Below are 70,518 nucleotides of genomic sequence, written 5' to 3'. Positions count from 1 at the left end.
CTGTTAATAGCATGACTAAAGAAATAATAAAATATTATTAAAAAGATAATTCCTCGCCTGGTAGTAAACTTTTTTTTTTTTTTTTTTTTTTTTAAGGACCTAGTAGTTAACTTTTAGCTCAACTGTGAACTCTCTCGAATGCTTCAAAGCGGAAATTTAAAGAAAAATGAATAAAAAAATCGAACGTCAGTCTCACTGTATTAAATTAGCATTAGCGGCAGCTACTTTTGATTTAGAAAAGAAAAATCTAAAATATAAAATAAAATAAGAAGATGCAGAAGAAAGAAAAGTTCAACATTTATTATATTTGCATAAAAGAGGAAAGTTCAACTCCAACCAAACGTAGAAAGCTTGAAAGTCCATGAGGCCAACCCACTACAAATTTAATATTAAAATTAAAATTATTATATCATAATTCACAAACCAAACCATACTACTTTGACTCTTTGACATATATCACTGCCATTCAAATACATAACTATGGCCAATAATCACAATCTTCATCACCGCCGTCGTCAGGGACCGGGACAGCTGGTACGTCATTTCGCGCTCGCGTGCCTTCCTGCTCACACCACCGAGCTCAAGGTCTCTTGCTACATCATTTATTATATTTTAATATTGGGTTTAGTTATGTAATATATATTGACCTTGTCGCGTGAAATTATATATTACTTTTCTTTCCTAAAAGCATTTTCAATGCTCTTGTTTGTCTCCTCCCTGGAATTTCTGTTTCGTCAACTTCTATGTTAATTGTTTTGTGTCATCAGAGGAAATATTTGGATTCTGCAACAAGTTTCGGTGTTGGATTAGAAGAAGAAGAAGAACTACATCAGATTTTTATAGAGGATTTATTAATTTATCTCATAGATAAATAAAAAGTTCTGAGGATGAATGAATCAAAAGCTTGGGTGTACCAAGCAATTTTTTTTCTGAGCTTGGTGTGTTTTTGGTTTCCACTACATGGTGCCCGAAGTGGAATCACCGATCCTGTTGAAGGTATTTTTTTTTTTTTGGTTATTCAGCTTTTTTTAGTTTTAGTTTTGTTTTTTATTATTATTCTTTTTTAGGGCTTTGAGATTGTGGATAAATTTGATAATTCTGTAATAAACTCAACAGTAATTTATGAGTTTCGTCGTCTTCTCTGAAGAAGTACTCACTTAGTGATTATACTAGTGCTTCCATTGTTTGTTCTTGGATTGTACTTCTAACATTGAGAAATTACTCTAGCCATGAGTGACTGGTAAAGAAAATCGAATTCAGTAACTATCATGTTTTGGACTCCTAATAGGCTCTGTCGGGATTAGAAGTTAATTAAGTAGCACTTGTTTTTTCAATCACAGTACGTGCGTTGCGGCAAATTAGGAAGGCTTTGGTGGATCCGAACCAAAACTTGAGCAATTGGAACCGCGGCAATCCATGCACATCGAAGTGGAATGGCATTCTGTGCTTCAACCGAACTTTCGAAGATGGATATCTGCACGTCAAGGAATTGTAATTGCCTTTTCTTTTCTTAAAAAAAAAAATTATTTTGGCATAATATTTGCTTTTTTCTCTCCACGACCGCTGTGTGCCTGTGTTTGGAATCCGGATTTTACAATGGAACATGAAAGTCTGAAGAATTGTGTTTGGACGTATGAAGCAAATTTCGAGGGCAATCGAATGAAATCCCTTGTATTTTCTCGTTGGATTTCATTTCCAAATTTTAGTTACACTTTTCTGAGCCCAAACAACAAAAGGAATATACAATGGATTCTCATTTTTTACTCAATCTCTGATTCCCGAGTAGTCCAATTTTATTTTGATCTTTTCTGTTTAATTCAGGCAATTGCTGAACATGAACCTGTCGGGAACGCTATCGCCACATCTCGGTCTTCTGTCTCGATTGGAAATATTGTAAGGCAACTGAGTGTAAATAGTGATACAATTTTGTTTGAAAGGAAAAGCAAATGAAAACGACTCATCTATTCTTGAACCCTTTTTTGGATTCTCTGCAGGGACTTCATGTGGAATCAGTTAACTGGAAACATACCACCACAGATAGGCAACATTAAACCTTTGGTACTCTTGTAAGTTATAAATTACCTTCATTACCCATAAACCGCCTGGGTTTAAATGACTAATTTTGCTCCTTGTGAAAATGTGTGTGTTTACAGGCTCCTTAATGGGAATAAATTAACTGGACCACTGCCAGAGCAGCTTGGTAAACTTTCAAACTTGGACAGAATACAAATTGACCAAAATGAGATATCAGGACCAATCCCTAAATCATTTGCAAACTTGACCATGGCAAAGCACTTGTACGCATTCTAATTCTCTCTCGATCCTTTACGCTTAGTAGTGCTTATTATTCTTTTTTTGTTCTTTTTTTTTTTTTTAAATTTGTTTGACTGATTGAATTGGTCTTTGTTTGCAGTCACATGAACAACAATTCGATTAGCGGGGAAATCCCATCTGAGCTCTCCAGATTGCCAAATCTGGTTCACTTGTAAGTTTCGACTAATTTATGATTTCCTATTCATTTACAATTTTTGTTTTTCGGGATTCCTCTTTTTATATCATGCTACAATTAATTTAACGTATGTTTCCTCTTTTTGCAGCCTTCTTGATAACAATAATTTATCTGGACGTCTTCCACCAGAATTCTCAGAACTTCCCCAATTACTTATATTGTATATCCTCTAACTTTATCGGACAGAAAAGAACTCAAACTCATGCTCGTTTTTTGTTTCTTCTTTCAAATAACATAAACCACTTTATAGTTTATATGATTATCGTTCTCTCATCTCAACTACTAGATTCTTTTGGTGTTTATTTTTTTTTATTTTTTATTTTTTATTTTTATGGTGTTGGTAATGCCTAGAGCCAGCCCTTTTATTCATTTCAAAGCTCGTCCATATCCGCTTTTTCATTATGCTGTTTGTGCCAAATATGAAATGGACCATAGAAATATTCAATGCCCAATGCTATCAAGCTGTTATGAGAATATTAACTGCGTAAAGATTTCACGCTTGTCTGATTGGTTTCTGTTTCTTTACCCTCAATATCATCGTGCAGACAAGTTGATAACAACCACTTTGATGGGAGCGAGATTCCGCAGTCATACAGCAACATGTCTAAGCTGTTGAAATTGTAAGTCACTTATTGCAAAGTGCTACAAATTTTCATATTTAGTATTGAAATAAAAGAACATGTATAAACAAATCAAACGGTTGAAATATGATAAGAGTATTGATGAATACAATCTCCAATGGAATGTTTATTGATTTGATTTCATTTGTTGCTCTAGGAGTTTGAGAAATTGTGGACTACAAGGACCAATTCCAAATTTGAGCAGGATTCCGAACTTGGGTTATCTGTGAGTTGTTTGAAAATTAGTGATTGATGGATATGTGATATTCTCTTCGTCAATGTAAACTCTCATCACAACATATTGCAAATTTAATTTCAGAGACGTCAGTAAAAATCAGCTCAACGGAACTATACCTGCAGATAAGATCTCGGATCAGATCACAACTATGTAAGTTATCGTAGCATCCTGGTTTCTTCGTAATCCTAACTTATCATTACAGACGTTTTATGCTTGTAATACATATACAATATGTCAACATTCACAGTGATCTTTCGAACAACAATCTTACCGGAACAATTCCCGCCAGCTTTTCTGGACTTCCTCGTCTCCAAAAGCTGTAAGAAAATTCTGAATGCAACTCGATGTTATTTCATTCAATAATTTGACGGTAAATTTATTGATCTATTTATTTTGGCAGGTCTCTTGCAAACAATTCACTGACTGGCTCTATTTCAGCAAGCATTTGGGTAGACAGAGTTCTCAATTCAACAGAAACCCTTGAACTGTAAGGCCTTGACCAACTATACTCAGATAGACTCTAAATCAATCTGATAAAGTTAAAGAAATTCTCAGCCTAACCTAAATCCAAAAACGCAGGAAGTTCCAGAACAACAGGTTTACAAACATTTCAGGCACGAGTGGCAATATCCCTCAAAACGTCAGTGTCTGGTATGGTTTTATTCTATTCTCACTTCCTTTCATTTTATTTTTCTTGACCCACGACTCGATAGAATGAGAATATCTACTTTCAGGCTTCAGGGAAATCCAATATGCACAAGGGATCCCACTCGTGTCAACCAATGCAGGCCCGAAAGTGATGACATACTTAACGGAACGACGCAAGGAAACTCTGTTCTTCATTGCCGAGCGGCTTCTTGTCCGTTTCCTTTTGAGTATTCGAGGACATCCCTGGTGGACTGTTTCTGCGCCGCTCCACTGATAGTCGAATATCGGCTGAAAAGTCCTGGGTTCTCGGATTTCGTTCCGTATGTAAACGAGTTCAAGCGGTATCTCAGCTCTGGTCTCACACTGCATGAGTATCAGCTGGATATTGTTAGTTTCTCTTGGGTTAAAGGACCGAGGCTCAGTATGTCGTTGAAGCTATTTCCCGTGTTTATAGAGAACAGCACGCACACCTTCAACGACACTGAGGTTCGGAGAATCATGGGGTTGTTCACGGGATGGAACATCGGAGACAGTGAGATTTTTGGGCCGTACGAGCTTCTCGCGTTTTCTCTCTTGGGCCCTTATGCAAATGGTTTGTCTCACACGAAACTTTAGCGGATGCCTTTAATTTCTGTTATCGTTCGGATCAAGGATTAAAATGCCTGGTTTCTAATGGTTTCATTTTACGAGTATTGCCTGTGGAAATTCTTTAAACCGGTTTCATTTTTTGCTGATATTTCCAAAATTTTGTTGGTTTTCTATGGAAATTCTCTAAAAAAAGGGGCCCAAATCGCGGAAATATTTCCGGCTTTTGCTGATTTTCGCCGGAATGTTGACGAAAAGCAATTTATTTGATATGTTTCGGGTGTTTCGATCTTCGGCCCAGATCACATGTTTTAATCAGAACTGGCTAGAACAGACTGAACAGGCTATTGAGCTAAATTGATGGGGCTCATTTCATTCTTTGTTTAATACTTTTTTTCTTTGTTTTACTGCAGTTATAAATTCTTCTCCATCTAACTCCGGTATGAGCACTGGAGCGACAGTTGGCATAGTACTAGCATGTGTTGCAGCTGCAATTACGTTATCCATTATCGTCACAATTCTTGTAATGAAAAAGCGCATGAAGGGAAACCAATTGCTCGCACAAAAACGTCGCTGTAAGTACAATCAGTTACATCTACTCTTTTTTTTTCGTTCCAAACAATAAAGCTTTTTGAACACAACATCATATGTATGTTACTCGTGTGCAGCGTCGAAGACGAGAGTTAAAATAGACGGAGTTAAGGATTTCAGTTTCAGAGAAATGGCGTTGGCTACGGACAACTTTGCCAGCTCAGCTCAAGTTGGGCAAGGAGGTTACGGCAAGGTTTACAGAGGCGTTCTTGACGATGGCACAGTCGTGGCCATAAAGCGCGCTCAAGGGGGATCGTTGCAGGGCGAGAGGGAGTTCTTGACCGAGATTGCATTGCTCTCACGGTTACATCACCGGAATCTTGTGTCCTTGCTTGGCTACTGTGACGAGGACTGTGAACAGGTATGTTTCTTTTACTTTCTTTTAATTCTCTAAAAATTTGCACAAATTAACAGGCGATCAAATTTGAAAAGGGAGAAATAATAGAAAAATCATAAATAAAAAAGAGCTAATTTTTACTCTGGAAATTTTTTTCAAGTTGCGGAATTTACAAGTCATGAAATCGCTTTTGTTCATACAGATGTTGGTATACGAATTTATGTCGAACGGCTCTCTAAGGGACCACCTTTCTGGTATAGTATACACCTCTTATTGCTTCTTTCTTCAAAAATTTCCAAATAATGTTCTTCATTGACTGTCTCTCTAAATCAAGTTCTGTTGTGGAATGACAGCCAAGTCCAAAGAGCCTCTGAGCTTTGCTTTACGACTGAGAATCGCTCTGGGTTCAGCCAAGGGTATTCTTTACCTACACACCGAAGCGAATCCTCCGATTTTCCACAGAGATGTCAAGTCGAGCAACATTCTATTAGACCCTAGGCTCACCGCCAAGGTTGCCGATTTCGGGCTCTCACGGCTTGCCCCGAATCCCGAATTGGAAGGGAACATGCCCGATCATGTTTCCACGGTCGTGAAGGGCACACCGGTAATTATATCTTGTTTCTTTCGTGTATCACAAGTAAACTAGTGCAAAATCCTAATGCCCGCTTCTTCGAATTTTGTTTTTTGCAGGGCTATCTTGACCCCGAGTATTTCTTGACACGCAAGCTAACCGACAAGAGTGACGTTTATAGCCTCGGTGTGGTATTCTTAGAGATCTTAACCGGGAGGCATCCAATCATGCACGGAAAAAACATTGTCAGAGAGGTACCACCTCGGTCTAACCTTTCCTTTTTTGCTTTCACGACTTTTGAACGACATTAATATTGATAACTCAGTTCACAAAAAGTTAAAGCAGCGAACCAATCTCTCCTATAACACTACTCCATTCTCCTACGAAGGAAAATAAAAAATAATTACTAAAAAAGTAGATTCCTCTCATATTTATCCCTTCTAATGAACCCTCCTAGGGAGATGAACCAAACCAATCTTTCTTTTATATCCCCACTTCTGTTCAAGACTCTGAAAGGTCATAATATTGATAAAACTTTGTTCACAAACAAACCTTATGGGGAACCAGTCTCTCTGTGACACTACTCTGCTACTTAAAGGCAAAGAAAAATAAAACAAACTAAAACGAATTCTTCCCATAAACCCTACATAAAATTACTAATTATTACCCCTTCTAATAAATACTAGTTTAAGACTCTGAAAAAAAAAAAAAAAAAAACCCATCCTAATGATACCCCACTTCAGGTAAATTCGGCGTTCCAATCTGGGATGATCTTCTCGGTGGTGGACAACCAAATGGGGTCTTATCCTTCGGACTGCGTTGAGAAGTTTGCGACATTGGCACTCACTTGCTGCAAAGAAGAGACAGACTCGCGGCCGTCCATGGCAGAGGTGGTCCGCCAGCTGGACAACATATGGGTCATGATGCCCGAATCCTACACCGCCGCCTCCACCGATGCCTCATTCACACCCAACTCCGACTCCAAGGCCTCCGTGACGCCGCCGTCTTCGTCCTCACACCCGGAGATGAGGAATCCCTTCTGGTCCGCCGACGTCTCCGGTAGCAACCTCGATAGCGGTGTCGTTCCCACCATTGTTCCCAGGTAGATAAAAGGTTTTCGGTTGCTCGGGAGTCGAGCTACATAGCCGGGGAAGATCTCACTGTGCAAATTTTTTAGCTTTAACGTTTAGATTGATTGAATTCTCTGTGTATATATATATATATACATATATATATGGAAAGGCAAAGTTTTTTAGAGGGTGTATATTGATGGCTTCACTATAGAAACTTCTGTAATATACATACGAATACTAATGAAATGTAGAATGTTTTAACACTACAATGCTTATTTCGGTGGATTAATAAATCATTGTTGACAAATTAAATGGTGACAACATATATGCAATTTTTTTTTCTTCCAACTGTGCTAAATGTTAGCACGCAATTTCATATGCTATAATTTGGAAGTTGTTAATGTCGATTTTGGAACAGCAATCTATCCATTATCTGAATATGTGGTTTGATTTAGGGTCGAACTCACAAGATATGAAACCAAGGGTGGTGGAATCCCTAATCTCGATATTCTTGTCTAATTATTAGTTCATCTGTTACAACTAAATACGCCAATTAATTATTTCTCTAATTTTCAAAACTATATAATTGCTACACCTAGAAAGAAAAAATGAAAAAGTACTACATTTTCTTATGTGACTTTTAGGTTGAGAAATTTCATTTTATGGACCTATAAGTTAACAAAATATCGAGATTAGAACTCATATTTTAATAATATCTAAAAATGGACTTTTGACCCAATTTTAGACACAAATACTCTTTTGAATAAATAAATGCATTTCACTTTCACTCTCTATCTTCTCAATCTCTCATTCCGTATTTCACACTCGATTCCGACGACATATAACTAAATTCGACGAGATACGAGGGAATCCAACGACCTATGATGACCTAAAATGACAAAGTTTCACGTTAATTTAACATTTTTCCGCTTAAAATGCTCAAAAAGTATGAATTTTATCGTATAGCATCGTACATTATCGTACGGTATCGTACACTATCGTATATTATCGTACACTATAACGCAATTTCATTTGTATGAATTTTATCGAACATTATAATTATAATGTATCGTATCTCATCGTATTATATCGTACACTATCGTACGGCATCGTATATTATCGTACGTTATTAATTATAATGTACGATAGTGTACGATATGATACGATGAGATACGATATATTATAATTATAATGTAATTAAATAATGCATGATAAAATTCATACAAATTATAATGTACATTATAATTATAACGTACGATAATATACGATGTTGTACGATAGTATACGATATAATACGATGAGATACGATACATTATAATTATAATGTACGATAAAATTCATACAAATGAAATTGCGTTATAATGTACGATAATATACGATACTGTACGATACCGTATGATAATGTACGATGCTATACGATAAAATTCATATTTTTGGGGTATTTGAAGCGGAAAAAGTCAAATTAACGTGAAACTTATTCATTCTAGGTCATCATAGGTCGTTGGATTCCCTTTATCTCGTCGAATTTAGTTATATCTTGTCAGAATCGAGCGTGAAAGACCGAATGAGGGATTGAGAAGAGAATATAGAGAGTGAAAGTGAAATGAGTTTATTTGTTCAAAAGATTATTTGTGTCCGAAATTGAGTCAAAAGTCCATTTTTAGATATTTTTAAATTATGAGGTCTAATCTCAATATTTTGTTAACTTTTAGGTGTATTATAAAATGAAATTTCTCTTCAGGTTATACCCAACTTTTGTAGAGTGTTTATAAAAATTATATATATCAAACATAAGACAATTGATAATTTGCTTAGTATTTAGCCTAATGTAGGAAGGAAGCCCGAAGTTGTTTTGATGGAGTGAAAATTAGACGAAAGACTCCAAGCATTTTTCATTTTATCGACTTAGATCATTCTTTTCTCGAGTGTGAGAAGATGAAATAAAAAGTTTTTACTGGAGTTTGTACAAGTACAAAAAGTGGTTCTATTAGTGGGGGACAATGTTTGAAAACCGCGCGACATAGCGGTAATCCACTTTTTGCTGCAGGAGCGGTTTGAACGTCCATGCGATATGCTTTAAATACCACACATATATCACAAAGGAGTTTGAACATCACTAGAAGTGTTTTCAAAGATTTTTCGTAAATGACAAACATATCACTAATAATGACAAACTTGAGAAGCTGCATATAGTGTTATTTGTCACTATGAACTCTTAAATCTGTCATTTTGGGGAAAAAAAAAATATAAAGATGTGTAATAAGCCATTTATTAGTCCTAGCTTTGGGAAATTCTCCGTTTCTTGGGGTCTACATAGAGGTTTTAGTTTTGCTACCAAATCCGTTTGGGATTATTCCTAAACTATGACCTCCACACTAATTTTGGACCAAAATCCAATATGTCTAAATTAATCCAAATCTATGACTACCCATTTGATTAAATTACGTTTTTAACCTTATTTTTTATTTTTCCTCTTTTCATTTCTTATCCCTCTAGTCAGTTTTTTTTTTTTTTTTTTTTGAACAATCCACATCCTCTCTCTCTCTCCCTCTCTACGTCCAAAAAACCCCATTTCTCTCATCCATGAATGTTTTTTTTAAGCATTTTGTTCATTCATTATGAACAGCTCTATCCCCAAACCTTCATCTTCTCCCATCTCTGACGCTGAAGCTCCTGGGAACGACGGTCATGGCCGCCGGAGAGCAGCCCGTGGCCGCCGGAGAGCAGCCCATGGTCATCCCGGCGGCGGCGACCTCGAAGTGTCCGCCGAAACAGCCCGCCATGGATTCCGCGTAGAATTTATGTGGTTTTTAAAGTTAAAAAACAAAGAAAAAAGATTATCGGGATTCTGGATAATTTTGAAAAGTTTCTGAAAATTTCTGGGTTTTCGTTGAAGATTTATTGACGTTGATGTCAATAAATATGCATTTTTATTGACATCAATGTCAATAAATCTTCAACGAAAACCCAGAAATTTCCAGAAACTTTCAAAATTTTCCAGAATCGCGAGAATCGTTTTTTCTTTGATTCTTAACTTCAAAAACCACAGAAATTCAACGACTTAAAGAAAGATGAACCCAAACAAAGAAATCCCCCGCCAAGAAACCCAAACCCTCGCCTGAGAAATCGCCCCCGGTGGTGCGTAGAAGTCCTCGCGTTTCCCATCCCAGCGCCGATGGGTCAAAGCCGAGCGTGGTTATGTTGTTGAGATGTTAATTATGTTACTAAAAATGCATCTCTAACTCTTGGTGCCCAAATTTTTTTTTTAAACAAAGCTGTTGTTTCCCAATTTTGATAACATGTGTTTGGTGTTGTCGGGGTCGTTGACAGTAGCTAGTTTATTGATAACAATGTCAAACCTGCCGGTTTATTGACATTGATGTCAATAAACCAGACAGTTTATTGACATTGATGTCAATAAACCTGACAGTTTATTGATATCAATGTCAATAAACCGACAGGTTTGGCATTGTTAATAAAATTGAGGGTATTTTGTACTTAAAGAAAATAGATAGTCATAGTTTAGGATTAAATTGAACTTATTTGATTTTGGTCCAAAATCATTGTGGAGGTCATAGAATAGGAATAATCCCAATCCGTTTTGTTTTTGAAACAAGAATACGTTTACGGGCCTAAAGTCAAGGGACTAAGTCGGTTTATGTAGCCCAAATAAAATAAAAATGACGCAAGCCCATACGTTTAAGCCGAAACGTCGATTGACCCATACGTACCAGAAAATGTGACGCAAGCCCATACGTATTCAAATATCCAAAAAACGCGGTAGGGTTTTACACTCGTATATATAGTCGAACCATAACCCCGATTCTTCCAATTATCGAAACAGCGAAAGCCCAGATACCATATTTTCGCCATGGGAAGAAGTAAGTTTGTCCCCCGACTATTCCTTTTCGTTTTAAAGCCGTGAATTTTGATCAGAGACTTTTCTCCGATGTCTTATTTTTTTCCGAGGCAATGACGGATGAGTTGAAAATGGAATGCTTTCATTTTCCATGAATTTTTTCCGTCGCTGAAATCATACTGTGAATGAATCCAGCTAATCCTTAGCTTTTATATCGGTATACATGTATCTCATTATCGGCGACAGTGTATTTCGAATGCGACGATTAGCTTTTTTTTTTTTTTTTTTTTGCTTAAGACATTTCTAGGTTTTCTGAACACAGAGATCAAAAAGCTGAATTTCACTATATTACCTCATCAGACTTAGAATTACACCAATAATCGTTAGAAATTGGATCGATTTTCTAATCAAACCTGTCCTGAATTATTTCCGATTGGACAGGACCGGCGAGATGCTATAGGCAGATCAAGAACAAGCCGTATCCGAAGTCCCGGTTCTGCCGAGGAGTACCGGACCCGAAAATCAGGATCTACGACGTGGGGATGAAGAAGAAAGGCGTGGACGAATTCCCGTTCTGCGTTCACCTCGTCTCGTGGGAGAAGGAGAACGTGTCCAGCGAGGCACTCGAGGCGGCCCGAATCGCCTGCAACAAGTACATGTCGAAGTTCGCCGGAAAAGACGCTTTTCACCTCCGCGTTCGGGTCCATCCCTTCCACGTCCTCAGAATCAACAAGATGCTTTCCTGCGCCGGAGCCGATAGGCTTCAGACGGGCATGAGGGGCGCTTTCGGAAAACCACAGGGTGTCTGTGCACGTGTCAGCATCGGCCAAGTTCTGTTGTCTGTTCGGTGTAAAGACGGAAACAGCCACCATGCTCAGGAAGCTCTTCGCCGAGCCAAGTTCAAGTTCCCGGGTCGTCAAAAGATCATCGTCAGTAGGAAGTGGTACGTTTTTCTTTGTTTCGATTCTATAAAGCTATACGACTAAATGGATTTTTGATGAATAAGCTATACTAATATATTTGGAGATTTGCTAATTGGAAATTTGGACCTTTTTAGCATTCCATTTACCTCTTTAGAGGTTGATGGGTATTTAAAATTATTAACGAATATTTACAATTATTGATGTCTTTTTGGTTTTTTTAATAAAATGTCATGGCTATTTACATAAAATTTACCAAAGGTTGGGTATATGGCAAAACTTAAGTTTTCATATCTCTATATATCTAGAGAGCCCTTTTATTATACCAAGTTCTTTTAGCAAAATAGTCCTAATTTCGAAGCATTTTAGTACTTCTCATAAAAATCAAAATATTTTTTTTATAGAGTTTAACACCTAAACATAATATGTTGATAATGAATCAATTATAATTTAAAATGAGTCATTTAAATAACATCTTACTCTAATTATATAGGTTTAACTTACAAATATATTTCTTTTAGATTCTTAGGTAGGTGATGGATTTCATTTAAAGAAATTTCATATTAAAATGAGAAGTGCTAAGACGCCCACTCACATAATACTTGACTGACTAACGATTTTCGGTTCCTGTGTAATGTCACAAACTCAGAACTGAAGTGTTTATCGTGTGTTGTACAAAATGTGTTTCTTGATACTAAAAAGCTGTAATGTGGAAATGATTTTCAGGGGATTCACGAAGTTTAGCCGCAGTGACTACGTGAAGTTGAAGTCGGAGAACCGTATCCTTCCTGATGGTGTCAACGCCAAGGTTTGTTTCTGACAAGCTCGGAAAACTATTTACATTTCTTCTCTTTTCTCATGGACTATAATCGAAACTGAATGAGCTCTTATTACTGTGTTTTTCAGCTTCTCGGATGCCACGGTCCTCTAGCCAACCGTCCACCTGGCAGGGCATTTTTGACTGCTGCTTAGAATTGATTGTTTGTATCTTGATCTAGTTTGTGTTCTTGGGGATTATTTTACAGTGTTTATTTCTATACATAGTCTGCCTAAATTTTTGGGTATTATTGGTGGTCTGTCGAGCGCTAGTACTGTGCAAATTTTCTTTGTGATTCATTTTGGTGAATTTATCACTTGTGTCATGTGGATTGCTTTGTTATATCTTAAAACTTGAAACCGTGCGAAGTTACCCCTACTAAAGAAACCGAGGCAATGAAAAATAAGTATTCAAAGTGGAATATTTTAGTATTAGCTCCGAGCTACTCTGGTCATAAACCCATCTCCGTATTTAGGGGAGTTTGCGAAAATCTCGAGACGGCTATAAACATACTTCATCGGAAGCACCTTCACCTTCTTAAACAATGAAGCGGGTTCAATGAACTGATTTAAGTCATAAAATAGCCCCCTTAAACAGTGAGTTGGGATTACAAAATTATTTTCAAAAAAACAAGGCCGAGGTATTAACATGCTTCGCCGGGTTTATCCTATCAAAAAGGGGACATGTTGAGGGTGGTGTGAAAAATTAGCACAACAATAACAGTGAAAAAAAAAATTTGGACGTTAAAAGATAGGCTAGTCAAGTTAATTTTTAGTTGGACCCCATATGGCATTCGAGCAGTTTTAAACAATGGGACTGTCACCTTGAAGGGTGACTATTTTAATGAATACAGAGAGAGCCGTAAAACTTGTACGTCGACTTTGAAATTCACATAGGGCGGTGATAGACATGAACGAATACCGTTAAATAGTGTTCGAATACCTTTTTTTTTTACGAAAACTACATTCTAATGTTCAAGCCCAGAGAAACCCAAAATTCTAGGGTCTACGACCACTAGCTGGACACTCACTCACACAAGCAAGCACATCCGTTGCTAAACGTAAATGCCTTTACTCTTGTCGATCAAGTCGCAATTCTCCTTTTAGACCTCCGAGTAGCACAATCCTCAACCGAGCCATTGCCTTTAACATCAACACCCTCTCCCGATTCAACTTTGTCCTTATTGACACTATCTTCTTTGCTCTTATTCGTGTTCACCATCTTCTTCTGTTTGAACCCGAGTTTCGTGTTCGTTTTCGGCTTCTCTTTGGCATCGAGCGAGGACACTCTTACTATATAAATCTGCACGAACATCATTTTCAAAAATGGATTGATTAGTGTACGATTAACATAAATAAAGCACCCGGGGTTTAACGAGTGACTGTTGATCGTACCTTGAACCTTGTAGGCTCGACCAAGTCAAAGACAAGCGCATCACCGTCATCCAACTTCTTCTCCAAGGCAAATCCTCTCCATCCTCCGCTGAGCCCCGTTCTCTTCGCGAGGTATACCGAGTCGTATTCGTTTCCCTCTTCGTCCTCTAATTCTATGTTCACCGACGACGACTTTGGAAGATGATCGTCACAGAATTTTTTTGGAAGACCCTTGTGATAAAAGCACGAAGTGGATAGATTAATTAATGGGGAGTGATTTAGGAGTTTGAAATGTTGGATAGTGTGCAAAGCATTCGTTGTCAAAAGCCTTACCAACCAAAAACAGCTATAAACATGTGAGCGAAGCATTGACTTGACAAAGTACGGATTTCCGGTGTTTAGGTTCACTTGAAGCTTTTCTGCAGCGTGAAATGCAGCGGTCCTTTCTTCGCTAGAAGCTACTTTTACTTCGTCTATAGGCCTTGCAAGATAGCTGAATATATTCATGTATTTTAGTCCGAGTGTTCTTTTTTTTTTTTGGGTAAAGCTGCAAAGATTCTGACTAGCCACACAAAAAAAAAAAAAAAAATTACCTGTCCCATGATGACGAATATGAACGTGATCTCTTCCGTCGGAATGAAATGTCTATATCGACCTGTAACAATAGCAAACTTATTTTTGGACTCGTGTTTTTATTTTCAAACATGGTTAGGAGGCGATGAAGATTATAGACAACCCCACATGAACCAGCTTAAGGATTTAAATATATACATATCACTAAAGATAGAGAAATCCATCTATAAATGGACCTCAAGTTTAACACACTCACTTTCAGAATATTCTTCCTTTCGCTACTTCGAAGTGATTGTTTCATAAAACTTAATCTCAAAGTTATAAATAATGATCTCGTGTCTTCAAATCATCTTACCCATAGACATCTAAACCGCTTATTTCTGTACTTTCTACAGCCTTAGAGCAAGACAAGGCTGTTAAAATTCCAAAAAAACTAGATAAACGGAAAAAAGTGAAGGGCGTTACTTCGTCAATGTAGGACTTTATTGGGTTGCGTGTTCGGGTCGACCGTCTTGGTTCCTCCACCAGAATACCCCTTTGTCTTGGTCTTGAAATGTGTTGTTTCTGCAACCAAAAATAAAAAAAAAGAACAGTCAAATAGAGAGACAAAGATTGAAAGGTAACCAAAAGACCGTAAAAACTCATTACCTGGGGTTTTTTCTGAGAGTGTGCTACCTCGGTCAGGCTTTTTGAAATCTTTGTGATCCCCAAATCCTTCACCCACAACACAAATCAACAAATCGAGAAAAAAACTAGCACAATAAGTATGAAAGTAGCTTCATTTCTTCTTCTTCTTCAGCTCAATACAAGTATTGTGTGTGAATTTTTTTTATTAATCTCAATATTGGGTATTTGTCTGCCAGAAACAGGAAAGTCTATTTGTTTAATGTCTTCAATAACTCTGAATATATCAGCCAATGTATTGAGATTATGGTAAGAATGGAAAGAAAAGATTTACCTCGAATCTCTTCTTGTTCTCTTCAAGACGAAGCTTGCGAGCCTCTTCGTAAGTGTTGGCACTGCCATTGAGGGTCATCTTCGGATCTTTCTTTTAACAAACCAAATGCGTTATTAGCAAAAGAAAATTAAAACAACAAAATAGAAATGGCAAGACATACTATTAATTTACTATACCTTAAGATCGAATTAGGAATTGCGCTGATTTTTTTTTTCGTCCCCTTTTCGCAAAGGAAACAGTTCAGTGTTTTACACTGCAGAAGTAAGAAAGTCCGCCCCTTTTGAATTTCAAACCCTTTTTCAAAATTAATTGTAATTTGCATATAATATAAATAGATTGTTGGATATCGTGCGTCTTACCACCTCATCATGACAATATTTTTTTGGATAAATTACACTCATGCACCCTGAACTTTTGATCATTTAACAACGTGGTCTCTACTTTTATTTTTCTTACAGCGTCGCCCTTAAACTTTCATATTCTTACAAACTTAGTCATTCCGTCAAATTTTTTCTATATTCCGTCTATTTTAACTTGTGTAATCGACATATTACAACTTGAATATTTAAAATTACCTATATATCCTTTATTTAATTATTTTATATTTAAAATTAATAAATTAAAATTAAAAAATTTCATTTTTCATTTTATTTGTTGTCTTTTTTTAATACTTTTTTTTATACATTTTCATTATACTTTTTTTTCACGATAATAGAAAATTAATAATAAATAATAATTCATTTTTACAATTCATTTTTATTAAAAATTCATATTTTACATAATTATTTTATTTTTATTTATTTTTTTATATAATAAATAATAATTTTTAATAATATTAAATAATTATAAAATCAATATTTTTGTGTCCCTGTTTACATAGTCACATGTCAATCACATGGGCAAAAATGGATGGATTGTTGAGAAAAATAGACGGAAGGACTAAGTTTGTAAGATTGTCAAAGTTCAAGGGTGACGCTGTAAGAAAAATAAAAATAAGGACCACGTTGTTAAATGGTCAAAAGTTCAGGGAGCATTTATGTAATTTATCCTTTTTTCGTGTTGACTCTTATGATGGCTTGTCGGTATGAAAGCACACGAAACACGGGTTCCGTGGCGTCCAGGATGACTCACGGTCGTTCCGTCTGTCGTGTCGCTGAAGGACGGAAGTCTTCCTTACAAAAGTTGGCGGAAGCTGAGAGGGGAACACGGAAATCGAGCTAGTCCAATAATACCGATTGATTCAAGCTGATGTTTTTAAGTGGGCTTTTAATTTGCTTTATTCATATGTTGGACCCCAAAATTGATCAAAATCTTTAAATTTTAACCCACTATTTTATATCTCTTATAAATATATCACAATTCTAACATTTTTAATCACAACTCAAAGATTTTTTAAATTTTTTTGTATATGCTTAAGTTTCTATTCTTAATTTTATATACTTAAGTTTGTAATTTAATTTTGTTTAGATAATTAAGTTTATAACTTTTTATTATATACTTAAATTTGTATTCTAATTTTATTTATATAGTTACGTTTATAAAACATGACTATTAATGAAATTTTTTACTTATTGTAATGTTTTACTAATAATTTTATTATAATGTTTTTAATATTTTTTTAAAAAATTTTATTAATAAAGATGAAATTCATTTTACATATTGGTACCTTCTTTTAAAATTTTAACAATTTAGTCCCTTTTTTTACCATTTAAATTTGATTTTTTATTTTTTTTTAATTCCTTATTGGAAGTTAATGGAAATATGGATTTAATGGCTTAACGGAAATTTCATTTCCAATAAGCAATGGAAGGCACCTAAATGCCTAATGGAAATTCAATTTCCAATAAGAAATGGGAGGTGGTTTATTGGAAATGGAATTTTCGTTTCCTTCCGTTGCCCAGGATGAGTTGGCTCACATGATTAAGAATGGGTAGAGTCTTGCAGAGCCAGTCTTTAATTACCCACGAATATTTTTAAAACTCATTTATTTTTAATGAGTTTGAGTCTTGGTAAAAATCTTGAATTTACATGATAATTCATAGGTTTTTTTTACCCATTTCATATTAGATTTATCAATAAAAAAATCTAAAAAAATTACTTAAAATAAAAAAGTACATACACTAAAATTTACTTAAGATTCATAAATTGCATAATTTGCCACCAATTTCATAACATTTTTCTATTTTCCACCAAAACGCTAATTTTTCCCAAAATGTCACCTCTATGTCAACAATGTTGACATCTAATAGTGAAGGGCAAACATAGATGTCAACATTGTTGACATAGATGGTGGCATTTTGAGAAAAATTAGCATTTTTGTGGAAAGTGGGAAAATGTTATGAATTGGTGGCAAATTAGGCAATTTCTCTAAATATAGTGATAATTTCAAACGGGTTGGGACATGGACAGGCACAAAGTCTCGTAGTACTCCGGGGGTGCTATAGTATGCACTCAAAAAAAAATGATTGCACTTTTTTCACAGTTTTTAAATTTACCCCAAATATTTACAAATTAGCCATCCCTCAATTTTTTTTTTCGCATATTAGCCCCCCCTAACTTGAATTCCTGGTTTCGTCCCTGGACATGGATATAGTATTTAAAAATTATTCCCTACACATACTTATATAATTTTAAATGAGTAATATCCGTACTTTACTCATTATTCATTTATTCGGATTAGACTTTATCCATAACGGGTAGGGTCTTGCGGATACGTAAGTACATGGATAAAATTGTCATATTTAGCTTGGCATTCAAGAAATGACGTAGTTTACCTTAACTTCGATAAACACAAAATTTTTAGGTAATGTATCTAAGTTGACGCAATTTTTTTTTTTTTTATCTTTTTTTAATATATATACCTAATTACTTAATTAGGCTTGATATTTATAAAATTCCAAAAATATACTTCTGACTCCCAGAGAGATCAGAATAACCTTAAATTGCTGCAAAAACATCACTCTCAATTATTTTCTAATTACTTAATTATGCTTGATATTGATAAAGTTTCGAAAATAGACTTCTGAATACTAGAGAGACCAAATATCCTTAAATTGCTGCAAAACCATCATTTTCAATTATTTTGAATTATGTTTTTTTATTTATATTTATGTTAGTTATGTTTAAAATTGTGTTTACAAACAATGACAAGCGATGACTTTAAAGTAATCTAAGGGCATTTTGATCTCTTTTCTGATCAAAAGCCTATACATAAAACTTTATAATTTTAAGCCTAACAAAAAAATCAAGTGTAATAATATTAGTTAATCAAATTTCTATTAAGAGCAATCCCAACCAACCTCTAAAACACCAAATATGTCGTTTTTTTCCTCCAATCCCATTGCAAAACCAACATCAACTTTGCAGTGTTGTACAGTGCCACGCCAAATTTGGTGTGGCACTGTTTACACGAATTTTTTTCTTTTTTTTTTTACTCTTTTATTAACTTACTTATACATATACATATATATATATATATATATATATATATATATATATATATATATAACCTTACAAATATTTATAAAATGCCAAAATTCATAAATTGACTACAAAAATATGTTAAAGCAAAATAACAATACATAAAAATTTAAACATAGATTACAAATTTTAAATTAAATACACAAAATAAAATAAAAACTAAAAACAATAACATAATTTCAAAAGACATTGTAAATAGTTAAAACACAATTTAATAACCGAGAAAATTATTTCTAGTTCCGTCAAGATAATTATAATACTGCGTAAAATCTTGATCTTGATCTCCTTGAGCTTGATCTCCCTGAGCTTGATCTCGTTGATAATTAGATGTTCGATATTGAGATCCATGATATTGGGAACCTCCCTTAGCGGGCGATGAAGATGCTCGATTTCAACAATTCTTAGCTCGACACCGACAAATCAAGAATAGAGACGCTCATATTGAACTTCGAAATGCATTAATTGAGCATTTGTGGAATGAATATACTAATTCCGGTAATTAGTATGATGTAATCTATCTTTCAAATGTATGTTTTTTTTATGTTGATTTTATTTCAATTTTTTATTTATTTTTGTTTTTGTTAAATATTGGTAAGTTATACAAAAATTTAATCACTTAATTAAAAAATATAAACATCATAATTATTTATTGAAATATTTATTAATAAAGAGATTGTATAATTTTAATAATATAATACTGGTGAATAGTATTTTTAGTGTGAAATTTGGTATTGTGGTTGGAGTTGAAAAAAAATGTTGGTGTTAAATCAACACAAAAATTTAGGGGTGTACAAAAATTGACCGAAAATTGGTTAAACCGATAACCGAACCGATCCGGAACTGAAATTCGGTGCCACGTCATCAAACCAAAACCGAATTTAAGAATCGGTTTGGTTATCGGTTTTAAAAATCCAAAAACTCGGTTATCGGTTATTTAACCGATTTTTTTTTATCCAGTTTTGAAACCGGATAATCAGTTTTAAAACCGGATAACCGATTTGAATAATTGTAACATCTTTAAATTTGGTCATCCAATTTTGAAATCAGGTAACCGATTTTTTCGCTTAACCGGTTTCAAAACGGTTATAAAACCGGTTATCGGTTTTACAAAATTCGGTTAACCGATTTTCGGTTTTGGACCAATTCGGTTCGATCATTGGTCCAAAATTCGGATTTCAAATTGGTCCAAAACCGAACCGAACCGAACCGATTTCACCCCTACAAAAATTGTGTGATTTCAACACCAAATATATAAGATGGGTTGGAGACTTGGAGTTGCTCTAATAAATGGTTATTCTATTGGCACAACTATTGGTTGGTTAAGACGGTAAACAAAGTTGACCAATACTTGATTGCTCTATTTTAAAAATAATATGTTTTTTTAATCTCCATGTATTGTTTTAATTTGTTTATCGTTGATAAATTGCATACGTATAGATCGAATCTCTTTTAGGTATTCATATCAAAGTTTTAAATCCTAAGGTATATCGGTATATTAATAAATTTATCATTTCAATGAAAAATCGACACCAAATCATTTTCAATCGCCGATATAACAATTAAAAAAACGATTTTGTAGTGATTATGAAACAAAAAATTAAATTTATCATATGGACATCTCTTCAAGTAATAATTATGTGTACTATATTTTCATTTTATTTTATTTTCCTTTCATGTATACTATATTTGTAAATTTTAAATACAGTCTACATCTCTTCAAGTAAAAATTATGTATCGGTCAAATGTTTCTCGCCTTAACATAACAATTTATAAGAAGCCTTTCTCACTACCCTTAACTTAAGAATACCAATAATCCACTATAGTCGGAAATTTTTTTTGCGTGACCATGGAATCTGAAATGAGGACTTTTTTAGGAATTAGATTCATCATGTCATTTCTTGCTATCTTAGAGTGTTTGCCTCCTCCACCTCTGAGTTTGAGCCTTTTGTTTGACATGCTCATATATCTTCTTCGGCTCAAATGTTGTGAAGATTTTTCGATTTTTTTCAAGCCTTTAATGTTGGAGCAAAAAAACAAGAAATTAAAATAAATGCAATTTTAGTGGGCGTGGACATAAAAGAGCTGTATTTTTTGTTTAGTAGGTGTAAACCTGGCCTAACGGTAGCGGGACGGACGGGATCCCCGCTACCGTTAGGAACAGTAACGGGACCGGGAGTCCTGTTACTCAAGCCGGGACGGGACGGGAGTCCTGTTAAGGGACTAACGGGATACGTTAATAGAGCCGTTTTTTTCCGTTGAAATAGAGCCGTTACAATATTCCGGCTTTTTTTTTTACCCATTTATTTCTAAAATCTATATTCATTCATTTTCTTCACACCTTTCTCTCAAATTCTCTCAATTTCAATCTCAAATTCTCTCAATCTCTCTCGTTTTTAATATCAAATTCTCTCAAACGCTTTCAATTTTTCATGGCATCCTCATCCCACAACCGAGGAGGTCGAAGGGGAAGAGCTTCCCGAGGTGAACGAATGCACCGTTTTGAAGAAAATTGGTTGCACTTGTCTCAAAACGCCCCCGACCCAACCACCCAATACTCTTTCGATCCAAATTATGTTGCTCCTACTTTCGGCCATTCGGAATTCACCGAAATTCCAAACACCCAAGTGCCATACTACCCTCAAATGGATCCCGAGCAAGCCTATCAAGCTCAAATTCCGCCATCCGAAGTGGCTTTTCAAGAATTTCAAGTATTCGAGCAACATTATCGTGAATCTCAAAATCCAAATGAAGAAGAAGATGACGATGAAACCCAAAATCCAAATGAAGAAGAGGAGGGGGAGGAAGAAGAAGACCTACCACCACCACCACCTCAACGTCGAAGTCAAGTTCCACGACATCGACAACGTGAACAACAAGAGGAGACACAACAACGACGACAACGACGAGCACGACAAGAACAACGACAACAACAACATGAAGGTGCTCAACAAAAACAACAACAACCTCAATAACAACAACCACCACGACGTCGTGCAAGGTCCGTTGTGTGGACTTTCTTTGAAGAGGTGATTGTGAATGGCGAAAAAGCCGGAAAATGTCACAGTTGTGGTAAAATCTTCAGCGCTCACAACACAAGAGTCGGGATGTCGCTATTGTGGAGTCGTCACAGGCACTACCAGGGGACGGAATCTGGAGCCTCGTCAAGCCAGGTAAGTCACATCGATCCTATAAGCTTTAGACGTGATTTAGTTGAATATTTTGTTTCCACCGATCAATCTTTTAGTCATATCGAATCTCAAGGCTTCGTTAGATTCATGAGTTCTATAATTCCAAACGTTCAAATAATGTCTAGGAAAGCCTTGAGATCCGATATCCTAAAATGGTTTTTAGGAGAAAAGGAACAAATGAAACAAACAATATCATCTGGTAGGTATAGCGTAGCCTTAACCTCGGATATCTGGACTGGTCAATCTAAGATAGATTTCATGAGCGTTGTAATGCATAATATAGACGACGATTGGAACCTCAACAAACGTATCATAGCTTTTAGGAGGATAGAAGGTTCTCACACTGGTGAGAACATCTTAGACATCATAGTTAGTGTTATAGCTGGGTGTGGTTTGACCGATAGGATTATATCTGTAACCTTAGATAATGCCACAAACAACAACGCCATGATTAGGGAGTTAAAAGAGAAACTTAATGTTGACGATACCCTTTTGCATGAACGTTGTGCTACCCATATCATAAACCTCATAGTTCAAGCCGGAGCCGCTAGTTATGACCCTTCGATCAACAAGATTAGGAATTACATTAGTTGGATAAATAGTTCAACCTCTAGAGTAGATGAGCTTAAGAGACGCCTTAGAGTAAACGGTCTCCAAGAGCGCACATTTCACCTAGATAACAAAATTATGTGGAATTCTACATTTCTCATGTTGACCAACTTCTTATCCGAGCATTACGTCGATGTTATTGTTTCTTACATTAACAGCGAACATGGCGAAAACGTTATATCCGAATATGATATTAGGATGGCTGAATCATTTGTTTCTTTTCTCGACATTTTTTACAAAGAAACTTGTTATCTCTCTGCTGTTTACACTCCTACTTCTTTTCTCGGTCTTCATACTATGACCGCAATTGCTGTGCATCTTGATAAATATAAAAACGAAACAATTTTTGAATATTGTATTCAAGCAATGAGAGCCAAGTTTCTAAAATATTGGGGGGCTGGAAAGGTTCCATTACTATACGGTTTTGGAGCCATTCTAGACTGCCGATGTAAAATTGGTGGTTTAAAAAAATTTCTTAAGTACATTCGAAACCATTTCGAGGACCAAGATTACATTGCACTTGATATCGCGAGGATCATGCAAGCTTTTTATGATCTTTTCAGGGTATACGAGGCGAAACTCCTATCGCAATATCGAGCACAAACATCTCAATCACAGACGCAGTATCCAAGAAGACATCAATACACGAATGTCTTCGTCAACGCGCCCGCTTACAGCCCATCGCCTCAACAACAAGAAGCCGGGACAAGTCAGACGAGGTCGAGCGCAACCGACGCACGGTCCCATCCGGAAATCCAAGAGTATGATCGGAACGAGTGGGTCAAACCGGATGACGAAGCCATCGACCTATTGGTTTGGTGGAGACAGAATGCGAGGAGGTTCCCGGTCTTGTCATCTATGGCACAAGACATCCTCACCATCCATGTTTCAACCGTGTCATCTGAGGCGGCTTATAGTAGCGCGGGCCGCATCATCGACGATAGAAGATGTAGCTTGAAACCGGAGATGGTCGAAGCATTGACGTGTGGTAAGGATTGGATTCAACATAGAAATCGAGCACAAGAAATATTCATGTGCTTCGATATTCTTGACGATTTTGAAGTTGATTTCGCAAATGTAAATATAAATGGTTAGACTAACTTGTATAACTAAGGGATATCCCGGCCCTTGTCCGGGATAAATTTTCAAATAATTAACGAGGAAATGGGTGCTCTTTTTCCTCGCCGTCGCACCTTTTTAGGGGTCGGTGAGGTTTTTTAGGAGGCCCATTTTTAATTTCACATTCTTCTTTATTATTTTTTTCTACCCACTTAGTTTAAAATCCTTTCAATTACATCATTCTATTTAATTATTTACATTCTTTTAAAACATTTTTTTTAATTTTTTTTTTTTTTTTTATGCCTAACGGGGTACGAATTCCCGTTAGGCATATCCCGCTACCGTCCCGTTACTTAATGGGACGGGACTCCCGTTTGGCCAAATAACGGGAGTCCGGGCTTGGGCGGGAGATACCGCCAAGCCAGGTTTAAGTAGGTGGAAACTTAACGACAACTCGTTAAGTAGAATTGAAAGTATAAATAAAGTCGTTGTTGCTAAAAATAATCGGTCGTTGTTGCTCAAAATAATCGGTCACTTCTTTTGGAGTCGTCATTGAATTTGCGCGTATTGCTTTCCAAAATGGGTATTTCTTGTAATGTATTTTTAAAATTTTCGATCGATTATCATAGACCTCTTTTCTCTCATGATATGGACTGAGAAATGAAAAACATAGATCAACACATTATTATCTAAAGGGCAAACTAGCAACGTAGCCAAATTGAAACGTGGTTTTTGAGATTTAGCCAACGTTTGGTTAATTTTTTAATCTAGCCAATTTTTGAAATTTACGGATACAAAATAATTGAAATACCCCCAAGTAATTATAATGCTTTCTTTTTAAAAGTAGTAGCCAACGTTTGTAGAAGACCAAATTCAAAAGATATGTTTAAAAGGCAATAGTTTTATAAGGGAATTTTTTTAATCCTGTCATTTGATTACACAATCGGGTAAAATCTCACAACCATCTAAAAGAGGATATCATTTAATATTCAAAGATCTTTCTCTCTCCATACTTTTCATTTCACTTTCAAAGAGACCCACCAAAAACACCGACATCTCCAAAATCACTGCATCCGGCCATGAAAGCTTCACCATTATCAATCTCTCAACCTTTGACATTTTTGTTGCTCGACTTGTGATCAATTCAGATCCGTTTCTATTTAAAAAATTTACTAAAATTAACATAAATAAACATAAATTAAACCAAAATAAACAGAAAATTTACACATAAACTTGAATATGGGGAAGTTGTAGAGAGAGATTGAGTTTGGTGGGTCTGAGCCTCAAACGACGAGGAGGAATATACACAAAAATTTACAAAAATAAACAGAAATATTCAACAGAATTGATATTCATCAAAAATCAACTGCATCCGGCCATGAAAGCTTCACCATTATCAATCTCTCAACCTTTGACCTTTTTGTTGCTCGACGTGTGATCAATTCAGCTCCGTTTCTATTTAAAAAATTTACTGAAATTAACATAAATTAACAGCGGCCGCCATGGATCCTTTGGCTTCCCGTGCTTCTGCGAATGGAGACCGCCGTCCATGGCCGTTGGATCAGCATGGTAGCGTAATTATGATCATGTGGTGGTCCCGCAGAGTGACGGCGCTGCAAAGATATGCGAGTGGTCAGAGATCGTGGTGGGTCCGAATACCTTCATTCAGAGGCTGAATCGGACTTGCTGAGAGCGGAAAATTCTACTAAAATCTTGTTCGACGGCGGCGAGCATGGGCTTCGTAATCTTCTGGAATTGCCGCATTGTTTTCAAGAGAGAGAGAGAGAGAGAGAGAGAGAGAGAGAGAGAATCATATCTAGTCCTTTAATGGTAGAATTTGTTGTTAAAAAACGTTGTGTGATAACTACCAAATCAAATTGGCTAGATATCATTTGAAAGAATTTTAATTTTAAAGAGATTTAAATATAAACCGATTGTACTATAAAAAAGGAAAGAAATTCAAATAGTAGAGACGTGTATTAAAGTCTCAAAAATAATAAACGTAGGGATGGCAATTTGACCCGTTACCCGCGTTCCGGTCCGTTACCCGATTTATTCGGGTCGGGTAATACCCGTTCTTTTTTAGTAAACGGGTAAACGGGTAATACCCGTTAGAGTTTTAACGGGTCCGGGTACGGGTGACGATATAGTCATCCCGTACCCGGTTACTCTGGACCCGACCCGTAACTTTTAAATATTTAAAAAGATAACAAATTTTAATATGTTGCAATGAAGATGGCCAAATTTACAATGAAAATGATCAATTTGCAATGAAGACTTCTTTTGTATTTTTATTTATTTATTTTGAATTTTAATGTTCTTTATATTGTAGTAGCATTTTGATATTTTTCACCTAAATTTTATTATTTTTAAATTTTATATTGTTGATGGATTTTTATTTTATAAACAGGTAAACGGGTAAGCGGGTCTACCCGACCCGCTACCCTTTTTTTAAACCGGGTAAATGGGTAACGGGTCCAATATTTTTAACCCGTTTACCCGGCGGGTATCCCCGTTACCCGGTCCGTTTCAAAATCCGGGTAAACGGGTCCGGGTAATGGGTAAAAAATTATAACGGGTACGGGTAACGGAATAGGTGTACCCGGCTTTACCCATACCCGTTGCCATCCCTAAATAAACGTTGGCTGTAAAAAATGATTCCAAACGTGGGCTGCAACTTTTTTTTAGCCGATTTTTCTAAAATGGACAAAGATGTAATTTTCATCATGATTAATATAGGTCACGTCATCACTTGTGGCTATATTTGAAAGTTTGTTTAAACGTCGGCTAGATTGCAATTATCACGTTTGAAGTGGCTTATCTCGTATAATTTTTCTTATCTAAATCATTTACATTCTTCAAATTTACACAACCACGTTTCCTTGATTTTTCGGCGTATAGATCAAATCTCTATTTTTTCAGGCGAAGTTATTTTATGTCATTTTTATTATAATTTTTCATTATTTTTATGTAAAAAAATTATAAAACAAGCCCTTAAAAACCCGAAATTAGGCTCTTAAAAAAAAAAATATATTCCAAACAGCAAAAGAGAAAGACCCAAAACCAGGCCCGAACTAAGCCCAGACCTTGACATGGAGGGCCTTTTGCTTGGGCTAGAATTCCACATATAACAAAGCCTCTTATATATACATCGGTAAAGTCTAAACCCTAAATATCTTCCCGGAAGTTCCTAACCCTAAACCTAGAATTCCACTTCCGCCGCGGCGAAATGGGAAGAGTCATCAGAGCGCAGCGTAAGGGAGCCGGATCGGTGTTCAAGTCCCACACGCACCACCGCAAAGGTCCGGCGAGATTCCGGTCGCTGGACTTCGGCGAGCGCAACGGTTACCTGAAAGGCGTGGTGACGGAGATCATCCACGATCCAGGGCGTGGTGCTCCGCTCGCTGGCGTCACTTTCCGGCATCCATTCCGGTACAAGCTTCAGAAGGAGCTTTTCGTCGCCGCCGAGGGTATGTACACCGGTCAGTTCATCTACTGTGGAAAGAAAGCCAATCTCGTCGTCGGAAACGTACTTCCCGTCGGATCTATCCCCGAAGGAGCTGTTGTCTGCAACGTTGAGCACCACGTTGGAGACCGAGGTGTCCTTGCTAGGGCTTCTGGTGATTACGCTGTTATCATCAGTCACAATCCCGACAATGGAACTTCCAGGTATTTTTTTTCGGACTCTGCTTCGCTGCTTGAATTAAATTATTCCTGCTGGTTCATTGAGCATTTGATTGTTTATTTGTGGTTATTCATGTTTGAATTAAGTCTGGTTTGTGAGTTTGATCAGAATATCAGTTGCGACGATTGAAACAAAGAGACGAGAAATTACATGTTTTTTTTTCTAATCGAGGCCTAGTTTTAATTCTTTCTGGATAGTTATACGTCGTATTTTGTCTGTTAATCTCGTACGTGTTTATTCTGATTTCAAATTCAATTCTGATATGTATACGAGTATCTGGCTATATGTAAGATTCTAGTCTCATTTGTGATCATTTGATTGTTTTTTTTTGTGATCATACGTAGTTGAATTAAATCCGATTTGTGTGTGGGATCAGAATACCAATTTCGAAGGTTGAACCAGAAATACGAGAAATTTACTTGTTTTTCTAATCTATATAGCTTGTTAAAACCTAGTTTCATTCCTTTCTTGACTGATGATCTCATATGTGTTTATTCTGTTTTCAACTGTGAAATGTATATGAGTAGCTATATTTAAGACTTCATTCTCACATTGTTTCTTTCAAACGCACTCAGTGTTGCTGCTGGTTCAGTGATCATTTGGTTTTTTTTTTTGTGATTATATGTAGTTGAATTAAACCTGATTTGTGTGTGGGATCAGAAATCAGTTGCGAAGATTGAACCAGAGAGACGAGAAATTTACATGCTTTTCTAATCGATATAATTTGTCAATACCTACCTTCATTTCTTTCTGAATAGTAATGTTTATTCTGATTTCAATTGTAAAATGTACACGAGTAGTAATATATAAGACTCTAATCTCACCCAAACCCTACCTGGTCTCTTTCAAACAACACTCAGCATTGTTAGCATTGTATCTTTAGCCGGCAATCTCATACATACTTATACACTTGGCGATTATCAAATTAGATCGAGCCTGTACGAAAAAATGTTTAAATTAGGTCCAGTACATAATTTTTTTTCTAATCGATACATTTTGTTAATTACCTGGTTTCATTTCAGGATTGTTAGTACTGTATCTTTAGTTGACGATCTCGTACATGTAACGTAGAAGATACTGAATTTTTCTGTGTTCATCGTCGTTAGGGTGAAGCTGCCATCGGGAGCGAAGAAGGTGATCCCGAGCGGTTGCAGAGCGATGGTGGGACAGGTGGCGGGAGGAGGAAGGACGGAGAAGCCGATGCTCAAGGCGGGTAATGCGTACCACAAGTTCAGAGTGAAGAGGAACTGCTGGCCCAAGGTAAGAGGTGTGGCCATGAACCCGGTGGAGCATCCCCACGGAGGAGGGAACCACCAACACATCGGCCACGCCTCCACCGTGCGAAGGTCGGCACCGCCCGGCCAAAAGGTCGGTCTCATCGCCGCCCGCAGGACCGGTCGTCTCCGCGGTCAAGCCGCCGCCACCGCCTCCAAGGAGAAGGCTTAAGCCCACAACTCCATTTTTTTTTTTTGCTTTAGGAATAATATTATGTTTATATACTTGTTTCTCTCGTTCAAATCTTCGTATTTGTTTTATTTTTGGATGCCTACTTATTTTTCATTTTATATTTATTGCGTTTATGGTAGATTTCTTTTATGTTTTTTACAAAAATAAATCATGTAAATAAGTTAAACAACATGAAATAAATTAACATATACAATTGAAAAAAAGATAGTTTTGGGGAAATGTTAAATTAAATTTGTTTTCACGGTTACTTTCGTAATTTAGCACCATCAAAAGACTATACTGAAATCAAGGAAAAAAATGCCGTTTTCGTTGCCGTTTCGAGCTTCCTGATTTACGGAAAATCGTCATGCCGATGGAATTTCCAACGGAAAAATTGTGGAAATGGGCAAGTAAAATGCCGTTTTCAAATGCCGATTTCTACGGAAAACCGACGTGCCGACGGAAAACCGAACGGAAATAATGTGGCGAAACAAACACATAAATATATATATTTTTAAATGTAGTTCAAATTTAAAACACTTCATAAAATTCATACACTTAAGTCTTAAATAATTTCAAACGAATTTCATTTCAATTCAAAACGTAACAATTTCAATATATCAATAAATTTATACACTTAAGTCTTAAATAATTTCATTTCTAGCATATACAAGATAAAAATTAAACACATAAACTTGCTTAAAAACAGAAATAAAACTTGAACTTCAGTTTTTTCAGTCGCCGGAAAATTCAAGGTTCGTCGGAAAAAATGGTGTTTCGCCGGATAATTTCAAGGTTCGCCGGAATTTCACCAAAAAATCTGGAAAAAATATATATGATAGATCGTCACATTACAAACAACTTTCATGAAAAGGATTATATGAAAAAAAATTCAAATTACTCAAGAAACTGAAGGTGCAAGTTTCAGAATCTAGGGTTTCAAAAACGACTTGGAAATTCCTTCAAATCGGAGGAAATTCGTCGACATCTTGTTGATTTATACCTTCAGCGTGACGAAAATGGTGGAAACTCGCCGATCGCCGTCGAATTCCTCCGACACCCACGTTCTCTCCTCCACAGTCGCGACTCTTTTTTTTTTTTTTTTTTTCTTTTCCTTCGAATTTCTTGGAAATGAAGATGGTTTTATACACAAGTTGGAACGACATCTATCGGCATTAAACGATAGAAACGAAATGTCGTTTCTTGGAAATTCCAACGACATCACACATGGAAACGACATATGTCTCTTCCGCTCGCCGTTGACCCATGGAAATGGAATTTCCAGCCGAAATTCCGGGAAATTCGCCGGCATTTAGTTCCTTGACTGAAATAAACAAAAATAAATGAAGAATAGTGCCGTGTAACATTTAGCTATATTTATAGGCCTCGTAATTAACAAATAATTGTAAATGAATTTTATTTACACACTTTCAAAAATTTAGTTTTGTCAAATATTTTGGACAAAATTACCTCATTTCAATCACTTTTTCACTTATCTCTTTCTCTATCTCTCTTGATTCTAAGTGCTAACTCATTCGTGCCACGACCTCTGACAAATATAAATGAACACGCATGGAATAAAAATTAATTTATTATTTACATAACTCAGTACTTATTTTATCTTTCCAGCCGTCGTTTTTATTTTATGTTTAAATTACTTCTCGTACTTATTTTTTTTTTTATATTAATTTCATTATGTTTGTCTTTTACTTTTTTAAATAATTAATGTAAAATACAAAATATTTTTAAGTAAGTTATATAGTTGTTTATGTGTAAAAGTATTAAATTATTTTTATTTTACGACTAATTATATATTTTATGTAAATAAATCAACCACATAAAATAACTTATGTGTAAAAATATTTAGCTGTACAATTTTGTCTGGTAAATATTTGATTAAAAATATATGTTAAGGATGTTATATTAATCTAGATTTGTTTATTTGTATCAATAAAAATTGTGGCGTGCATTATTATTATGAAATGCCATGATTAAATTTAGAAAAAATAAAACTAACTACACCACTTTAAATGTAGGGATTTTATTTTATCCAAGGTTTTGAAATCTTAAACAAACAGCCATATCAATGACGTGGTAAAGGAATCTGCGTGATCAAATACCTACTATGTCCTTCCATTAGCAGCGTTTAAGGAAACAAATTCAAATAAAATATTTTAATAAATTAATGATGATTTATTTCATTAAAATATGAGTTAGTTACTGCTGACGTTTTTAATGCAGCAAGTATTTGAATTTGAAATGAGTGCTTATTTTTTCATGTAAACGATATTATTCTTATTTGCTCTTTAACTCGTTAATGATGGATTCTTCATGTTCTTTAGTCGAGTCTGGTATATTAGATGTTTACCTTTTTTTAATGATTTTTTTTATAGAATGTGGATGTTGATTTCATTGTTGTTGCTTCACAATCTTGACATTATTTCATGTTTGGCATTCAAAATATTTAAACGCCAATGCTTTGAAAGAGGTAGCTCTTCTTCGAGTTTGGATCAACAGGGAGATCAACCCCCTAAGTGTGAAATTTTCTTGTTTGATGAAATCCACTTGAAAAACTTTTCTATGAATTTGGATGTCAACATGAACAACTTGTTTATAGGCAAAGATGTTTTGAGTTTTGCGATGAGTATGTTTGCTTTGAGAAGTAATTTTGAATTTAGGGTTAAAAGATCTAGGAAGACTAGTTAAAGTATTGTTTGATTTGAGTCTTGGGTGTTTATGGAAGATGAGCACGAGTGTTTGTTCTGAATCCAAACAATGGGTTACAAAAAAAATTGTTTTTGCTTTGGAAAGAATATTATACATAAGCATAAACAACCTTCATCTTCTTTGGCTGACAAGTTTATCAATATATTAAAGATTATGTGGCAGACAAGTTTACCCTAAAGCCGTGACGTATATTATGCATAAGCGATTCAAAGTTGAGATACATTATTTCTAGGCTTGGAAGTTGGAACCGTATTCTCTCTTTCGTTCTCCCACGGCTACACTGAGCTCTAGGGCCAGTCAAGGTAGAGCAACCATATTCTCAATTTTCATCTTCATGTTCTTTACATCTCTCTCTTTTCTTCAAAATGGTTTTTCCCTTTCTCTCTCACCCTGCTCAAGTTCTCAGCCCCATCGTCAAATGTCCGACCCCATCAGATAACTCCTCCGCCCATCTCCGCCTTACCCTCGCCAAAAGGATTCCTGTGTCGGACTTCCGCTTCCGATTCACGAGTGTTGAGCTGAAATTAAGCTTTTTTTAGCTTTTTGTTTTGGCTTAGTTTTTGCATATGCTATAAGAGGAGCACACACAATAAGGGACTTTCTAGGTATCATTTTAGATTGACCAGTTTTGTAGTCATAACAAACATATTCATTTGCTAACTTTTGTTGGTCTAAAGACCAAAGAAATTAATTCAAGGCTATGAATGAATCTAGAGAAATTGCTTCAACTACCACCATTTGATAAGTTTTTTTCAATTTTCTACCAAAAGCTTAATTTGGCTAAAAATACTAATAAGCCACTTGTACAAATACAATTTTACCCTCAACAATTGATGTCAACAATTTATGTCAATTGTTGACATAGATGTCAACAAACAGAGAACCCAAAACTCACAGATGTCAACAATAGATGTCAATTGTTGATATCATGTTGATGATAAAATTGTATTTGTACAAGTGACTTACTAGTATTTATGGCCAAATTAAGCTTTTGATGGGAAATTGGAATTTTTTGTTTTATCAAATGGTGATAGTTGATGCTATTTCTCATGAATCTATACTATATTGATGACAATTCGTACTGAAATATGATTCACATCAATTCTTTTTTTAACTAGATAATATCCGGACTAATATTTCAAGAAGAATATGTTGCGAAACACGAGATTTCATTATGGACCTATCGCGAAACACATGATTTCGCGAAATATATATCATGAAACACTTGATTTCGTGGTTGATTTGTCACGAAATTCCGAGTTTTTATGAATCTGTCAAAATCAGGGCTTGAAACAACGGGGAAGCTAGGAGAAAACCAGTCAGTATACCTTTTTTTAGAACTTCTTGGTAAGGTGTGAACAAAATCGTTAGATATTGAGAAAATCATCGATTACCAACAGAAAATCGGATAGGTTACCGAAACTCCGAAAATCAGCTCATTTTTAAAAAATGGGTCATTTTTTTTAAGTTTAAAAAATCCAACTCATGATTGTGAGCTGACTTTTGTGAAAATTTTAAAATTTGAAACCCATGGTCGTGGACATTAAATAATAGAGGGTTGATCTCCAATGGGTGTGTCGAATTGTAAAACGTGATGTATTGTACTGAAGATATTGTAGACTATTAACATTTCTATCCTATGTATGAAAACACTTTTTTTTTAATAATAATTATGTGTTCACTGGATACCCCTCGGTAAATCCGGTATTTGTCAGTTTACCACATCGGTAACGATAACTTTATCGGTACAGTTTACCCTTTTTTTTACTGGATACCTCGGTAAACCACTAGTATCTCCCGATATACTAGCAAAGTCTGAGTTCCTGTATGACATCGGTACTAGTATTTCAATCCTTGGTCAAAACCCTATACGTAAGAATCTGTCAAAATACTACTGCATAGCTTGGAAGATATACGACTTTGCATGTCATTTTGCGATCAAAGCTGAATTGAAGCCAAACTAAGCTAATTATAGGCAGAAAGTTTAGGCTGGAATGAAGTCGAACTAAGCTATGTATAAGCAGAAAGTTAGGTTAGTATATATGCTTCATTCAATTTTCCGTCATTTGTAAGTAATTTTGTTCGTTAAAATTTACCATATATCTGATTTAGTGTTTGGGGACTAGTAGCACCAATCATATAATTATAATGATAAAAAAAAAAAAAGAATATAGATCAATCATCACTGTACTAAATACAGATAATTTACTCAAAATTATGAACACATGGTGATCAAATTCACAAATCGCATCCATGGAAAACGGGGCAAGGGCTTTTAGTCAACTATTCCAAGATAAACTCGCTTCATTTTCTTTATGTCATAAACCATCAATGTGCTCAAAAGAAAAAGTAAAACAAGGCCAGACAATCAAAACGATCCACGAACAAAAAGAGCTTAAAATGACCAAATGCTGGATGTTTGTTCACTGCAACTGCAGCCGAAAACCATAAATTCAACTTATTTGCACATTAAAAATGAAAAATGGAAAATGGAAAATATAAACTCTTCAGAGCGTTTGTGTTCGAGCACTTCAGAACCTATGAGCCATCTTTTCCTTCTCTAGGTAGGTCTGAACATAACTGCATATGCATTAAAGAACGCAACACTTATAAGAAGATATCTCACATGATTTGGAGACCAGGCAGCTAAACAAAAGCAAATAAACTATATGGACATGAAATTCTCGCATCTATTTCTAGTACGTAACACAAAACACCAGTTTGGTAAAACTGAACACCGATCTTTACATAGTATTCTATTACTAAACCGTTCTTACCAATAATCACTTGGTACTTAAGTGTAATCGTTTTCCAAAAAGTTCATGAGCTAAAAGATTTACGTGATTTTCCAAAGCTAATACAACACTCGAAACTGCAAAAAGCTTCAATTATTGACATTCTTAGTACCCCTTGAACTGAATCACTTAAACCATCAATGGCTTTGGAACAATTTCAGCAGAAACGACTATGAATATAAAGAGTATGAAAGTCACAATATTGATTCTTCTAAATTTGATTTTTTCCTAATGAAAAATACTTCCAAAACCCTAAATTGTTTAAAGAACCATGAAATTAGGAAACACCATACAGCATAAACATCAAAAAGTTATCTTCAGACGAAAATCCTCAAATCATCTAAAAGATCGATTCCAATGAAAGGATTTCTATGGGAATAACATCAAGAAAAACTGAATTACGAAAAATCACACATCAATATTCAACGCCGAATCTGATGAAAGCAAACCTAATTACATTTAACAATTAAAAAAACTAAAATCTTTCTTTTTTGTTTGTGAAATCAATTAGTGAATCGCATGAGAGTCAGCAGCGTAAAGAAAATAGATTGATGAGAAATCTTACGCGTAAGTTCCGACAAGAGGAGCGAGAAGAAGCGTAGCGCTGAGCCAATTCTCGGAGATCTTGTGGTTGATCTTCGAGGGAAGATCTTTCCAGAGACCAGGCATCACTTTCTGCTGAAACGGCGACAGAGCGTATACCACGGCTTTCATTCTCACCGTCTTTCCCATGGCTTCTTTTGGTTCGATTTAAGGATTCTTCGAGAGGAAAAATATAACACTCTTTATCGAAAACCTAATTCGTATAATCTGTATTGAAAAAACCCCTTTTAAATCAATAGACCATTTTTCGATCCCCTCTACATCCTTAAATTTTGTGTTTTTTCAATAAAACCCCCCCTTAAATTTAAACGATTCAAATCTGGGTCTAATCTATACAAGCTATCACATATACCCGGAAATTTGATACTGCGTTAAAAAAGAAAAGAAAAACTCTTGTATTACCATTTTTTAAATTTGATGATTACTTGTTAAACTAAATAATTAAAAAAAAAAACAAAAAATTAGAAAAATAACAAACTTAAACGTTTGATATTGTTAAATAGCTAAAATTTGGTAAATCTTAGGTCAATAACCGTAAATAATGATGTGGCATAATATATGACGGTACCTATTTTTCTAATATTTAAGTCTGTAAATACATGAAAATGACTATTTACCTAAGATTTAACAAACATTGGTTATTTAGCAATATAATTTAAATTGGCTATTTTCTTAATAGAAAAAAAAATAGAAGATGTAATTTATATTCTAATTTTATTATTGTTAAAAAGAAAATAAATACTCTTCAAAGAAAATAATATTATTTTGTTTTTTTTTCCTTTGATTTTTTTCCTCCTTCACGACCACTTATCTATCTCAAATAACAACAAAGTTTATTTTCTACCAATCATTGACGTTTTATACAAATTTGACCACATGCAAGAACCTACTTCGAGCTATTGTGCGAATTTTTTTCACATTTTGTTGAGTAAAAATCATCAATATGTTTATTTTTATCTTATTTATTTATTATATTACATAGTTTGAATTAATATGTTTTACAATTTTTACTTTTACATTGTTATTTTTTTTAAGAAAACTTTTACATTGTTATTACCAATGCGTGTACATTTCATTATCTTTAAAGAAATCCCCAGTATTTTTGAAAATTTATTGACATTTATGTCAATAAATTAAAAAAAATGTGTCAATAAATTAACAAAATGTCAATAAATCTTTGAACGAGGTTCTTCAAGGGCTATTTTGTATACTAGCCCAATCAGCCCACTAATATTATGAAAATAGCCCAAGTTTTTATAAATTAAGGGAATAGTCAAATTAACCTAAACTACCTAAATTATCCCCATGTACTTCGTCACTCTGGTCTTCGTCTTCGCGCTCGCCATCGTCACCGAGTGGCTCTCCCACTCGCGTCTCTTCAACACGCGCTCCTCCGCCTCCAGCGCCGCCCTCGCCCAGACGCTCCTCCACATGCTGCGCATCGGCCTCGCCTATCTCGTTATGCTCGCTGTCATGTCCTTTAACAGCGGCGTCTTCCTCGTCGCCATATCGCCGGTCACACCGTTGGATTCGTGGTTTTTGGTAGCCGTCTATTTCGGAGCGACGATACCGAGAAATTTGCCTCTAATCTCCCGCCCATGAGCTGTTCGTGGTCCGTTACGGCTCTATCTACCCTCGATCGATCGGTTTGTTGAATTGTTGAGCTATTTTGTTAATTCAGTGCTAATTCGCGAATCAGTTTATTAATTAACTGACTGAATTGAGTTATGTTAATTAATGAACTAATTGGTTGAATTAAGAATTAGCTTAGATTCCGATTTTTTTTAGTAAAGTTAATTTACTAAATGACTAAATTAGGAATTAGGTTAATTAGTTGAATGCTTTGAATAGGAATTGACTTAAGTTCTGATTTTTATAAATTTTTTGTGAATTTTCAATCCAAATATTCTGTTAATTAATTAACCTAACTCAATTCAGTATGTTATTTAATGAACTGATTCGTGAAGGGTATAATTGTCTCCTAAGAAAAAATGGGTTATTTCCTTAATTAAATGAAACTTGGGCTATTCCCCTAATAAGAAGTGTAAAACGAGACAACAAATTTCACATTCTTCAAATGTTATATATATATATATATATATTCAAACTATTCTATGAGAATGAAAGTGAATGTCGTGGTGATTGAGCAATTTTAAAAAAAAAGCAGCCACGAGAGAGAGAGAGAGAGAGAGAGAGAGAGAGAGAGAGAGAGAGAGAGAGAGAGAGAGAGGTAAATACACAAAATAGGTACTCATACTTTTGAATACAAATAGACTTATTGGATTTTGGTTCAAAATTATTAGGAATGTCATAATTTTGAATTTTACATTGATGAACATTTATTATTTTTCTTAATTTTTATCAATCTACCGGCATCGGGATGGTTTGATTCAACCTAACCCGAAACACTTGCGGTTTGGATTGGTTACAACCCATATTTGTTCAAATTTTAATTGGGCAAATTAGAAAAGAATGCCATTGGGAATTGGTGTGAGTGCCTGGAGATCTCCAAATAAGTTTCCCGAGTTCTCATAAAATACTATATATATATATATATATATATTATGTATTGGTCCCTTTAGCTACACATCCTATTAGACGTTACCGGACGTCTACAATTTTAGTTTTGACTTATTCAAATCTACCGTTATATGTATCATAATTATATGAACAAATATGCACAGTCAATCAATCTATTATTTAATATTTATTATTGTGTATATTAGAATGTAGGATATCACGCAAGTATGGGATCATTTTCATATCTCTTAGCTGTTTTGTAGACAATTAGTTTTTATTACGTTTCATTGTAATCGGCCTATTTAAAAGCCATTCATTAATAAGAAATATCATCACTTTACATTCTCTATCTCGCTCATAAAGACTACTGCAATTTTATTATGGTAAGAGCCAAGTTTCGATCCTGGGACCTATGGGTTAATATACCTTGTTAATAAATTTTTTGACTTTAGATATCATGTCATCATTATTGCTTGTAATGATGATGTCATCGACATAGACAATCACGAAAAATGAAATTTCACCCTGAAAATAAGTAAATAGATTATAGTTAGAATGCCTGTAATGATGATGTCATCAACGTAGTTGTGTTGCGACACCACAACAAAATGGGGTCGTAGAACGTAAACATTGTCATCTACTTAATGTTGCTCGCTCTTTACGCTTTCAAGCGAATTTACCACTCTCCTTTTAACGGCTGCTTATCTCATTAACAAATTACCAACACCGTTACTTCAATATAAATCACCTCATCAAATCCTACATGGGCAAGTTCCTTCGTATTCACCTCTTCATGTTTTTGGGTGCTTATGTTTTGCTAAAAATATGCTCCCACGACATAAATTTGACTCACGAGCTAATGCAAAAAATTTTGTTGGGTACCCTTTTGGTCAAAAGGGATACCGAATGTATGACATATCTACACATAAAATTTACATTTCACGAGATGTCATTTTTCATGAGCATGTTTTTCCTTTTCATGACTTATCGTCAACATCTTTTGACAATACACTTCGAATCACTCCACTTGATGATAATAGTGATGTATCTCCATATACACATCTACAAGGTCATGTACCTTCATCCACTCCCTTGGTACCTATTGTTCCTATTCTGGATCAATCACTTACATCTCGTCTTGAAGAATCTAGTCCTTCATCTACTATTCTCCCTCGTGTACATCATGAGCATCATCAACCTCGTCACCTCAACGATTATATTTGCACAAATATAATGACGGTAACAAAATTTTCCCTAGCTAAATATCTCACTTTGTCAAGTTTCACTCCGTCTCATCGGGCTTTTCTTTCCAACATCATCGACCACTCTGAACCACAATCTTTTTCGTGTGCTATGGAATCAAATCATTGGCGACGCAATGGCCAAATAAATTCATGCACTTGAAACAAACAATACTTGGTCTATATGTTCTCTCACACCTAATGAAAATGTAATTGGGTGTAAGTGGGTTTATAAAATCAAATATTGCTCTGATGGATCTATAGAAAGATATAAGGCATGTTTAGTTGCCAAAGATTACACTCAAGTTGAAGGTGTGGATTTCCATGACACTTTTGCCCCTGAGCCAAATTTGTCAACGTTGGTCTTTTACTTTCTATTGCGGCCATTAAAGGATGGTCTCTCCATCAACTCCATGTCAATAGTGCATTTCTTCAGGGAGATCTTAACGAGGAAGTGTATGTGAACGAGAGAGTGGTTTGGGAAAAAAAAAAGAAAATAAAAAACTCAGGGCAAAATAGTATTTATACATTAGACTCACTAGTATTTTGATCAAAATTATAATTTCGATGAAAAATAGAAAAAATGTTATGAAATGATAATAGTTGCGACAATTTATATTTTCTCTATCATCCCTGCACCAACGCGCGAGCCGCTTATTTTAAAATAAAAGCCCACTTTTGGTATTTCTCTAATTAGGCCCACTCTCCACAAGAGTGAATGCAGTGTCAATCCTAACCGTCCGATTGGCGTCAAATCGCAAGGCTCAAGGTTCTCGCGGCTATAAATAACTCAAAGCCGCTAGGGTTCATGGTAATCGATCAACATCTTCAACAATTGGTCATTCTGTCTGTCGTCTTCCTTCGTTTCTTGTCTGTTTTTAGATCTCAATGAATCAACAATTTCAGTCTTTCGTCTTTTATTCTTTCGTTGTTTGTATATAGATCTAAGTTATGAAACGTGACGGGGAATTCTACCAGGATTCCTAACATTATAGTATGGTGGCAAACTTGATAATGTGTTTGTAAAGCACCAAAGAAAACGTCACAGAAAAAAGTCACGATCGTCGACGGTCCTTCTTCGAAGTTCCTCCGATTGTGCGGGTCTCATATTCCATTGCCTTGTGGAGCAGCGTCGTTGCCTTTACCTCTTAGGACTGGCCATGAGACCAACAGTTTTTTTTTTTTTTTAAATTTTGTTTTCTGTGATCTGAATTCGTTGATAGTTTGCTGTGTGAGTGAGTAATACCGATGAGGATAACAGTCTATAAACACCATCTTTCGGGACTGATTGGCTTTTCAAGCCTTGTTGACATATATTCTGCAATTCTGAGGTGTATTATCACTCTTCGTCGATATGGTTTTGATAGGTGATTATGTTACTACGTTTTTTTTGTTTGTTTTGGATTGCCAGCTGGGATTTCTTCGAGGCAAAGGGAATTAAAACAGGGTTAATTAATCTCTATTAGGAATTGAACCTCAAAAACCTAATCTTTCATAAAATAAAAGAAAGCAAGTGTGTTATTGGGGTCTGACTGTTTATTCAAATATTCATTTTGCCCTGGCGAGCACGATAAACTTGTTAATCTGCGCCATTCGTTATTAATTTGCCATCCCAATTTTATAAAAAAAAGGAAGGAAAAAAGGAACAGCCAAAATTTATTAAAAAAAGGAAGGAAAAAAAGAACAGGAATAGACTGGAACAGTGGAACCTTACCTTAATCACAGTACTGTAAGTATCTGTTTTGGACTCCATGGAATCGGAATTTTTGGCCAGATTTGATTCCGTGACTCGTAATTTTACCCATAAGCTTCTTAGACGACAATATAAATATTCAAAAACTAGTACGGTTATAAAGGACTCAACCTAAAACTTGCAGTGAATTTTTTTAAGGTGCTAGTAACCATCGGGGATTCGATCATGAGGATTACCTCGGCAACAAATACTCTCGTGTTCTCTGTATGTCTGGTTATACGTCGGATTGTTCGATTGAGTTGCTTAACATCGATCGAGAACTTGGAAAATTTAAGACAACCGGATAAAGGGTGATAATCATCATTGTTGTGCCCATAGCTTGAGGTCTAAGAACTCCATAAATTTTTCCGGTTGAATGAAAAGAAACAGACATTGCATGTTAATAGTTACAATCCTTCTCGAAATTGTATCACACAGATGCTCTGACTTTACTTCCATTTGTTTTGTATTTCATCAGCACGAGTAGTCAATAAAATTATAGTTTGTCAAATAGACTTGCGAGCAGGATGGTTTAAAGTTATAAACATCGACGATCAGATTCATTTCTTGGTCTCCCAGATTGAATTAATTTTCTTTTAAATGACGTGTATGCTCACTTTTCCTCTGTTAATGTTCTTCTATGACTAGTTCGTTATTTAACAGCTGAAAGAAAGAAAAGTAGACGAAGCAATTGGTCAACTTTAACATATCTGTCACACCAATCTATAAATGCCCTGCCCTATCTTTCTTCTTGATAGGCTTATAGAGGTGTCATATTTTATTTTCTAAATCTAAAAAAAAAAAAGCTAGAGAAATGGGAGTTAAAGTGGTTCTGCTAGATTGCTGGGCAAGTTGCTACGGAATGAGAGTACGAATAGCTTTGGCTGAGAAAGGGATCGAGTACGAGCTCAGGGAAGAAAACTTGTTGGACAAAAGCCCTTTGCTTTTGGAGTCGAACCCGGTTCACAAGAAGATCCCGGTTCTCATACACAACGGCAAACCGGTTTGCGAGTCTCTCAATATCGTCCAATACATCGATCAAGCTTGGGCCCACAAATCTCCGCTGATTCTTCCGTCCGACCCTTACGAACGATCGCGAGCCAGGTTTTGGGCCGACTTTGTTGATAAGAACGTATTGCTAAGATCCATTTTCATGCTTTTAAGTAGACTGATTACCGGGTGATATTAGTCAGTTAGGTGGCGTTGTAAATATTATATGATTCCTATTATCATTGGATTAATGGGCTAAAATTTATGGCCGAGAGAATTTGCAGATATATAGCACTGGTAGTACGGTGTGGAGAACAAAAAGAGAAGAGCAAAAGAGCTTAACTAATGAATTCATTGAGAGCATGAGGACCATGGAAGAAGAGCTCGGAGAAAAGCCCTACTTTGGCGGCGATAGCTTCGGTTTTGTTGATCTTGCTCTTATTCCCATCACGACTTGGTTCTACACTTTGAAATTTTTGCCCATTTCAGTGTAGAGACCGAGTGTCCCAAGATATCGGAGTGGGCTAAAAGGTGCATGGAAAATGAGAGGTTGGCAAAGTCAATTCCTGATTCTCAGAAGATGTATGGTTTTGCTTTGTCTCTCAAGGAAAAATACGGGTTCTAAGAATCGACTACTACAACACGGTGGAATACTGGTTGGTTTTTCTGTTTGCTTGACTCTTCTTCATGGGGTTTGTTTTGTTTCAAATATAGAATAATCAAATATTGTAGTGTACCTGAGTCAACATGTTTTATTTTATATACTTTTGCTTTATTTATATAATTACCTATTGCATGTAAAACCTTTTATCTTTAAAAGGTATTTCTGAGACGAAATAAAGTATTGGGTATTCGCATAACCGAATCAATATTTTAATGTAATCTTATCAACTATTAACTAGGTAATCAAAATCATTCACGAGAATCTTTTTTTTTTTTTAAGATTAACTCAACAAAAACAAGATGATAAAAGGATTCTCAGGAATGTAATTAACATGACTTCACATATAACGGGGGTTAGATATTAATGGAGGGTTGAGGGGTTCGTACGGTGATATCCTAAGTTGTTATATAGACTAAATAATAGGGAATTTCATAAGAAAGGATTTTGTATTTCTTGAGAGAATTTTGGAGAGCCCCGGGTCTATATAAATTCTTGTAGATTTGATCAACCATACGAAGTTTATAACATTAAGCTCATTAACCATTCAGCCATGAATGCTTGGATACGCTTAAGCCAGAAACCTATCTAACACTAACTAACTAGTTATCAGCCTCACCACGTCACCGATCCAAAACCAGTTCTAACTCCACGTCAGCTTCTACATTGTGTACATATGTTCTCTGTATCAGTTTGTGTTAGCTGAGTTTTATTCATCTGAGATAATTACGGCATAAATACCTAAACTTTTAGTGTGGATATAATTTGGCACCTGATCCAGGAAAAATACCTATAATTTCATATCAGTATCACCTTTATAGTTTGAGAAATTGCCTCATTTGACACTAATTTCGTAACATTTTCTCATTTTCCACCAAAAGACTAATTTGGCCAAAAATACCACCGATATGTCAATAATGTTGACGTCTATGTCAACAATGCTGACATCTAATAGTGAAGGGTAAAAATAGATGTCAACATTGTTGACATAGATGGTGGCATTTTGGACCAAATTAGTCTTTTGGTGGAAAGTGGGAAAATGTTATGAAATCGGTGGCAAATTAGGCAATTTCTCTTACATTTTTGCCGTTTAATGCTAACAGTTTGGCACGTGGCCTTCATCTGTAGGTGAAAACATTAATTCATTTCCTTTAAATGATTTAAAACCTCATTCGTAAATATTCGTTCGATAGAAAATTCCCAAATCAAAAGCCCTAGTTCTTTTTCTTCGTGTTCTTCACAATCCCCTCACAATACTGACGCCATGTTCGACGAAAAATCATCTTCATCCTTCGATAGCCGCTGTACGAACTGCCATTGAGTATCGTCGCGCACAAGCTTGCCATCGATGAGTAAGAGATCGCCTTCTCAGGCAAGGTTTCAAGATTTGTGCAATTGTGGCGTGCCATTGGTTGAGCGAACTTTTCATGGACCGATAGGAATCCAAGTAGGAGATTCATTAGTTGTTACAAGAAAAATGTGAGTTCCCGTATGAGTTTTCAATTAATTTTGTAGTTGAAAATTGAAGTCTGAGTATTTTTTTCTATTTTTTCGGTCGGTCAGAAGGAGGTTGCAAATGCTTTCAGTGGATTTGACCCTGAAATTTGCGCTAGATCAAAAGAAGTCATTCCTGGACTCCTTAGAAGGATTAACAAGCTTGAATTTGAGAATCGAAGGATGACAGATGATGATGAAGAGAATCAGTGAAAAATAATGAAGATATGTGGAAGATGGAGATCTGTCTTTTTTTGTTTTTTTATTTGTTCTCATAGCTTTATTTTTTGAATTAATCTCATTTTTACCCCCTGTACTCGTACCTCGGTTACATTTTACCCTCTGGACTCGGAAATGTTGCATAACTAATCTCAGAACTTAGACACGTGTTACAACTTGCAACTTCCGTCAGTATTTGGACGTTAAGTGGTCACGTGTTTAACACGTGTACTGGTCTGAAAGGGTATAAGTGTATTTTTTGCATATAATGAATACTTTTATTGTTTAAATATTATCAGATATATTAATTATTATAATAATTATTAAATATTACAATTGTTTCAAAAATATAAATATTTTTTTTTTTAAATGAAAGAACAAATCCCGCGTACACAAATCTAGGGATTGCTCTATCATCGCGAAAATGGTGAAACCTTCGACATCCAAATCTCCGGCGAAATCGAACCCTAGCAGCACTGGAGGAGGTTTCAGAATGAAGTCTCCGGCACAAAAAAAGAAAAAAAAACCGTGCCAGCGAAGTCTCGGACGGCGTACTTGAAGAAAAAATCACAGGCTCGGAGAAAAAAACCCAAGTCTCCAACGAAAAGAAGAGCTGGTCGAGAGACAAATTCATCAGAGAGCGTCTCGGTCAATAATAGACCAGTATATGGTGAGAAACCCTTTTTATGTATTTTTGGATATGTTTTTAGGGTTTGAAATGTGTAGGGACAACATTGTCTGATTTTGGTTGGAGTTATGTTTCGATTTCGTAAAGAATCTGAGTAGGGACCACCATTATTTTGTTGTTTCCTTAGTTTTGAGCATTAGAATCTTTAAAACAAAATAATGGGGGGACCAGTGATGGTGGTTGTCTGTTATTGGTTTTTTGTCCTTTTGAATTTGTTTAGTAGTTGTATTTTAATACCACTTTGGTTGATTTTAATTAAAAATTGTTTGATTATTGTTTTAGTTAAAGGGTCTGGTATGTTCACGTTCAAAGTTCACCATGGGGGTAGAGTGGAAGTGGTGAATGAGCGTTTGACCTATGATGGTGGTCGGATTGACTACGTAGACCACGTAGACGTGGACAGACTGTCGTTGTTGGAGCTAGACAAGATTGTAGAGAAAACTCTTGGATACTCGGCGATTCCCATGTACTATCTGGATCCTTATGGGGAGTTCTTTTCCCTGGACTGTGATCTGAGCCTGTTTATAGCAGTGTCAAAGCTGTATGAGGAGTCTGAAGAACTGAATTTGTATCTTGATCACCCCGTACAAGATGCATCTGTTGTAGAAGAGCCTGGACTATTGCCCCCAGTGCCTGGAGTTGAAGAGTTTGAAGCTGAAGAAGAAGAAGAACAAGTTCAAGACTTTGAAGTGGAAGAGCCTGAAGAAGTTGAAGAGGGAGAGCCTGGACAGAGTCAAGTCGTGGATGAGGCACCGAGTCAAGTTGAAGACCCTGAGCATGATAGAGACGTTGAAGTTCTTATCGAAGACCTGACTGAAGCTCAACCTGAATTGAGTCAGACTCAACCTGAAGACCCTATTCATAATGAAGACCTGACTTACCCTGAACCAGAATTGACTCAGACTCAAACTGAGTTGGGCCAAAATGAAGATGAGTTGGGCCAGACTGAAGTGGATTTGGGCCAGCCTGAAGCATGGAGTGAACAACATGAGTTGGACCAGAGTCAAGCTGATGACTTGGGCCAGACTGAAGTGGATTTGGGCCAGAGTCAAGCAGGGAGTGAACAACAGGATTTGGGCCAGAGTCAAGTAGATGACTTGGGCCAGAGTCAAGTAGATGACTTGAGCCAGAGTGAAGCAGAGGAGTTGGGCCAGAGTCAAGCACATGACTTGGGCTGTAATCTAGAGTTTGAGGAGTGTCAAGACCATCTTGATGACCTTGAGCAAGACAGTGGGTTTGAGAACAGTGAAGACGAAGTTGAAGTCAATGGCGTTGCCGTGGACCGTGGTCTAGGATTAAAGGGCAGAGGAAAGGTAGCTCTTACTGATGATGAAGCCGGTTCTGACGAGGACAGTGACTATAACGAGGAGGAAAACATTGTGCTGGAAGATGAGTCGTCTACTGAAGATGAGCCTGAGCCTAAGCCTACTAAATTGTCCAAGAAAATTCTCCCCAACTTTCAAGAATTCCGTGAAGACACTGACATGGCAGACCCCAAGTTTAAGTTGGGCATGGTATTTTCAAGTGGGGCAGTCTTCAAAAATGCCATAAGGGAGTATTCTATCAAGGCAGGCAAAGAGCTGAAGTTCAAAGTGAATGATCGAAACCGAGTTCGAGCAGTTTACAAGGACGAGTAATGCAAGTGGGTGCGCTATGCGTCTGAAATGAAAGATATCACATCATTCCAGATCAGGACTTATGTACTAGAGCATACGTGTGCTCGAACAAACAAGAACAGATTTTGTACTGCTTCTTGGATGTCCAACAAGTACCTGGAGGAGTTCAAGGACATTGAGAGCTGGTCATCTATCAAGTTCATGAATAAAATCCAGAAGGACTTGATACTTGATTGTTCGAGGACTAAGGCTTGGAGGCTAAGAAAAAAGCCTTGGAAATCATTGAAGGCTCTTATGCTCACCAATATGCCAGGTTGTGGGACTATGAAGCCGAGTTGAAGAAGACCAATCCAGGAACAACAATCGAGTTCTTAACAGAGGCAGATGGGGAAGGTAATACAATATTTAAGAGAGTTTATATTTGCTATGGTGGTTGTAAGGCAGGATTCAAAGCTGGCTGTAGGCCAGTGATTGGGTTGGATGGTTGCCACATCAAGGGACACCAAACTGGGCAACTTCTCACGGTCATAGGAATTGATCCTAACAATGGCATGTTCCCTGTGGCCTTTGCTGTTGTGGAGTCAGAGTGTAAAGAGTCTTGGGCATGGTTTCTAAATTATTTGAGAGATGACATCAACATCTACAATGGATACCATTGGACTTTCATAACAGACAAACATAAGGGTTTGATAGAGGCACTCAATGGTATGTGGGAGGAGGGTTCTGTGCAAGCTGAGCATAGGCATTGTGCTCGTCACTTGCAAAGCAATTTCACTCGGGTAAAGTCACTTCTAACACTTTCACTTCAAATAAACAAAGTCAGGGGTAAAATCATAATTCCACCAATAAAGCCTTTAAAATCATGCCACATCATCAAACCGTTATAATTTAACGTCCAAATACTGACAGAAGTGGCAAGTTGTAACACGTGTCTAAGTTCTGAGATTAGTTCTGCAACATTTCCGAGTCCATGGGGTGAAATGTAACCGAAGTACGAGTCCAGGGGGTAAAAATGGGATTAATTCTTATTTCTTTATTGTAATATTGGTTTAGTGTATGTATGTGTTTTGGCTGGTCATGGAGCTTGTAATCTGGATTGAATATTGTATTTATAAAGGCCGGTTTTTTTTTTTGTTTGTTTGTTTGTTCTGCTATCTTGCTCTTGTAATTGTTATGCAAACTAACATCAAACTGAAAATTTTAAATTGACAATTTCATTAAAAATAAATTGTTCAACACAAACTACAAATTGAAATAATCATTTTGATACTTAAAACATCACCACAAAATACAAGTCGAAATCAGTTTGGTGCTAATACTTAAACTGATCCACAAAATACTTAAACTAATCCACAAAAGTACTTAAATTGATCCACAAAATACCTAAACTGATCCACAAAAATACTTAAACATCCACAATCAGTTTGCTGCATGCCCCCTCAAGTTTGAAGTGCCAGACTTGAACAAGTTTCTTTCTCTTTAGCATTTTGTTTCTGCTTCCTTTGTTTCCTCTTGATTGTCTCTGGGGATCAGGATTATACTCTCGCTTGCTCTTCTTCATCTATTGATCATCCTCATCGCTACACAAACTCTCGAGGTCTCTCTCAGACACGAATCCATCAGAGCCTTTGTCACCATTGTCGTCGAAGTCGTTATAGACGGCGTTCACATCCGACCACCACTTCTGAGGATGAATCGTATTTTGGTTTCCTTGCTCAGCTTCAAGGTCTGCATATTAGTTGTACTTTTCCTCTTCAAACACAGAATCTTCTTCTCCATCAGTCTCGTGTTCTTCGTCGATTCGTTCTTCATCCATCTTCTTCGATTTGTTTATATGAGTTGTTTCTCTTTTTAGGTCAAAAGCGATTTGTTTATATCAGTTGTTTCTCTTTTTAATTGTTTTTATTTCAATATCAGACTAAATAATAAGTAAAATCATTTAAATGAAATGAATTAATGTTTTCACCTACAGATGAAGGCCACATGTAAAACTGTTAGCATTAAACAACAAAACTGTAACGGTGATACTGATATGAAACTATAGGTATTTTTCCCGTTAAAAAAAAAGATTAGATGTCAAAGTGTATCCACACGAAAAGTTTAAGTATTTATGCCGCCATTATCTCTATTTATCTCAATTGCCGGGAAACAATTGTGAAAGCACTCAAGAGTTGCGATTAAGAGAGACAGAGCTCGAAAGAAAGGAGTTTTGACCGGATAGTTTCTTTGTACTCGGGGATATATTGGCTGTGACTGCTAGTGATTGGATATGACTCTGAGTTCTTCCGGGGATTAGCTAGGCACGCTCAATCTCGTCAACAAATCCTTTCATGTGCCCTCCTTATTTTCTTGTTTTCTGTTGTTACTTGTGTTCTACGTCATTGTCTGCATATTGTTTGGTTGAGTTGTTTCCAAATATTGATCGTTCGTAAAATGGGAAAATATAAAAGACAACCGGATAAACGGTGATAATCATCGTTGTTGTTGGTCATAGGCTTGAGGTCTTAGAACTCGGATTTTTTTTTTTTTTTTAATAAAAGAATAAATGAAAGGATTCATACCGGTGCTCATAGGCTTGACGTTTATATTTACTTCCTCTTTTTATTTTTATTTTCATCAGCACGTGTAGTCAAAAAAATTATAGAATTTAAAGTTGGTATAAAGTAATAAGCATCAACGATCAGATTCATATCTTGGTCTACAGGATTAAACTAATTTTCTTGTAAATGACGTATATGCGCACGTTTCCCTCTATTACAGTTCTTCTTTGACAAGTCTATTAATTAAAAGAAAGAGAATTTGACTATTGCTAATAGACAAATATAAAAGAAGTGACCAAAAGCATAAGCAATGACGAAGTAATTGGTCAACCTTAACTTATCTGTCACTGCAATCTATAAATTTCCCGCACTACCCTATCTTTCTTCATAACAAGCATATAGCAGTGTCTTATTTCTTTTTCTCCTGGAAAAAAAAAAAAACTGAGAAATGGAAGACAAAGTGGTGTTGTTGGATTTCTGGCCAAGCTCTTACGGGATGAGAGTGCGAATCGCGTTGGCTGAGAAAGGGATCGAATACGAGGCCAAAGAAGAGAACTTGGCTGACAAAAGTCCTCTGCTTTTGGAGTCGAACCCGGTTCACAAGACCATACCAGTTCTCGTACACAATGGCAAACCGGTCTGCGAGTCTCTCAATATCGTCCAATACATCGATGAAGCTTGGGCCCACAATTCTCCGCTGCTTCTTCCCTCCGACCCTTACGAACGATCGCGAGCCAGGTTTTGGACCGACTTTATTGATAAGAAGGTGTGTTAATAACACGTTATTATGCTTATAAGTAAACTAAGTGAATTGGTTTACAAAATGGCTCTATAAGTATTATGATTCCCAATTTGTAAATATATATAACTATCAACTTACTATCTGTCCTATTATCTCTGGATTAATGGACTAAATTTGTGGCTGATTATACGTGCAGATATACCTCAGTGGCAGTAAGATGTGGAAAACAAAGGGGGAAGAGCAAAAGAGTCTAAAAAAAGAATTCATTGAGAGCTTGAAGACCATGGAAGAAGAGCTCGGCGATAAGCCCTATTTTGGCGGCGATAGCTTCGGCTTTGTTGATCTCGCTCTTATTCCCATCACCACTTGGTTCTACACCTTTGAAACTTTTGCCCATTTCAGCGTAGAGACCGAGTGTCCCAAGATAACGGAGTGGGTTAAAAGGTGCATGGAAAAGGAGAGCGTGGCAAAATCAATTCCTGATTCCCAGAAGATCTATGATTTTGCATTGTATCTCAAGGAAAAGTACGGATTCTAAGAATAGACTACTATAAGACGCTCTAAAATAATCTCACTTGCTGGTTTTCCTGTGCATTGCAGTGTGTGTGCTTGTTTGCTTGCCTCTTCTTTTTCATGGGGTTTTCTTTCAAATATTGAATAATAAAATATTGTGGTGTACCTGAGTCGACATGTTTTTTTTTTCGCTTTATTTATACAGTTACCTATTTCACCTACAGCCTATTACATTTGTTTAGAAGGTATTTCTGAGACAAAATAAAGTAATGAGGATTCACATAACCGAATTAATATTTTAATTTTAATGTAATCTGATTAATTATTAACCAGGTAATCACAATAATTGCTGAGAATCTTTTACAACCAAGATAATGAGAGGACTCTCATGAATGCAATTAACATCACTTCATACCAAATACGGCCACAGGAAAATTTTCCTAACGGAATAAAAACTATAAATTGTAGGTGTAGACTGTGTAGACTTCAAGTAATCTTGTACTTCATGCAAAAAAAATAACACGTATTCTTCTTCTATCAATTTTTTATTTTAAACACAGATTCTACTTTCACGACCACTATGCTATAAAGTTGAGACATGTCACACAGCATAAAACAAACTACATTTAAAAACCACGGCTGATCTAAAACTGTAAAAAGGATCTGTATTTATGCCAGAAAAACATCACTACAGTCTGCAATTTTAAAAACCCACCAACCCAAAAAAAATTGATGAAAAAGAACAATAAACAGAACACACGCGAAGACCAACAATAGGGACTAGATAGAAGGAAAGAATGTAATGTATATTTATTGTCTCAAACGAAAGTATCCAATGCGGTCAAGTCTAACAACAAAACAACGTAGTAGAACCAGAGACTACATACATATATAATTACTACAAGCACAAGCACTAAAAATGAAATAATAAGATTAAATAAATGAATTTATCATATCCCTTGAAGATAAAAAAAAAAAAAAAAAATGTCATATGTTAACGTTAAAGAAAGGACAGGACAATCCAGCAGCAAATTTATGGCTCACCATTCCGTTCCATCACGGCGCTCTTCTCTCATTGCTTCAGCGCATATCAGGGCGGGAATGTTCAAGCTGTGTGTCGGACAACAAACCAGAGGCGATGGATTCTCTATAATCCTGTTTTGGCACGCTTTAAACCGCTCGAAGTCAAGAGTGGAGAGACACTGCCACTCGGCCGAGGGCTCTCTTCTCGCATGTTTGAATTCAGCATCGCCAATTCTCTCAACTGTTGCCTCTTGTAGAAGTCCTGAGATTCGTCCTGATGTTCAAAAAGTCATGCAAAGTGTTACATACTCAGAAAGATGGCCAAATATAGAAGGATTTTTTCGCTTGCGTAAATCTCGGAGGCGAGAAATATCCAATTTTTAACCAAGTCATAACACAATCGGGTCATTTAAGTGCTGAGTTAGGCATTGTAGATGCTTCTATGCATATGTATACTATATGGTCTATTGGGCAACGAATCAAAAAGTTAATTATATGGATATTGCATAGGAAGAGCTTTGCTAGTATAGTAAGTGAACCATAAGCCGTAGCAAGCTGGCAAAAATCAATAGGCTATTGGCAACATCATGGAAAGTTTTAAAGTCACCTGTTTATTGTTTCGTTTAAGAGCTACCACGACAGATATATAAGGAAATCTGAGAACTGAAAGTTTTAATCACATACCACAGGCTTGAGTAGTTCTTCGATGATTTCTTGCGCTTGTCTCAAACGCAAATCGATAACATTTCCCGGCAATTCAGCTTCAATCAACACATGCAAGGGATCATTTAGATGCTCGTAGCCCGGTCTTCCTCTTAAAGACTCCTCCTTAAGTGTTGAATAACAACAATTTATTTGTCAATGGAGTTGATACTAGTCTATCAAAAAATGCTCTATAATATCTCTTACTTATAGACTAACTTAACTGCTAAGCATTCTATACAATCATTAATTACTATAATTCTCTTATGTACAAGGTCCTAACATAAACTAGTTAGATAGCAATCAAGATGAACTAGAGAAAACCAACTTGTTATCTTCACGCAGTCATGAACACAAAAAGAGCTACAATCTATAAAGAACAGCACAATTTTTACCTTGTCTGGATCTTTTATGGATCCTTGTCCTCTTATATAAACTCGACAGCCTGTGGAAGCTTCCACTCTCTTCAGCGAGTTGCCTCTGGGACCCAAAAGGCGGCCAACAAAATTGAACTATGAAATATGAAAGTATAGCAACCGTGTAAGCAAAAGCATGGAAACATATCGATAAGACATTAAATCCAGTAAGATTCTAAGCATGTACAACAAGACAATCTCGGAGCATAAGCCTCGTAGTACTTACATTTGGGAAGCTATCAACAGGAATCTCCAAACGCAGTATCCTCTTCACATTATAGCTCGGGCTTGGTGGTGTAGTTTGCCACTCCATGTTCATGCCTTGTTGTCCACCCAGTCTCTGTCACATAACAAAGACCAAAATTGGAAAACAAAAAACAAAACAAAAAAGATATGTCAATCGCTAGCTGTTACATAAAGCCTACACCGAAAATGAAAGTCAGACAGCGACATAAATTCATCGATACGTCCAACTTATGCAGGTTCCACGATAGCAAATAAAAATAAAAAATGCATACGTAGAATCTACTTTCACACGCACAATTTGCGCAAGATATCAATCAGCTAAATTGGACTCGAGTATGTTAAAGCGTTGCAAACTTTAAGAAATCGAAACTTAAAACCGTTTAGGATACAGACACAGTATATGAACTGGAACACGTGTGCCACGAGGAAATTAACATTTATAATCCATCGATTTACACGTTTCTCTGAATCTTACTTCGTGAGGAAGGCCATGCCAGCTAGCAATACTAGCCCCTCTGTAGTTTGGCATAATGTCGGATGGGGACACGGGGCTAGGGCTTCCACGTTGCAGTCTTTCGTAGTCATTCAAGCCTTGATTCGACATTATTCCGGAAACCCGCAAAATCTCTGTCAACATAAAACATCATGTGGCAATACGATGAGATGACGAAACACGTAACCATTTTCATATATGGTAAAAAGAAAATATACCGTCATAAAGCCGAGAGGCAATATATTTTACCAAAATTGAGAAAGAACATGATAACACAAAAGGAATAAATCAACTCTAACAATATATGAAAGAATCAGAATAACTGTGAACCCTAGAAAACTCGCGCGCAAAACACGGATCAAACCACCAAAATTCCCAGAAAAGTACTCTTAAGAAACTGAGGAACACTCTATATGGTTTTTTCCCCCCTCTCATTTTTAAGGAATCTGGCCATGATTTCATATTTGTTTGAACCAGCACATATTTGTCAATACTCAATACTAAGCAATTCAAGGCTCTATATATATCAATGTAATAGCTCATCCAAATACAATTATAAGATGATCCAAAAGTTAAAGAAGAAAAAAAAAGAGTTCAAACCTTGGTTCAGTAATCGACTACATATCGGAAGAACTTGAATGAACGGACCAAGCTTTTGCCTCTCCGTCAACAGCTCTGTCAAGTACTGACTACAACACAGCAGAAAGCAAAACAATCAAAGGGCATACTTATATAAACACATACGCGCATACATATACAGATACGTATATCAGAAATCGAAAAATCAGATCGAACAATCGATCACTTCGATCGATCAAAATTACCTGTCGACATCAGGAGGAGTTCTTATGTGCGGAGAGAGAGCTCTCGCCGTCGACGGCGCTGTCGCCGACGAGAAATTCTGAGCATACAATCCCGACATTGAGAAAACTCTCTTCCACAACCCAGGGGAAGAAGAAAAAAAAGACTCCGATACAGAGAATGAGAATATCGCTACGCGATAACTCAATTATATAGAGCTGTTTCGCTAAGAAACAACAAATAATATGAAATTTATTGAAAAAAAAAATAACTTTACATAAAGAATTTCCTAATTCTACAGGTGCAAAAAAGAGGAAGTCTATCTGGTCGATGATTTAAGGGAAAAAAAATGGTTTTATTACAGAGAGAGGGAGAGAGAGTTCAAAGTTTTGTGTTTGAGTTAGGAATTTCTGTATTAAAGAAGAAGAAGAAGAAGAGTCAAAAGAGAGAGCGCAAGAACGAGAGAGAGAGAGAGAGAGAGAGAGAGTCTCTTCTCTTCTTCTCCTCTTGTGTTGTTTGGTTTGTGTTGTGTTTGTTGTGTCGCTGTGAGATTTTCGATTGACACCTGACACTGACAGCAACAGCGCCAACGTATAATTACAAAAATATATAAAATAATCATTATTGTGTATATAAATTACAAGGTTTAAATAATGACACTGAGTACCACTTTGTATTTGGCGCGTTATGTACGCGCCGACTATTGCGAGAAAATTCTAGATCAAGTGAAAAAATGCGTTTTTTTTTCTTTTCTTCTTCTCTCTCTTCATTCCTATTTTGTCTTTGTGTATTTAAAATACAAAAATAAGGTATACCGTGTAGTACACTTAATGTTGCATTTTAATCCTATTTTTTTCGGTTAAAACTTAAAAGTAACCGGGATCAATCCATTTTCAAGTGAAAAAAAAATAATTAAGCTTCATTTCCAAAAATAGACTTTCTAAGATATTTTAAAATTTATAATTAAAAAATTATACATCATTTTTCATGAACACATATACACATCAACAGTTTATCAGCGACCACTAATATCTCATGAGTCTCACCTGTTATCTCACATTAAAAAATATTTTTATACAAGAAATTCGATTATTATAGTATGAACATCTAGTTAAACATAAACATAAATAATTTACGAGGTGTCATTAAATCATGGCAGCTGTATTATGGTAAGCTAACTTTAAAATTGGCATGTTAAGAATTATAATTACGGCATCTAAATGGTTTGTAATGGAGAGATAATCTTTCCTCGATTTTAAATTTTTTTGTTTTGTTTTGTGTTTTCCTTAAGTCTATTTTTACTAGAAGATTAATTGTTCCCACAAATATATATATATATATATATATATAATAATAATAATAATAATAAACTCTACTACTTGATTATAAGAACAAGTTTCTATATATATACATGATCAAACTTGTCCTTAAGTCTATTTTTACTAGAAGATTAATTGTTCCCAAATAAACTCTGCTACTTGATTATAAGAACAAGTTTCTATATATATATATATATATATATATATATATATGTGTGTGTGTGTGTGTGTACATGATCAAACTCGTAATGCATCTCACCCATTTTTTTTGAACCGTGGCTGAACCACGGGAAAATATATTAAAAACCCTCACTTAAATGGCGGAGGAATACCGTGGTTACATCAAAGACTAATACCACAGAGGTCGTTCTCGACTTCCCGAACAACACAAGGGGGGGCCGATTCCAACCACCGGGCGCCCGAATCAAAATTTAAAGCATAGCTAGCAAGCACGTGGGCCGCTTTATTACAATCACGGGGGTGATAGACAAAACTCAAGTTATCAAAATTAGACATAAGTAAGAGGATATCGCTAATGATCGTACCTAATTCCGTAGCCGGCGCGTCAAGCCTCCGAACCACCGAGATGACCTCAAGACAATCGGATTGAATGATCACCCGTTTCCAACGCATGTCAAGAGCAAAGAGCATACTGTGAAGAATCGCTGAAGCTTCCGAGACTTGGGCCGAGAGTTCCGAGCCACCGCCCCGAGGCCAATTCTTCTATCCTCCGCACGCACGGCGGCATCTACCGAAATGGCAACAAGGTTGGCCGACGGGGGAATCCATACTCTCGGAGAGGCTTTCTCGCGCACCTCTTTAGGCCCGAAGCAAGCTTTGCGGTTATCATTGATGAAACCACCCGTCCATTCTAGAAGACCTTCCGGAGTCCATACCTTCCTTCCCGAGCAAACATTGTTCCTATGATTCCAAAGCTCCCACAAAATAGTTAGGAAGAATTCAAGAGTACTTACCTTGAGCTTCGTCGCGACAAGGAGGAGCATCCCAATCGTGTCGCCGGCCTGAAAGTTCTTGACGAGATCTTTGAATCCCCCACATTTCCACACCTTTTTGGCCCAAGGGCAGCCCCATAAAGCATGTAAAATGGTATCCTCTTCCAACTCGCACACCGGGCACCTGGCGTCGGTGAGAACATGACGTTGTCGGAGGAGAGTCCGGGTCGGGATCCAACCCCTACACACCCGCCATATAAACGTCTTCACTTTTGGAGGTAGGTTGAGGGACCAAAGTTTGTTCCACCAATCGATATTCCCCGACGGCCTAGAGGGACCTACCACTCTCATCGCTTCTCGCGCTATCCGGTAACCGCTACGCACAGAATATTCACCATTTTTAGTAAAGTGCCACCGGAGTTTGTCAGCTCCTCCTCCTCGACTCTCCGGAATGCTAAGGATCGCGTCAGCATCGTTGGGAGAGAACATCGTCGTGATGAGGGGGATGTTCCATGCACCTCTGACGTCTTTGAGTTCGGAGACACGCATCTCATCCGGGATATGAGCAGTGTCAGTGAGAAGAAAAGATGGAGGCCGGGGAATCCAACGGTCGCCAGAAACTGAAGTGGTCTCACCGTCTCCGATCCTCCATCTCGAGCCCCTGCAAATAAGTTCCTTACCCCAACATAGGCTCCTCCAAATGAAGGAACCCGTCGAGCCGCATGTGGCTGTGAGGATGTCTCCGTCTGAGAAGTAGCTCTGATGGAAGGCACGACCTACAATGTATCTTCACCCATTAATCAGCATAATGATTTTATCTTCTTAAAATCCGTCACATGATATAATACGAGAAATATACTTATATTATTTTCACTTATTATGTGCTTTTATTTTTTTACGTATCTTTTGTATCTCTATTTTTCATCACTCTATCTCTTAACTTTATGCTTTTGAATTAATATTTATTATTATTTGTAGTCGATTAATGACACCACATGAAGAGTCTTAACTTTGTGCTTTTGAAGTAATATTTATTATTATTTGTAGTGAATTAATGACACCACATGAAGAGTAGATCTTTATCTATGTCAAAAATATGTATCTTAATAAGACTTTCTAGTTGGTACTAAATTTATCGAACCAAAGAATTTTTAGTTTTTGTAGATTTAATCGAGAGATAGAAATGCCTTTATTTAATTATTTAAATTATGAAAAATATAGACATTAATTAAAACTTGAAGTGGTATTGACAATCATGCATAAATTCATATAAGAGGGAAAATACTTCTCCTATATAATTATGAGCAACAAAATAAAGCTTTTTTTAGGTAAAAGAAGATTTGTAAATTTTCTAAGCATAATTTTTACAAATTTTTTCTCTCTTCTAGAAAGCATATTTTTTACAATTTTTTTTTCTTTTCTCGATAGCATAATTTTGTCATTATTCATTCATTTCACATAATTGTGTGGATAGTGTTTTATTTAAATTTCATAACAATCTAAGGTGGTAAATCTTGCAGTGAAATCTAGTGTATCTACGTATATAATATAGTCCCTAAGGTAGTGTGAATCGAATGGCTCACCATAAATATTGGGTGGGACCAAGAGAGTGAGAGAGTCGGTGATGGAGGTGGCACCAGATCAACCACGTGAATGGCAAACCCACGCTCTTGCATGGCAATTGAATTCAAAGAAAAATACGGCTTATTGATTCAATTTCAATATCTATTAATATATATATATATATATATATATTAATTTTCCACACCTCTCGTGTCCTTTTTGAATATTCGCATTATTGGAACGGTAAAGAGTCAAGTACCGCAACTACGTGGCTCTATTTCATCACCCGTGGCCGTGGAGATCTACTGTCCCTTAAATAAACTATTATCTCTCTCTCTCTCTCTGAAGATGCTTTGCTTGCTTTGTGGTAAACACTGGAAAGCAAACACTAATTGATTTTCTTGAGAAAAAAACAAAAATAATGAATTCATTAGCTATATAATCATATTTACAGTTTCATATTGTTATATAGTAAATGTTTCGTAAATCATAGATAAATAGCAACATTCATATATTTATACGCATATAAATGGATATAAATATCACACCATTTTCTTTTAATTAAATGACAAATCATAAATGTCACGTCATTTCATTTTAATGACTATTTAACTAAGATTTAAGAAATGTTGATTATATAGTAATCTAAATTTTTTTAATTAATTATTTACTTTTTTTTTAAATAATTGATATTCTTGATGGAAAAAAAAACTAATGATCGTAGTTTCTTTTTTATATTATTTATTATTAAACACGAATTGATTGTTTGACTTTGATCCACATAAAAGGATTCAATTTCAAGCCTAGTGTAATTCCACTTGACCTACGTGATTCAACATTTTATATGAATTTTACTCGCTATTGATTGATTAATATTGACGCATTTAACAAATATATCAGGGGATTAAAGTACAAAAAGATTTACCTACCTTTCTTTGGGCTAATCAGGTCTCGGAATCTTATCGCTTACAGGAAATAACTTTAAAGCTCTTTATGTTTATCGTGAATCGAGACTAACTTCATGTTTGTGAATCGAGACTAACTTCATAAGGGAGATTTTTTTTAACTATTCTCTAACAAATTCCATGGATGATCCTGGAAACGCTTTTTGTATTTATTGAGAAAGTCTGTGAAAAGTATGTCATTTAAGGTGCAAGAATCTTTTAATTATTCCTGGTATTACTATTACTGTCACGTACATGCATGAACCAATTCATTACCGTGTATAATTTAAAATATAAATATATAGAGTCAAATGTTTCCTTATTTATATATTTTTGGATATTCAAAACTTATTAGCATTTTAGTTCGTATTATCAATCCATTTAGGGATTTAAACATGCATATATAATTTTATAAACATATTAAAATTGCTATATAACTAGTTTTTCGTTAATTGTAAATAAATAACCATACATTTTTAGTAACATGGTCAAATTTACGTAATACACACGCAGACACACACATATATATAAATATATATATGAGATATTCGAGTTGTTCACGTGATGACAAATCATCCGAATGACTCTTTAATTATAATTAACGAAAGTTAATTTTTACAATTCACAAAGTGATTTAGTTACTTAGAAATATATATAATAATTTATATGAATTGTAAAATATTGCATATATTGGATATTTAAACATAATTTGGATGAGTAATATTTAACTTTCAATATTATAGATATTTCTAACATGGATGCGAACTGAACTCCCGAGAGAAACCTAAAGAGGTAGTGTCACGAATTACAAAAAAAATATATCTATTATTTTATTTAAACGAAATCTGTATTATTGATGATATTGATAAAGAGAAAAATACAGAAAATTCGCAGCGGAGATAAACTCGTACAAAATAGCTGAAACTATTCAGGGAAAGAGCACGAAGTAATCTATAAAGGTAACTAGAACTCCTGATAGGTAAACAACAACAGAAATGCCGAGATGCATCTGACAAGATCATTACTACCTCACCTTCCAAAGAAGAGAACTAATTATATCGCAGACTATGTCGCGGTCTCTTGACCTAAAAAACATGTCTTCGGGCTGTATAGACAAAAATCTAACAGAGCATCCCAAACAAAAAGATGGACAACGGCTAAATCATTTAACTTGCAAAGAAAAAAATGATATTGTATATTATTTTTTCACAAATATATACATGCCGTACAATTCCCTTAATTCGCTATCTATAACCACTTTTTTCTCTCCATATTTCTTCCGTTAAACCCACCGTTGTCATTTCGGCAACCTTTCAAAGATACATCCAGAAGTCTCTCTACCTGAAAAGAAAAAAAAAATACAGGTTTGACCTACCAAATCCAACAAAGCACACCCAAAGTCTCCAATATTATTACAATTTGGTTTGGTTTAATTTGCATTTCGATCCCAAGTAGAGTAAGAATAAATAAATAAAAAAAGTTGTAGGGGACAAACTAGCAAGGGACTACAAATCAATTAAAGTAGACCAAACACCATCTTTTGTTCATCGCCTTGAATTAATGTAGTGGGTACGTACACTACAATTCGCCTCATATTTTAACAAATATACACAATTAAAATATATTTTGAAAGCAACAAACAAAATATCCCATATCATGTGAAGCATTTAAAGACATCCTCCAACGGCCATGCAAAATCCAAACTCACAAAGGGCATTCAATATATATATATATATATATATATATATATATATATATATATATATATATATATATATATATATATATATATATATATATATGTGTGTGTGTGTGTGTGTGTGTGTGTGTATCACATCAATGAATTCATTGGCGTCCCATACTTTCTCATTACAATACCGTTTGCGCATTGGCTATAATAAGAATCAAAATATTGGCCCAAAACCATAAAAGCCACACACCCACTGCATTATTATTGTGCTTCCCACTAAACAAACCCTTTCGATCGTTATAAGTAACCGGTGTTCAATAGTAATGATTAGGGCATAAACTAACGGAAAATAGGCTAACTACTTTCAATTAGCCAACTAATAATATAAGTGGACTCACAAAGTCCAAATGATTAATCTCGTGGACCACATTATATATACTGCTCGTATATAAGGAAGCTTTATGTTCCATATTTGTGGACAGAAATCTCAACTTTGAGCATTACGAACAAAACCCATGTAAAGTAGTGTCATTTTATATTCTCACAAGTCATAATCATATATATATATATATATATATATATATATATATATATATATATTATTTCTATTTTCTATCCTTCATATTCAGCTTCCGAATTTTCCGACACCGGCCTTATATAACCCTAATTTTCATTTATTTTAATTTATTAACTATTTTTACTCGTGCATCAACTTTAGACATTTCAGCACAAATTATAATAAAAAATTATTTAAAATTCAATTTTAAATAATAAAAAAATACAAAGCTGAGAATTTAACGTTTATCATCATATTTCTATTTTTCAGACAGATGGATATATTTAAAAAATAAAAATGAAAAAAGTTCGCGTATGCTTGTAGTACACGAGTATATTTAAAAAAAAAATTGAATTATTTTGAACCAGCGTACTGTATAAGCATAGTCCTAAAATAGCAAAATGCGATGCGTTTTTATTTTATTTTTATGAATGGCATTATTTGGTTAAATTAGCTAGAGACAGGACTGTGTGTGGGATTTATTGAAAACGAAGCATAGGATTCCTGTTGATATGTTGAGAGTTTGCTTGAAAAGTAGATGCCAATGCACGTTGTAGTTGCGCTGAAGACAACAACTTGTGGGTCGAAACAAACAAGCCATGTATTATGTATATATAGGCACACAATATATATACATATATATGTATATATATAGCCCCCTCTCTCTCTCTGTCATCCAATAATGCTACTTATTTTTCAGGAGCATCTTGTTGCAATAGATAAAAACAACCCTTGTCGTGTTGGAATTTATCGTGTTGTTATAAGAAAAGTGTAAAAATAATTATGTTTGTAATGCGGTGCAAGAATATGTATATGCATGGTCAATGTTCTAAAATAACAATCATCATCGAAACTTTCTTTGTCTTTGTATAACCCTCAAAGTTATAACATGTCGACAAATATATATATATATATATATATATATATATATATATATATATATATATATCAATAACATAAGACGAGAAATGGTGGTATGTATATATCGCTTTTGTGAGGTAAAGAACATCAATTACTACCATTTCGAAACTTTTAATTGTTTTCAGTGCTTCTAGTCACAACATTTCTTAAGCGTTTTCTCCAAAGAGTACGATGCTCACAATTACGAGCTCTTTACCAAGTTGAGCAAATTTCCCTTTTATCATATAAAAAAAAAATTACACGGACTAGTGAAACTCAAACGTTGAGATTGCGTATTAGCAACCATTTAAAATTGTTTTGAAAAATAGTCAAATTCGCTGATGTTATATTTCAGACAATTTTTGAATGTCGAATGATGCGTTTTATTTTTAGAAATATACAAAAAAAAAAAAGTCAACAACTTATATTCATTTAATTTTATTTGCTTTTATTTTGAATTCCTCTCTCTCTCTCTCTCTCTCTCTCTCTCTCTCTTTCATTAAAGGCCAATAACAAAACCTTCACATTTGGCTGCTTCAACACATTATAACAGATTAAGTATATATTTCTAATATATTATTGAAATCAATATATGCGTATCTCGCGAATATATGCATATAAAATAATATATATTATAGAACAGAATGGCTGAGAGAGAGAAAGGTCCTCCGATGTTCCTCGAACATAAAGGTCTGACGTTCCCCGCGACGACGATCGGGCCGTCTCAGCTTCAAAAACGTCCTTCGCCCTAGGTTAGAGCGATTGAGACAAATCGATGGTCTCTCACCCTTCGGATGGCGCGCGTGGTCTCACTCGACGGCGTCCGATCGTATCCAGACTCAGCGGCATCTTCTCTGCGTTCCGACGAAATCCGAATCAGTCCGATGAGCACCGAATGAGGAAAAAGGACGGCTTGCGTCGGACCATGAAGATTGAACAATCCAGGTCAAAGATCGGTCTACGAGATTCCATAACTTATCCATCAAGGCATCAACTTCAGCAGGTCGGTCTGCCATCGCCGTCCTAGATACCACAATCAGATCGGTATATTTGTGTTTATTTTTTTTGTAAATCAAGTTTACCTGCTTTAATATATATATGTAATATTGATTTATTTATGTTTATTTTGGTTTAATCATATTAATTTTGGTTTATTTGTGACAAAATTGGCAGCTCCGTGTCTCCGATTGAAGAATTGACAGCTCGAGACGGATGACAAGTTGACTCGACAGTGAAGATCGGTAGTTAAAGATTGACGGTGAAGAGCTCGTAATATTTTTAGAAACTTTTTTAATCTATTAATGAAAAAGTTATTTATTGTAATTTTTCATTTATTTATTTTATTTTTGTTGATTCATTTATATTTGGTAGCTTTTATTTTTTTATCAAGTGAGTTAACGTAATTTATTGGCTATTTCACAAAATAAATCAAACATCGGCTATTTTGACAAATTTACGTTTCTGATTGGCTAATCTATTCAAACTCCCAAAAAAAAATTGAGTATCGTAAAAAAAAATCGAGTGTTTTGTGATTAAATGTTGTCACAAAATAGTCAATGTATCATAAAATTGAGTATTTTGTGATAAAATGTTTATCATTAGTGAATCATCAATGTGGACAAGATTTGGTCACTAATGGGTAAGGTGGAGTCCGTCATTTTTTATTTATGTATTTGTGTGAATCTAGCTTGATGTGCGATGAACACTGCTACAAAATACAAAGATAAAAACAAGTATTATATAAAATGCATATATGCTATGAAAAAATTTCAATTTTGATTTGATATTTTATTGATTTTGTTGTTCTAATCAAGGATCGCCTTACCGTTACCGTTACCGTACCGGGCCCCCAATTTTAGGGGGATACCGCTTACCGAAGAGGAAACCGAGGGGGATTCAGGAAAAAAAAAGGAAACCGATACCGGTAGGAACCCGTTTACCGGAGAGGAACCCGACAAAAAATGTAAGAACCCGAGGGGGATTCAGACAAATATTTTACAATAATAAAAATAGTTTTCATAGTTCATAACTTCATAGTTCATACTTCAAACAAAGGTTCATACCAAACATAAACTGAGTTCTTAAACATAAAATACCATAAGTAGAGTATAAAATTATTACAACACGTACGATAAAACACACTAATTATCACAACTAATCTCGAAATTAATTAAAATTCAACAATATCATCGCAATAATCATCAATTCATAAGTACAAATTGAAAAAAAAAATCATAAAAAATGAAAAACTCGGATGATACCTCGGGTTCCCCGGGATCTGGACAAAAATGGCTTCGGCTGGGAGGGATCCGGCGGGTTCGACCGGGATTCGACCGGGTTTGGTTCACGGGACCGGTTTATGCAAGACCCGTCCCGGTCCCCTCCGGTTCACGGGATCCCGACCGGAACCCGGCCGGAACCCCCGGGATGTCGAACCTTGGTTCTAATATCTTACGAAAAATCTTACAAGTTAAGCCCCTTCGAATATTTACATTACAAAATGACCAATGTGTCACATATTTGTAATAAATAGCGAATTTGGCTATATGTGTCACTTTTTTTTTATACTTTTTTTTTTTTTTTTTTACAAAAACCAATATGGACTTGAACATTTTCAAATATAATTGATCTTGCAATTAAATTAATATTTTCGGAATTTATTTTTTTATTTAGCACTTCTACTAGTCTCCTCTCAACAATTTAATTAAAATACAAACCAAACACACACCGTCGTTGGAGAAGAAGCATGATCTGAACGGGGAAATCACTTGAGTGACACGCTCATTAGCTTTTGAAGTTTGGATATTGAATGTCTGAAATTATGAATGCTCTTCGAAATTAAAGAGATAAAACATGACAAATCTTCCAATTTCGTGTTTTTCGATCAGATTTTGTTGATGGTTTCTCTATTTTTTATATAATTGAATGTAAAAATATCTTGGCTTTTTTAACGTAGTTAGTCATTTATTTTTTAATTGGTTCACCTGAAGCCATTTTTTAATGAAAGGCATGCACTTCATTTTAGGTTTGTTTGTATTAGTTTATGACTATTTTGCAATATAAATGAAATGATTAATTTACAAATCCTATTATGTTTTGATTTGGCGAGCTAAATACCCACATCTTACATTCAAAAGTGTCACTAGATAAACTTATCTCTTAAAGTAAAAAATAAATAAATATGCTACTATACCATGTATTGAGTAAATAATCAATTTTTCATTTTAGTGAAAGATTAATTGCTCAAACCCACGTGTACATAAACCCAGCTCATCGGACGAATTCCCTCAACAATCGGTAATATCTTCTCATTTCGACACTATGGAGTTCAATTTAGTGGTTTACCCGGCGAACTTTCGTCGATTTTTGGAGAATATAAGATTTCTTTTTGAAAAAAAAAATGTAGATTTTTACAAGACAAATTTGGTTTTTTTTTTAATATTTATTAAAAAAAAAACTTTGGTAATTAATGTTGTTCATCTTGTTGTGATCTACGTTATATATTTTTTAGATTTTTTTTAGTGTTCTGGCGAATAACTCGATTTTCGGTGAAATTCCATTTTTTTTCGTCATAGAATTCAGTTTTTTAGCAACCCTTAAACAGATTTCCAATCATTTTCATTACTTTTCTAAGTAAGTTCAAGGTTCACTTTTTTATTTATTATGTACTTGTTATATTTTGTTAATTAGTGATTAGGAAAAGAGCAATGCTATTCAACACGGGTCACGATGTTGAACGATCCACTCACAACGTGACACGTGGATGTTCAGTGCCACGTGTCACGTTGTGAGTGGATCGTTCAACATCGTGACCCGTGTTGAAAAGCATTTCCGTTAGGAAAAGTATGTTCTTTGTTTTGATAGTGGCTGTAATTTGAAATTGAATTGAATTTTTTATAGGTTTAGGTTTGCCTTAAAACATGGAAAATTCTGTTAAAATTTATATAGAAATATAATTTAACTTCGTAACAACAGTTAAGTTCAATGTTTTTTAGGTAAACGAAGAACCAAAGAAAGAGTTCACAAGTATTATTTACGTATTTTAGAAATTTTTTAATTTGAATTTTAAGTGTAGAACATATTTATTTGATGTATAATTTTTAGTGTTTTGACTTTGTTAAAATATTTTTTTATAATATATTTTGAAATATTTTTATGCAAATTTTATTGACATGTTGATTTTGAGAAATTTCATTAATTGGGCTTAATAAGCCATTAAATATCAAGATTAGACCTTAATGTTTAAAAATATCTAAATATGGACTTTTGACCCAAAATCGGACAAAAATACCCTTGATTCAAAAAACCCATATTTTCTCTCATTTTCAAATGATTTTCATCACAATTCGAACATATTTGAGGATTAGAATTTGGGTATGTGTATGAATTCTAATCCTAGCGCAACCAATTCGAACATGAAAAAGAATTGTGATGAAAATCATTTGAAAATGAGAGAAAAATATGGGTTTTTTGAATCAAGGGTATTTTTGTCCGATTTTGGGTCAAAAGTCCATATTCAGATATTTTTAAACATTAGGGTCTAATCTTGATATTTAATGACTTATTAAGCCCAATTAATGAAATTTCTCTTGATTTTCTGTGATTTTCTTTTCTATCTTATTTAATTTTTTTGTGCGATTTTTCATCGGTATATTGATTATTTTTTTATTTTGTAAAATTTAGATACTTGCTACAACCTGGAAAATGACACTTAAATGCTTGTTATTATTATGATGACGACAATTACAGCGGTGGTGATGGAATCATGGAATTATAATTTTCTCAAGTATAAGAAGAAAGTATTTACTTCACTTTATTAAACTTTTATCTAAAAAGTTGATATTTGGGTTAATATAATTTTTTTATATATGTATAATAACTATTTTTTTTAAGTTAAAACTAGTCGTCTAAACATTCTTCTTGACCGATGAAACTAACTGATTCAACTTCCCATAATCACATAACTAAATAAGAAAAATAAAATAACCTTCGTTCCAAATAGACATACTTTGTTTCACCGTGGAATGGATAATTTCTGGTGATTTTACAGTCCTCAAATTGGGAGAAGCACATGAACATGGTTGTTGCGGAGTTGTCGATGAATGAAGAATGACTTTACGCAACTGACTCACAAACATTAATGTGCATCTTTACATTTATTGCAATCGGGCTTTTTCATAAGCAAAAGTCCAAAAGTGAAAAAGGACAGACAAATCATTGTTGGGCTAAAGGGTATGAAACACTCATGCTCTGATCCTCTTTTCATCGTCAAATTGTATATATCTTATATATATTACCCCTTTTATATTTACCTTTTCACAATTTTGCTATTAGAACAGTCTGTATCACATTCATATATTAGTTTTAATTATGTCCTTTCAGAGCTATCCTCCCATTAAAAAAAATATTTTTTTGATAAAATATAATGAAATAACCTTTCCTATTCTTTCACCGGACCAATTCTTCAATATCTTGTTCATTCGCAACAAAATAATTTTTTTTTTTTTTTGCGACGGTAAAAAAATATGCTTTTTATTTAGAGATAATGTTTCACCAATCGATATTTTTATCATTTTTCTTTGTTAATAAATATAATAAGGAAAAATTGGTTTTAATTTCCTCTTGTCCTTCTCTACCCCATAAGAATGTTGAATAAATCGAGCTTTTTTTTTGTTACACTTCGGTCTTGGAATCCATGATTCAATGATTATGCCGATAAGTTTGAAATAAAGATTTAAATAGCCCCTCAAACGTAAGTAAATATATCCGAAACATATAAAACGCAGTTAATCCACGGTAGAACAAGCTGTTCGAGTTCGTAAGAACCTTAGAAATAAAAAATCGAAGTAAAAAGTATCTACTTGAAACCCAGACATATACCACAAGAACCAAATGAAACTAAATGATTTGATGAAAATAAATGGGTTTTTTTTTCTAAAGAGTTATGGCTAACTTGATTATTAATTCCAATTATGTTCTTTTAACAACGAACGAACTTTTTTATTTATATTCTTATTAACAAATATATACAGCAATCTAACTAGGAATTCAAGTTACAATGATTGGTGCAGGAATATACCAATGACAAAATCATGATGTAAGATTATTAAATTGGATCAACCTAAGCAAACTTACTAAACAAAAATTAATATAATTATCCGTGATCATGGAAGACTTTCGTGAATCATTCTCAAACGTTAGATTTCATACCACAACGTATTTATATCTTCTTGTGTTGTGAGCTCAACGTATTTATATCTTCTTGTGTTATTTATAGTGTTTGTTGATATTAATATGGATATTGCGCTTTTGCTCTAATGATGATGGTTGATGTTGGATTTCGTCCTCCATTAATACTAATTTGTTGGGCCCAAATTATGCCAGTTTGGTCCAGGCCCAGAGAGTAATCTCGAAGTCTAGATGGAAGCCCACAAAAGATGTCTAGCTAGATCTCAATCTAGGTCCAACTCGATGTCTTGAAGTACTACTTCACCGAGATCGCCCTCATGCCAGGTCACACAGATATACACCGGGAGCTCGCCTTGGCGAAGGCTAGCTCGCCCATCGACGCTTCATCTCAACGATTTTCCCAAAGACCTAAACAATGCATACCATTCAACAAGCGATGCCCCCAATGGTTTTTTCAAGATCGGGCCAAGGTGAAACGTGATCGCCATGTGAGTACCGATGACAGTTTCTGACGCACGATGTGGCCCTTAAGATCCGGAGCTCGTTCATCGCCTTCAACAACTATAACTACATGGATCGTGAGTATATTTCCGCTTGTTACATTCAGCCTATCGACTTTCTACATTCATACTGCTTCCGAGCACCTAACCTTGTTGTTTACAGCTTACGCTCGTCTTTTTAATTGTTCATCGTTATTTCACTATTTTAATCCAACAAAAAGGCCCAGAGCTATATTTAAGTCATTTTACTTAACACTATTTCATTTATTTATTTAGTTCATTGCTTAAGACTGGATTTAATCTCGTTATGGAACTATGAGGCCCGTCTACAAATCTAAATCGACCTTTTCATCGTGAATTGTCAAAACTGCTTTGAAGTGTTTTCTCACGTCAACCGTGTGGCCGGAAGTGATGATCCTCCGATAATTGTAGAATATGGAGGAAAATTTTGGATTTAAGTCCCCGATCTTCAACGTGTCATGGTGTTTGTGATAGCCATTGTGTTCAGAAATGTTTTTTGTAATTGGTTGTGACAATAGATTGGAAAAAGTGAGGATGATGCTTGGGTGTTCATGGGCATAAAAAAATCTTTAAATTGTTGAAGATAAATTCGAAGATCCTTGAGGTTGAAAATACCATGTGTTGTCAATGGTGCCCACAAGAAGAGTTGTAGCGTGTATTTATGTACATTTGATGTCATATAGTCTTACGAAGACTCTTGCTTGTAACTGCTTATTTATTAATAAAAGTTGAAACGTTCATTCCATCTTCCTTCTCTGAAGCTTTATGATAAAACATCAGTCTTTAGTCCATAAACAAACTAAACAACTTACGAAGAGACAAATGTAGATTTGCATGAACAAACTCTTCGTAGTTTGCTTAAAACGATATATTCGCAATCTAAGGGTCAAAGGACTATTGACCTCAGTATGATTGTTAGAAGAATCTATGATGTCTGGTTATGAGGCATTGAGAGTTGGAGACTCTATAGTTCTTCTAGGTATCTTCCGAAGGTACTGAATTGACCAGTGCACTTCTAGAGACAAGATAAGAACAAACCATTTAACCTCCTATGTCTCGAAGTCACTATGTATGAATTGCATCGTGCTTACCTTAATCCTGAAATGAGACATGTCATTTCACACCTTAGTATTCTCATTTGAGAAAGTCAGAGTTTGGACTCACTATGTGATTCCGAACAAGGCCTATTGGTGAAGTACTAAGTTGTGAGATTGTCATGAGTAACTTTGTGAAGTTCTCATAGATATGGAATTCATGTACAAGATTGCTGAAATGCAATGTATATCACCTCATGCTTTGTTCCTTGGAGTGTGAATAAATGAACTGGCCAGTATCCAAATTGAGTCCTGACTCTTTTGGATGAAACAATGTGACTTGTTAGCTCCTCGTCAATACATTGTTTCTAACTTATTCACAAGGGACAAAGGAGTTGAGGAAATAACAGTTAGAAGGGTAAAATGGTAATTTTGTAAATCCCGACTAGCTGATGATATTCATGAAGGGTAAACACTGATAATATTCTGTGGATCCTCTCATTACAATTATGTTGAATTCTTGAGTAGAAAATAAATTCATTTGAACCGAGAGATTTTCAGTGTCAACTCTTTAGTGGAGTCAGTTGACATTAAGCTAAACTTGGAAAAAGTTTGTGAACTTTTAAGTCCAAGTATTTTAGCTCAAGCTTTGTTCATTTGGATCCATGAGGTCACTGTCACGAATCACATCGATTAGGAATAGTTAAACTGGAAGCTAAGTCAAAACAAGAACGAAAATTGTCAAAAAGGTATTTTTGTCTTTTAGGACATAGGACGAAATGAATGTCAATAAATTTTTTGACATTGTCATATGATGACAAATGAAGTTAAAACCACACGGCCAAGTTAAAGAATTTGGGCTTTGATGATTAATTTCATTTCATGGAATTTTATGTGAAAATTCTTAATGGGCTTTTCTTATTTTGTCATGAACAAATAAAGAAACAT

The 70,518-nt window shown here is 35.3% G+C and overlaps 7 protein-coding genes, 1 non-coding gene and 1 pseudogene across 10 annotated transcripts; 6 read left to right on the top strand and 3 right to left on the bottom strand.

The window, feature by feature from the left end:
- The first annotated feature begins 427 nt into the window (after positions 1-427).
- On the top strand, positions 428-7,488 carry LOC149381531 (Leucine-rich repeat protein kinase family protein). The gene is made up of 21 exons (XM_089630505.1): positions 428-585; positions 768-996; positions 1,341-1,491; positions 1,822-1,893; positions 1,995-2,066; positions 2,154-2,297; positions 2,414-2,485; positions 2,598-2,669; positions 3,055-3,129; positions 3,287-3,355; positions 3,449-3,517; positions 3,615-3,686; positions 3,768-3,854; positions 3,947-4,018; positions 4,102-4,607; positions 5,014-5,175; positions 5,269-5,552; positions 5,731-5,782; positions 5,882-6,132; positions 6,219-6,353; positions 6,843-7,488. Exons 2-21 carry the CDS (start codon positions 888-890, stop codon positions 7,203-7,205), a joined length of 2,889 nt encoding a protein of 962 aa, XP_089486631.1. The 5' UTR covers positions 428-585; positions 768-887; the 3' UTR covers positions 7,206-7,488.
- A 3,474-nt stretch (positions 7,489-10,962) lies between these two features.
- LOC149381530 (large ribosomal subunit protein uL16-like) lies at positions 10,963-13,093 on the top strand. Its single transcript, XM_089630474.1, has 4 exons — positions 10,963-11,053; positions 11,473-11,974; positions 12,678-12,759; positions 12,858-13,093. The coding sequence occupies exons 1-4, from the start codon at positions 11,044-11,046 to the stop codon at positions 12,921-12,923; spliced, it is 660 nt and encodes a 219-aa protein (XP_089486600.1). The 5' UTR covers positions 10,963-11,043; the 3' UTR covers positions 12,924-13,093.
- Positions 13,094-13,503: 410 nt separating this feature from the next.
- On the bottom strand, positions 13,504-15,964 carry LOC149381529 (AP2/B3-like transcriptional factor family protein). Of its 2 annotated transcripts, none has more exons than XM_089630472.1 (8): positions 15,849-15,964; positions 15,673-15,762; positions 15,363-15,428; positions 15,180-15,278; positions 14,735-14,796; positions 14,475-14,634; positions 14,163-14,372; positions 13,504-14,070 (listed from the first exon to the last, which is right to left on the bottom strand). In XM_089630472.1, the coding sequence occupies exons 2-8, from the start codon at positions 15,748-15,750 to the stop codon at positions 13,852-13,854; spliced, it is 894 nt and encodes a 297-aa protein (XP_089486598.1). In that variant the 5' UTR covers positions 15,751-15,762; positions 15,849-15,964; the 3' UTR covers positions 13,504-13,851. The 2 variants fall into 2 exon arrangements, with proteins under 2 accessions (XP_089486598.1, XP_089486599.1); XM_089630473.1 differs by having other exon boundaries at positions 15,673-15,758.
- Positions 15,965-27,165: 11,201 nt separating this feature from the next.
- Positions 27,166-29,278, top strand: LOC149381528 (large ribosomal subunit protein uL2z-like). The gene is made up of 2 exons (XM_089601054.1): positions 27,166-27,677; positions 28,800-29,278. The coding sequence occupies exons 1-2, from the start codon at positions 27,238-27,240 to the stop codon at positions 29,137-29,139; spliced, it is 780 nt and encodes a 259-aa protein (XP_089457180.1). The 5' UTR covers positions 27,166-27,237; the 3' UTR covers positions 29,140-29,278.
- A 4,847-nt stretch (positions 29,279-34,125) lies between these two features.
- LOC149381527 (cytochrome b-c1 complex subunit 8-like) lies at positions 34,126-35,520 on the bottom strand. Its single transcript, XM_089629728.1, has 2 exons — positions 35,227-35,520; positions 34,126-34,446 (listed from the first exon to the last, which is right to left on the bottom strand). Exons 1-2 carry the CDS (start codon positions 35,391-35,393, stop codon positions 34,398-34,400), a joined length of 216 nt encoding a protein of 71 aa, XP_089485854.1. The 5' UTR covers positions 35,394-35,520; the 3' UTR covers positions 34,126-34,397.
- Positions 35,521-40,267: 4,747 nt separating this feature from the next.
- LOC149381526 (small nucleolar RNA SNORD96 family) lies at positions 40,268-40,360 on the top strand. The gene has a single exon (XR_016293989.1). It is a non-coding gene; the product is annotated as a small nucleolar RNA SNORD96 family (small nucleolar RNA).
- Positions 40,361-41,519: 1,159 nt separating this feature from the next.
- LOC149381525 (putative glutathione S-transferase parA) lies at positions 41,520-42,597 on the top strand (annotated as a pseudogene). The gene is made up of 2 exons (XR_016302042.1): positions 41,520-41,889; positions 42,032-42,597. The product of XR_016302042.1 is annotated as a putative glutathione S-transferase parA (transcript).
- Positions 42,598-49,358: 6,761 nt separating this feature from the next.
- LOC149381524 (putative glutathione S-transferase parA) lies at positions 49,359-50,390 on the top strand. The gene is made up of 2 exons (XM_089630538.1): positions 49,359-49,731; positions 49,904-50,390. The coding sequence occupies exons 1-2, from the start codon at positions 49,414-49,416 to the stop codon at positions 50,243-50,245; spliced, it is 660 nt and encodes a 219-aa protein (XP_089486664.1). The 5' UTR covers positions 49,359-49,413; the 3' UTR covers positions 50,246-50,390.
- A 617-nt stretch (positions 50,391-51,007) lies between these two features.
- On the bottom strand, positions 51,008-54,455 carry LOC149381523 (KH domain-containing protein At3g08620-like). Its single transcript, XM_089630537.1, has 7 exons — positions 53,925-54,455; positions 53,701-53,789; positions 53,083-53,234; positions 52,588-52,701; positions 52,341-52,457; positions 51,928-52,071; positions 51,008-51,517 (listed from the first exon to the last, which is right to left on the bottom strand). The coding sequence occupies exons 1-7, from the start codon at positions 54,020-54,022 to the stop codon at positions 51,368-51,370; spliced, it is 864 nt and encodes a 287-aa protein (XP_089486663.1). The 5' UTR covers positions 54,023-54,455; the 3' UTR covers positions 51,008-51,367.
- Between the last annotated feature and the right edge of the window lie 16,063 nt (positions 54,456-70,518).

This window comes from Urtica dioica, chromosome 11 (assembly GCF_054948205.1).
Source record: "Urtica dioica subsp. dioica isolate 48M chromosome 11, U.dioica_male_clone48M_v1_H2, whole genome shotgun sequence".
Classification (NCBI taxonomy): domain Eukaryota; kingdom Viridiplantae; phylum Streptophyta; class Magnoliopsida; order Rosales; family Urticaceae; genus Urtica; species Urtica dioica.
Note: the sequence above shows the minus strand (reverse complement) of the source record. Positions and strands in the feature narration are given on the sequence as shown.

Excerpts from the sequence above, each read along its gene's own strand:
- LOC149381531 (XM_089630505.1), top strand. The coding sequence starts at position 888 with ATGAATGAATCAAAAGCTTGGGTGTACCAAGCAATTTTTTTTCTGAGC. Across the intron at positions 1,492-1,821 it reads TATCTGCACGTCAAGGAATT|GCAATTGCTGAACATGAACC; the intron begins GTAATTGCCTTT and ends TGTTTAATTCAG. Across the intron at positions 5,176-5,268 it reads GCTCGCACAAAAACGTCGCT|CGTCGAAGACGAGAGTTAAA; the intron begins GTAAGTACAATC and ends ACTCGTGTGCAG.
- LOC149381530 (XM_089630474.1), top strand. Across the intron at positions 11,975-12,677 it reads ATCATCGTCAGTAGGAAGTG|GGGATTCACGAAGTTTAGCC; the intron begins GTACGTTTTTCT and ends AATGATTTTCAG. Across the intron at positions 12,760-12,857 it reads CTGATGGTGTCAACGCCAAG|CTTCTCGGATGCCACGGTCC; the intron begins GTTTGTTTCTGA and ends TGTGTTTTTCAG.
- LOC149381529 (XM_089630472.1), bottom strand. The coding sequence starts at position 15,750 with ATGACCCTCAATGGCAGTGCCAACACTTACGAAGAGGCTCGCAAGCTT. Across the intron at positions 14,797-15,179 it reads TAAAGTCCTACATTGACGAA|GTCGATATAGACATTTCATT; the intron begins GTAACGCCCTTC and ends CTATTGTTACAG. Across the intron at positions 14,635-14,734 it reads TATTCGTCATCATGGGACAG|CTATCTTGCAAGGCCTATAG; the intron begins GTAATTTTTTTT and ends GAATATATTCAG.
- LOC149381528 (XM_089601054.1), top strand. The coding sequence starts at position 27,238 with ATGGGAAGAGTCATCAGAGCGCAGCGTAAGGGAGCCGGATCGGTGTTC. Across the intron at positions 27,678-28,799 it reads CCCGACAATGGAACTTCCAG|GGTGAAGCTGCCATCGGGAG; the intron begins GTATTTTTTTTC and ends CATCGTCGTTAG.
- LOC149381527 (XM_089629728.1), bottom strand. The coding sequence starts at position 35,393 with ATGGGAAAGACGGTGAGAATGAAAGCCGTGGTATACGCTCTGTCGCCG. Across the intron at positions 34,447-35,226 it reads CCTCTTGTCGGAACTTACGC|TTATGTTCAGACCTACCTAG; the intron begins GTAAGATTTCTC and ends ATGCATATGCAG.
- LOC149381524 (XM_089630538.1), top strand. The coding sequence starts at position 49,414 with ATGGAAGACAAAGTGGTGTTGTTGGATTTCTGGCCAAGCTCTTACGGG. Across the intron at positions 49,732-49,903 it reads CCGACTTTATTGATAAGAAG|ATATACCTCAGTGGCAGTAA; the intron begins GTGTGTTAATAA and ends TTATACGTGCAG.
- LOC149381523 (XM_089630537.1), bottom strand. The coding sequence starts at position 54,022 with ATGTCGGGATTGTATGCTCAGAATTTCTCGTCGGCGACAGCGCCGTCG. Across the intron at positions 53,235-53,700 it reads TAGTCGATTACTGAACCAAG|AGATTTTGCGGGTTTCCGGA; the intron begins GTTTGAACTCTT and ends TTATGTTGACAG. Across the intron at positions 52,702-53,082 it reads GGCATGGCCTTCCTCACGAA|AGACTGGGTGGACAACAAGG; the intron begins GTAAGATTCAGA and ends GTTATGTGACAG.